General features: G+C 42.6%; 1 long non-coding RNA gene across 1 annotated transcript; it reads right to left on the bottom strand.

Moving 5' to 3' along the window:
* Positions 1-48,442: 48,442 nt before the first annotated feature.
* LOC117507955 lies at positions 48,443-70,410 on the bottom strand. The gene is made up of 4 exons (XR_004559902.1): positions 70,400-70,410; positions 63,978-63,982; positions 56,933-56,937; positions 48,443-48,568 (listed from the first exon to the last, which is right to left on the bottom strand). It is a non-coding gene; the product is annotated as an uncharacterized LOC117507955 (long non-coding RNA).
* Between the last annotated feature and the right edge of the window lie 1,679 nt (positions 70,411-72,089).

The raw sequence follows: 72,089 nt of genomic DNA, 5'->3' as shown, positions 1-72,089 counted from the left end.
TTTTATTACATCAAAAAACAAACCAAAAATTCAGGCTTTTGACCAGTTTTACAGTTTCATGATAATATGGTGCATAGAGGGATTTTTCTTTTAAAGGAAAACTGGAATGTTGAGCTATGGTAAAAATGGTAAATGGACTGCATTTATATAGCGCTTTTCCATCTGCATCAGACGCTCAAAGCGCTTTACAATTATGCCTCACATTCACCCCGATGTCAGGGTGCTGCCATACAAGGCGCTCACTACACACCGGGAGCAATAGGGGATTAAAGGCCTTGCCCAAGGGCCCTTAGTGATTTTCCAGTCAGGCGGGGATTTGAACCCATGATCTTCTGGACTCAAGCCCAACACCTTAACCACTAGACCATCACCTCCCCTATAATTTATAGCTATAATTTGTCAGAAGGCACATCAGAGATGCAAACCTAGATTTGATCTCTTTTATTGAAAGAAAATTATTCTCTGCTCCAGTCCACTATGAAACTATGAGTGATGATGCAAAACTTGCATTATGCACAATTTCTCCAGTCACAGCCACAAAAGCCTGTAACTTCTTCAGGGTTGTCTGGGTAGCTTGGTGGCTTTCCTCACTCATTATTTTCTTGCATTGTCCCTTAAGCGCCTTTCACACGGCGTGATCATTCTGGCACATCCACTCACATTTTTTGCAAAAGTGGACGCGGGAACAATGCGTCTGGATGTGCAGAGGAGGCGGAGATTGCTACACAACTATCTGGCTTTTCGTGAGTCCGGTGAACAATGCCGACAATCGCCATCATGGATTCAGTACAGGAAAAAGTGAAGACACTCAGTCTGCAAGTTATAACCACTAGATTAGGAGCCAAAAGCAGAAGAACCAGTGAAAGACATCACCCTATTGGGAGGAGCATTTTTCAGCGACTATTCAGAGTGAGGCTGGGCGGAGCTGAAGCGGCGGGCCAGGGCCAGAGACCTACAGACCCGGTCAGAGAGGGACAGCAGCCAGTGTGATCGAGCAGACATACTCAATCCGAAATGCTTCACTTTTGCATATACAGTAAAACTTGCATATAATTGATTCAGGTGGACCAGCAAATTGTGTCCATTATTATTGAAATCTGCTATACATATAAATTGACAAAATCGGCTATATGTATAAAACGGACAAAATCTGTTATATGTATGTAACGGATTCGTTACAGTCAAGAGCGCCAAACAATCTATGGGGAACCCCTAGCACCTGTGGCTGATGTATTTCATTGAGTAAAAGCCTGACCATGAATAGGGGCCTGCCTCATTTAATGACGGGGTCAAAACTTTGTCTGAAAAAAAAGGCTATATTTGGTCGAGTCACTCTTTTTTCTAAGACCACTGCGGGGTGGTATCTTAAAATCCTAAAGCCTGATTTATGCTTCTGCAACTCCGTAACTCTGTGGCCATGCAATGACATCGACCTGTGCATGACCCTTTAAAATTCTCTGTCGCATCTTAATGCAATTTACCGCAGGAACAGTGGCTTTTTCTAGATGAATTTGTTCATCAGTGAGCTCCACTTTTTCATACAGTCATCAGCCTTCAAACCAAAGGTACAGTATGTACAATTTCCTCCATGAATTGTGGGTCATTTGAGCGTCTTTTTCTAACTTTGTGTTGTAAAGTTGGTCATATTTGCTGACTTTTCTGCCAAACATATTTGATCCATGATCGAAATGTAATTGGCGTGTGCATTGTAAAAACTTTAAAGATATGATGGGAGAGGAAAGAGTGAAACCAGAAAAGTGACAAATCACAGCCCTATGCCATCTCTCTCCATCATTTAGCAGGTGCCTGGATTCGCAGCCACGCAGATGGAATCACAGTGGAAACTGACAGCTGAAATCTCTGAGATAGTTTTTTGTATCCTTCCCTAAAGGTCATTTGAGAGTTGTTTAGAAACGTCCATGTTGCCACTCATTAGAAGAGATACAAAGAGGGGAAACATTTGCAAAGGGCCACTTTAAATACCCTTTCTCATGATTGGAATCACCTGTGTTGTCATGATCCAGCCTTTTAAGGCCAGTTGTTATAGTTCTGGACCCTTTTCTGTTCCCATGTTCTGGGCCTTCTGTGGTTTTTTTCATGTCTCGTTATGGTCATGCTTCAATTATGATTGGTTTTGTTTCATTTATTCTCTTTGTATCTTTTCTTTGCTATGTATTTAGTTTTGCTTTATTGTTTGCTTTCACTCTTGGTCCCTTAAGTTACTTTAGTCTTAGTTTAGTTCTGTTTATCACATTTATTGTATTAGGCTTTACTCACAGGTTTTTGTTATTATCTATCTTATTGCATTTTCTATTTGTCAGTTATCTTGTTTTCTTTACTGCACTATTCTATAGTCACCGGTTGCATTTATTCTCTGTTTGATTTTGCTTTGCCACTTTGTTTCTTTGTTACCATTCATACTTTTGCCATTGTTCAGTTCCGTTCTAGTTTTGTTCAGCCGGTTTGTGCTTTTGATTATTAGTTTATCACTTGTTAATTTTGCTCATTTCATTTCTGATTTCAGTTATGCTATACTGTCAGGTTTTGTTTTCAGTTCTCATGTAGTCTTTTGTTTATAATTATTATATTCTGGTCCGCTTTTAGTTCTCATGTTCATGTTCTGTCCCTGTCTAGTTCATAGTTACATTGTATTCTGTCTTCGGGTTTTGAATAATGTGTTCCCACTCCACATCACTGCACCTGCCATTGTCTCGTTATCTCTCACTTTGTTTCTGTCTGCTCTGTGTTTTCAGCCACTCTTGCTCTTGCACCTGCTCATGTGTCTTTGTCTTTCATCACTCCACTCTGTGTTTCCCTTTCTTCACTATCTTACACAGTGCTTAATCTTTGTCTTCCCTCGTCATGTCCCCTTCCACAGCATTCTGCACACCTGTTCCTCATTCCTCGCCCTAATTATTCAGCCAGTATTTAAACCCTCACAGTCTCACAGTCCCCTGCCAGACTGTTGAATGTATTTCACTTTCCAGTCTGCACACCCTGTCTTATTTTGCCTTTTGATCAGCCTGCTGGTATTTGACCTTGTTTTGTCCTCAACCATGTCTTTGTCTCTGTCTCTAATTGCCACCAAGCCGTGTATTTTGACCTCAGCCTGTTTGTTCGACCAAGCCTCACCCTTACGCCTGTCTGTATCTTTGCTTTCACTGCTGGACGACCTATGTACCAAATCCCTGCCTATTTTTGTGAATAAACCTGATTCTAACTGCACCTGCTGTGAGAGTTTGCATTTGTGTCCACCTGGTTTGTGTCACAGCCTGATATGTGTAAGAAGGTCAAGGGTAAATGATCTTACCAAACCAAATTTTTGTTCCAATAATTAGTGCTAAATGTATTCAAATCAATAAAATGACATGGGTGCCCAAAGTTATGCACTGTCTAATTTTGTTGAAATAATTATTGCACACTTTCTGTAAATACTAGAAATTTCATTTCACTTCTCAAATATCTTTGTTTGTCTGCTATATGACATATTTAACTGAAATTTCTGATCCAGATAAGCAATGATTTATAAAGGAAAGTCATGGAAAATTATCAGGGGTGCCCAAACTTTTGCATACAACTATATATATATATATATATATATATATATATATATATATATATATACACACACACAGTTGTGCTCAAAAGGTTACATACCCTGGCTGAATTTTTTTTGTTTTTTGGTCATTTTTCAGAGAATATGAATGATAACACAAACTTATTTTACACTCATGGTTAGTAGTTGGGTGAAGTCATTTATTGTCAATCAACTGTGTTTATGCTTTTTAAACCTTTTTAAACCTTTTTTAACCAAATGACCCAGATCAAAAGTTTACATACCCCTGTTCTTAATACTGTGTATTTCCCCTTTAACATCAATGACAGCTTGGAGTCTTTTGTGGTAGTTTGTGGACGAGGCTCTCTGATGGTAAAGTTGCCACTGAATATGTCTTGGACTTTATTTACATCAATTACAAAGTAATATAAACAATATGGCACTTTATGGTAAATCTGCATGGAGTAGACAGTTCTCAAAAACTGAGTGACTGTGCAAGAAGAAGAAGAGAGGAAAGCCACCAAGACACGCAGAAGAAGTTATAGGCTTATGTGGCTGTGATTGGAGAAATTGTGCACAGTGCAAATTTTGCATTTTTTATTATCAGTTACATAGCTTCATGATGAAGTGGTATAGAGGAGGATTTTATTCAAAAGAAGACCTGAAAGTTTAGCTACAAATTGCCAGAAGGTACATCTGAGATGCAAGCCTAGATTTGATCTGTTTTGGTGAAAGAAAATCCTTCTCTGCTCTACTCCACTATGAAGCTAAGAGTAGTGAAGCAAAATACAAAATTTGCACTGTGCACAATTTATCCATATAAACATTATCTAATCTATTGCGGGATGGTAGCTCAGTGGTTATCACTGCTGCCTCACAGCAAGAAGGTCGTTGGATCACTTCCCGCTTTTCTGTGTGGAGTTTGCATGTTCTCCCTGTGTCTGTGTGGGTTTCCTCCTACAATCAAAAACATGGTTACTTAGGGTCTGCTCCTTCTCTGTCTATGACCAAGGCAGCATCTCTACATCTCGAATTGGTCCTCGGGTGCCAAACTCTGGCTGCCCACTGCTCCTAGTGGTTGGATTGTGTCTAACTGTAATTAGGATGGGTTAAATGCAGAGGACAAATTTTGTCACAGTGCCCCGGACCTCTCCGCTCTAACTGTTAGGAGCATTGGAAGAGGCAGCCAATCAAAAGGTCCTAAAGACTTTTCGAGGAAACCACGTTTGAACTTACCATCAGCAGCAGACCACAGATGGCAACAACTGGATCAAGACTTGAATATCACCCTCGATAGTGTCTTGAAAGGAGAGGCAGCCAGGAAAATCGAGACCATGGTTCAAGTGGTGTACCAGGCATGCCACGATATTTTCGGTGTGAAGGAAGGGAAGGTTCTTAGACCACCATTACGCCCTAGCAGAAGGCAGAGACAGATTAGAGAGCTGCGAGGAGAGTTGAAGAAACTTAAGAAAAGATGGCGGGAAGCAAACATAGCAGAGAGGACAGCCCTGAATGAAGTCAGGGCACAGGTCCGGAAAAACCTGGTCCATCTCCACAGAGTGGAGATATTACGTGAGAAGCAGAGGGAGAAGCGTAGAAAGAGGAAAGCCTTTGTAAATAATCCCTTCCAATTTACAGCAGAGCTCTTAGGAAAACAAAAGAGCGGGACACTGAAATGCTCGAAGGCAGAGGTAGAAGATTCTACGACAGCTGCACATGGCGACCCCCTTAGAAACGTCCCCTTGGGGGAATGCCCTTTCCCACTGCCAGCACTTTTACCACATACCCCTTTCAACATGGCAGACTTCACTGTGGATGAAGTAAGAGCGGTAGTTGAAAAAGCACGAGCAGGATCAGCGCCAGGGCCATCAGGCACTACCTATAAAATCTATAAAAATTGCCCACAGCTTCTGAAGAGGTTGCCAAAGCTCTTAAGGACACTGTGGAAGAAAAAACAGGAACCTTGGCTCTGGACATTCGCTGAGGGATGCTTCGTGCCCAAAGAGTTAAACTCGGAGAGGCTCAATCAGTTCCGGGAGATTTCTCTGCTGGATGTAGAGGGTAAGATATTTTGGTCCATTATTGCCAGAAGGCTAACAGCATACCTGCTTGCCAATGAGTTTATCGACTCAAGTGTTCAAAAAGGTGGGGTTCCAGGTTACTCCGGTTGCTTGGAACATACAGCGGCAATCAGCCAGCTTATTAAGGAGGCCAAGAGTAATAACAAAACCCTTTCTGTTGTATGGCTGGACCTTGCCAAAGCCTACCCAAGTGTTCCACATCAGTTAATCCAGAAGGCATTGGACCACTACCGTGTACCGGCAGAGGTAGTTGAGCTTACCATGTCACATCTGGATGCGCTAAGGATGAGGTTCTCTACGAATGATTTCACCACCTCATGGCAAAGGCTTGAGAAAGGCATAATGGCAGGATGTACAATTTCAGTGGCCCTCTTCATAGCTGCAATGAATCTATTGCTTGAGGTTGGAGAGGCACAGTGTAGGGGCCCGAAAGTAGACGATGGCATAAGACACCCTGCCTGCCGGGCCTTTATGGACAACGTTACGGTCATGACCCCATCAATCCAAGGAACACAATGGATCCTAAGTGCACTGGAAAGGATGGCGACATGGGCCCGGCTGCAGTTTAAACCTGAGAAGTCGAGGAGTCTTACTATCCTGAAAGGGAAGCCGAAAGGAAATATCTTTAGCATTCAAGGTGTGGATATCCCAAGGATTCAGGAGCAGGGAATTAGGTGCCTCGGAAAGGTCTATGACAGTTCCCTTAAGGATGGCGATAACCTCATTAGCACCAAAGTCCAGCTGTGTACATGGCTGAAGGCGGTTGACAATAGTCAGCTGCCTGGGAGATTTAAAGTGTGGTGCTTTCAATATGGGATTATACCACGACTACAGTGGCCCTTTTTGCTCTATGACTTCCCCATGTCCCAAGTAGAGGGGATGGAAAGGCTCTGCAGCAAGTTCCTGCGGAGATGGCTGGGCGTCCCTCCATCTTTCAGCTCAGTCAATCTCTACAGTAAGACCTCAAAGCTCTCTCTACCAGTAACATCGGTGGCTGAAGAGTTTAAAGCCGCCAAGGTGAGAGCAGTTAGCACACTCCGCTCATCTGATGATGGGAAAGTGAGGCATGCAAGTAAGAACATCAAGTGTGGCAGAAAGTGGAGGCCTCAGCAGGCAGTTACTGAGGCAGAAGCACACTTGAGATATCAGGAGATTGTTGGCATGGTATGTCAAGGCCGTTTGGGTCTTGGGAACTACGATGGTAAGAGATGGAGCAAAGTTAATGCGAAAGCCAAAAGAGGACTGGTGGTTCAGAGGGTCCGGCAGGCAGCAGAGGAGGATCGCCAAGTGAAGGCGGTAGGGTTAGCCTCCCAAGGCCGGTGGACCCAGTGGGATCAGGCACTGGAGCGTCAACTGTCCTGGAAGGAGCTATGGCAGATTGACCAGGGGAAGCTGTCTTTTCTCCTACGAGCAGTGTCTGATCTGCTGCCAACCCCAAGCAACCTGAAGATCTGGGGTGCAGAGGAGGACCCCTCTTGTAAGCAATGTGGGGCGGCCTATTGTACTCTGAACCACATTTTGACTGGTTGTCCTAAAGCATTAGCGGAAGGACGCTACAGGTGGAGACATGACAGGGTTCTTACGGAGATCGCCAAGTGGGTGGAAAATCAGAGGATTAAGATGAACAATAACCATAGTCTGCCATCTATTGGTGTAAAATTCCTAAGAGAGGGCAGCAAGGTCCTTAAGAGCCGAACAGCAGCAAAAAATCTATTGTGTATCCTGCAGAAGGCTTCCGACTGGGAGTTAAGCGTGGATGTGAAGAGGAAACTCGTCTTCCCTCAGGACGTGGTGGCAACTACCCTTCGACCAGATATGGTCCTCCTGTCCAGGAGAGCAAAAACCATTATCGTGGCAGAGCTGACTGTGCCTTGGGAGGAGAGGCTAGCCACGTCCCACCATCTAAAAAAGACCAAGTATCAGGATCTGGTGGACGAAGCAGTGTTAAAGGGATGGCATGCAACTTTTTTTCCAATTGAAGTAGGTTGCCGCGGATTTCCAGCGAAATCGATGCGCTACTTCTTTCAGAGAGTGGGTCTGGAGTCAAAACAGTTGAAGCAAGCCATTAGGGAAATAGCCAGCATGGCGGAGTTAAGCTCAAGGTGGCTGTGGCTGATGAGGGCCCAAAGTTGGAACCCTCCTGCAGGCGAAGGCTAGCCAGCCTCCGCAGCCCCACTCAGGCGAGGTGTACAGGTTAAGGGGCGAAACACCTGTGACCCTGAGATACCTGCTGATGATGCAGAGGGTTTTCCAACAGAAGAGGTGAGGCGAGAATGGAATAAGGATCCAGCTTATGTAGTTTGTAGTTGTTTGTAGGGTAGTATCTTTTGATGTTTATTCATCTGTTGTATGTATGTGTATTAGGCATGTGAATCTCATCACTGACAATGATCCGGTGTCCCGAACTGTCCGTGGTGCATTCAATGTACCTCAGAAAAAATTGATGCAAGCAGGCAGCGAGCGATGCAACACAATTCAATCCGTCAATTGAATCGATGCACACTGAATGAATCCATGCATTGCATCGTGCATGTTTGTATCTAGATACCAATTCGTATCGATTCATCTCCACATGTCTAATATGCAGTGGTGTCAAAAGTACACACATTTGTTACTTAAGTAGAAGTATAGATACTGCAGTTTAAAAACACTCTGGTAAAAGTTGAAGTATCAACTTGACCTCTTTACTCAAGTAAAAGTGAAAAAGTATGTGCTCCAAAACCTACTTAAAGTATAAAAGTATAAAGTAACCTTTAAAAAAAAAAAAAAGGTAGATGCCACTATATGAATTGAAAGCTTAATTTAAAAACTGATTCGTTCTACATGTGGCCCAAGACCCAAAACCCAAAATTACCCCCCAACACCACCTGCACAAAAATGTTTCAATTCTAGAAGCTCTGAAATGCAATCTGGGACTATTCCAGACAATAAACTGCAAGGAACCCCCCCCCCAAAAAAAAGAACCAAAAAAAACAAAAAAAAAACAATTTTCCTTATTCAGATTCATTCCAGTAGTATTCTGCTCTTACTAGGATGCAGCAGTTTTCTAGTTTGGCAGATAGTTCTGGAGAAAATCACTGAAGAAATTAAATTGAAAATATGGTTTGACCAAAACAAACTGTCATTAAATAAGACAGGGATGAAGTGGAGGTGTAAGAGTCACTAGGTGTTCACAGGAAACACTTATTTATTTATGTATGTTCATTGTTAGTTGCTTTTATATTTTCTGTTGTGTTTCTATTCAGATTCTTTTTGCCTCTTTCTCTAAAATTGTATATAATAATCATTAGATTATTAATAAATAAACAAAAATAAATGTAAGAAATATTACAATTTGAAAACAAATGCACCCGAACGTGATGAGAGCTGCAATTGCTTAATGCTAAGTTTTAACATTGAAAATGCCATAGACATGCTAACGCGTTAGCGTCGCTCCCGTTTTTAAGTTATAAAAATACATCTAGTAAAAAAGGTAAATAATACTCACAGAAGTATGCTCTTTAGGGTTTTAGCGGGGGAAAATTAAGCGAAAGAAAGAAAGAAAGAATAAACGACGCAATAGGTCGAAGCATTGCTTCAATCTGCGAACCACTGCTTCGATTGGTTCACGGTTCAAAGCAAAGCCGTGCTGCAGAAAAGTTGATTACAGGCGCACATGACGTGAAATATATACTCAACAAAAATATAAACGCAACACTTTTGGTTTTGCTCCCATTTTGTATGAGATGAACTCAAAGATCTAAAACTTTTTCCACATACACAATATCACCATTTCCCTCAAATATTGTTCACAAACCAGTCTAAATCTGTGATAGTGAGCACTTCTCCTTTGCTGAGATAATCCATCCCACCTCACAGGTGTGCCATATCAAGATGCTGATTAGACACCATGATTAGTGCACAGGTGTGCCTTAGACTGCCCACAATAAAAGGCCACTCTGAAAGGTGCAGTTTTATCACACAGCACAATGCCACAGATGTCGCAAGATTTGAGGGAGCGTGCAATTGGCATGCTGACAGCAGGAATGTCAACCAGAGCTGTTGCTCGTGTATTGAATGTTCATTTCTCTACCATAAGCCGTCTCCAAAGGCGTTTCAGAGAATTTGGCAGTACATCCAACCAGCCTCACAACCGCAGACCACGTGTAACCACACCAGCCCAGGACCTCCACATCCAGCATGTTCACCTCCAAGATCGTCTGAGACCAGCCACTCAGACAGCTGCTGAAACAGTCGGTTTGCATAACCAAAGAATTTCTGCACAAACTGTCAGAAACCGTCTCAGGGAAGCTCATCTGCATGCTCGTCGTCCTCATCTGGGTCTCGACCTGACTCCAGTTCATCGTCGTAACCGACTTGAGTGGGCAAATGCTCACATTTGCTGGCGTTTGGCATGTTGGAGAGGTGTTCTCTTCACGGATGAATCCCGGTTCACACTGTTCAGGGCAGATGGCAGACAGCGTGTGTGGCGTCGTGTGGGTGAGAGGTTTTCTGATGTCAATGTTGTGGATAGAGTGGCCCATGGTGGCGGTGGGGTTATGGTATGGGCAGGTGTCTGTTATGGATGAAGAACACAGGTGCATTTTATTGATGGCATTTTGAATGCACAGAGATACTGTGACGAGATCCTGAGGCCCATTGTGCCAACATCCAAGAACATCACCTCATGTTGCAGCAGGATAATGCACAGCCCCATGTTGCAAGGATCTGTACACAATTCTTGGAAGCTGAAAATGTCCCAGTTCTTGCATGGCCAGCATACTCACCGGACACCACCCATTGAGCATGTTTGGGATGCTCTGGACTGGCGTATATGACAGCGTGTACCAGTTCCTGCCAATATCCAGCAACTTTGCACAGCCATTGAAGAGGAGTGGACCAACATTCCACAGGCCACAATTGACAACCTGATCAACTCTATGCGAAGGAGATGTGTTGCACTGCATGAGGCAAATCGTGGTCACACCAGATACTGACTGGTGTCCCCCCCCAATAAAACAAAACTGCACCTTTCAGAGTGGCCTCTTATTGTGGACAGTCTAAGGCACACCTGTGCACTAATCATGGTGTCTAATCAGCATCTTGATATGGCACACCTGTGAGGTGGGATGGATTTTCTCAGCAAAGGAGAAGTGCTCACTATCACAGATTTAGACTGGTTTGTGAACAATATTTGAGGGAAATGGTGATATTGTGAATGTGGAAAAATTTTTTAGATCTTTGAGTTCATCTCATACAAAATGGGAGCAAAACCAAAAGTGTTGCGTTTATATTTTTGTTGAGTGTATATATATATATATATATATATATATATATATATATATATATATATATATATATATATATATATATATATATATATATAAACATTAAACTGAAGCCAAGAGTAACGAGGCTGTTTTAAAAATGTAAGGAATAGAAAGTACAGATACTTGTGTGAAAATGTAATGAGTAGAAGTCAGAAGTAGGCAGAAAAATAAGTAATGGAGTAAAGTATAGATACCTAAAAAGTGTACTTAAGTACAGTAACGAAGTATTTGTACTCCGTTACTTGACACCTCTGCTAATATGTATATGTACAATGACAAAAAAGATTCTTCTTCATGTCTGAGGAATGTTTCCAACACCCTGTTGAACCTATGCCACAAAACATTCAGACAATTCTGAGGCAAAAAAGGGTCTGACTTGCAAGGTGTACCTAATAAAGTGGCCGGTGAGTGTATATAGAGCAAATGAATATTAGGACTGGAGATGAGAGCTGTGTTAAGGCTTTTTGTGCAACGTTCTCACAATTCAGTTGTTTAAACAAAACACTTGAAAGCATCAACTCCATTAATTTACTTCCTCAAGATATATATATAAAAAAAATCTGTTTCAGCAAGGACAGCTGTGGACTGATTCGTATTAAACAGAAAGGAAGCAATAAAGTAAGTCCCAGAAACGTATTCAATGCAACACGCTCCACTTTTTCAATTCATTTCAACAGTGTACTGTAGTAAAAAGGATTCTGGGATAAATATGTGCATTTTCTTCATCTTTCACGCCTGTGTTATGATAAACTACTTGAAAATAAACTTTTCCGTATTCCATGAAATTTTTCGTCATACCCATCCAGCTTTCCTTATGCTTATTGGCTTCAATATTTGTGCACTTCATCCAAAGTGATTTTCTTTCCTACTTTCAAACAATTTCATGCTCCAATTCCAAAGACTACTGCTTTAGAGATAACAAAGAAAAACATGGAGGAAATTCAGATCATTTGCCTAAGATCCCCTCTGAGTTCATTAGCTTCCTGCATTAATTAAAAACAAACAGGATAAATTGACCACAAGTGGAACTTAGGGTGAAACGTTGTCAGCAATCCAACAACAGCAACAAAAAAGAAAAGGGGAAAAAAAAATAAAATTTTCAATTACAAGCTGTCTAAAGTTGGGGTCAGATCTGCCCTTTCTATTGAACGTCAGGGCTTCCAGGCTGAGTCTTGGTGAGGGTGTCCAGGGACTTGAACACAGACGATTACTGAGGTAATTTGGCTGAAAACCCACTTGAATTGGCCCAGACCCTTGATATTATCAACCTCACAATTAACCAACAAAAACAGATAACCTCCAAATCTCTGTAAGCTGTTACAGCTATAATAGCCCACCGGTTCTGCCCAGCGCAAGCAAGCACACACAAACACACACACATATGCATGCACACATACTGTACCTATCTAGACACAGTACACATGAAGTCACACACAAACACTTGCACAAATTTGAATACACTACAGGGATTTCTGTCCAATTAACATGCATGCAAAGCAATTTAGAACCCAACAAGATGTTTTTGTCTGACTGCTCCGGGGTAATTTAGCACTTCTGTTTCCACACAAGCCTGCTGTAGAGAGTGGGGAGGAATAAATGTGGAAGGGTTAGAAAAGTGGAATGGATTTCTTGATTAAAACTGGCCTTTCTCCCCCTCTCGGTCTGTGCATAGAGAGAGGCTAGACTACGGCTGTGCACACTCAGCAAACATGCAGTGAATCCATATGCCCTAATACAGAGGCAGCATCATTGTTAATTTCCTTTGTTAGCTGTCTGCTCCTCTGGCCGATTTAATTTGTGGTGCTGTTTTAGAGAGCAGTGGGTAGGAATTGAATTAACAGACTTTGGTCCGCTGGTACATTCTTCTGTCTCTGTCCTGTTGTGTGTGTTAGTTTTACACACTGCTCAATAATTGGCCTTAGATTACTGTTCATGTGAATGCATGATCACACAAGTTGGCTGACGTGGTTTGCATTGCAGTTTGCACTGGCATTCATACTGAAATTACTTGGAAGAAAGCTTGATAAATGACAAAGAAATGGTTGGGAATAGCACAATTTTTATGCCTTTGTGTTTTCTAGTGTTTAAAGATGTGACCACTGAAGATTATTTAAATTTTACTTTCAAATTTCAATTATGTATTGAAAAATATTTCCAGAGACCAGTCTGACATGTTCAGGTTTTTTTTTTTTTTTTTTTCTGACCAACAGTCCAAAATCCAACGTTACTCGACTTAAAACAAATCAAGTCAAAACTTGTAGACCTTCTCCCATGCTGATCAGAGAAATGCCTTTCTCAAATGCTGTCTGGAATATCGAAATTGGTCAACAGCAGATTTTGTGGGCAGATCCAGATACATATTTGATTTGAATTCATTTATCACAAATAATGTGTCTTTACATTTTCAGTTGAGTATTTGGTATAGTGGCAACAGAAATTCTACACCAGGGGATCTTCAACCTGCCCTGTATGTTTTCTTGTACTTTCTGTCTTCAGCTAGCATCTCACTGATGCGTGGCTGGTGGAGAGGAGGCGGAGACACACAAATGCGTGAAAATGAAAGAAGCCATAGCTTTCTCAGATAGTCTCACTGAACAGGTCCCCCCAACACATTTGCGCATGACAGCCGACTGTCTGTTGAATGCCATCCAGAGTGGCAGCGAAAATTGCAGCCACAAATCTTGAGCAGTCTGCACACATACCGTGTGAGAGCCATTGACATGGTGCGCAGTGCACATGTGAAAGTCCAGTGGCACTGTAGCAGTCTTTGCAGGGACAAGGATTTGCGTGGGAATACGGCACTCTCACGGATGTTCAGTACCACTGGCGCGGCTGACATGACCACACTTTTGTGCACACAGTGCTCATAATGGATGGGAACTATTACAGTGTTATTATGTAAAACAGGCTGTGAAAATTCCCCCACTTTAGGCAGAAAAGGCACTGAAAATGATAGTAAAATAAATGAATAATTTTTTAAAAAGAAGAAAAGCATGAACAACCACTCACAGACTTACAGAATGATGTCCACTGAGCTGCATCTCTCAAGTTCCGTTGACGTCCTCACAGACAATAAAAATAAAAACCATATATCCAGATTACCTACGTTCACCACACAGGTGAAGTCTGGAGTCCAGCTTTGATGACTTTGTGTGAAACAATCTGTTAATTATGGAGACTCAAGTGAGCAGTATCATTTGTACTGCGAGGGAATATCAGCTTCAACACTTTGGCTATGTGGCACATACCTCCTGACGTGATCCTGCATCAGTGTTGAGGACCGCAGCAACTGTTAAAGGCCAAGGGGACACCTACGTGTCACCTGGGTATGACAGATAGATAGCTGGTTTTGGAAGATGGGTATGACTGCCTGGGTGGTTGTTATCAAGGACCCAAAATGTTTCCATTGTGTGATAGATTTGATGACATGTGGAACTAGTGTATGCTCCCTCGCCACACTTTCTGTTGTGGGATCATCTCTTTGTGAGGTTTTACTGATTTTGGGCCTTGTCTCGCATTTGTCTGTCCTTTTTGTCTGGCCGGTTGCATGGGTGTGCACGTTCCTGGCCCGTGTCTGTTGTGGCCGTCATATGTGTTGGTCATGTCTGTCCCCGTGGGTCTGCCTCCTGAGTCCTGTGTGCCATTCTGTCCTGATATATTTGTGTGTGAGCCCCTCATGCATCCCTTTGTGTGCACCTGCCATCCTGCGTGTGTGTTCGTGTGCACCTGTTGTTTGTCTGTGCACCTGTCACCCTGTGTCCTGCATGTGTGTGCGTGTGCACTTGTCGCCCCATCTCCTGTATATATGTATGTCATGCACATTACCTCTGCCTATCAGCTGTGTCGTGTGTGTCTGATGTCTGCTGTTTATTCGTAGTTCCTCATTGGTTATGTTCTGCAGTGGCGGCTGGCCCATAGGGGGCGCTCGGGCGCTGCCCTCCTAGATGTGGAGAGGAAAAGTCAAAATATATATTTAAAAAGTATTATCAATGTCGGTTTTACTTAATAGTATGTGCCTACATGTAATATAGGCCGAGGCCGCGCGGCACCAGCGCAGTGCAGATCCATCCCGGTGACAAACAACGCAGGCTGTTAACATCGGCGATCGACAAGCTGCTCATAAGCCGACCATGGGGCCTAAGAAGGTTCTGACAGCGGAGGAAGGTGACGATATTAAAAAATCTCTGGACTTTTTATCAGAGGAGATTTCTGTTGTGAAGCAGCAACAGAAATCAATCATGGATCTGGTGGAGGAGGTGAAGGCATTACGGCTCCAGAATGCCGAGAAAGACCGGCATCTGGTGCAGCTGGAAAATAGAGTGGCTGAATTGGAGCAGTACACCAGAATCAACGACGTCATCATCACAGGTCTTCATATCAAACCACGGTCCTACGCACGGGCGGTAACAGATGAGAGCGGAGGGGAGCCCAGTGAACAGGAGGTCAGCTCTGTGGAAAAACAGGTTGCTGATTTCCTCCTATCTAAAGGTATAGAAATGGATTTAAATAACATTGAAGCGTGCCACCCTCTGCCCCGGAGAAATGACGGTGATAAACGAACCCTCATCATGAGATTCATCAACAGAAAACACAAAACAGCACTGTTAAAACAAGGAAGAAAACTGAAAGGGACAAACGTATTCATCAATGAACATCTCACCAAACGGAATGCCGACATCGCCAGGAAAGCACGCTTCTTGAAGAAACAGGGAAAAATCCAGCACACATGGACTTCAAACTGTAAAATATTCATCAAACTGAACGGATCACCAGAACAAGCAAAAGTCATGGCAATAAGGAACATCGAGGAGCTGGACAAATATGAACAATAGTGTATCTTAAAGCGAGGATCTGGACAGATATGACCAATAAGGTATGAGGACACAAACACATCACAACACCATGACACAGACCAGAGGAACCTATTCATCTACTACCTATTCATCTACATCTGGAGACAAGAAGGATATAACTCAAAGGATTGCTGATCATGGAAAAGTAGAACTGAGAACATTTAAATACACAGACCACAATGTACTGGACTTGGAGCACGATATAGACCCGGACAATAATTTCTTCTCAAATATCAATGACAGTTGTTGCTATTATACAGATGAACAGTTTAATCGGATCATTAAAACGGATAACAAATTATCAATAATCCATTTCAACAGCAGAAGTCTATATGCAAACTTTAACAACATTAAAGAATATTTAAGTCAGTTTAAAAAAATATTTAACATAATTGCTATATCAGAAACATGGATCAATGAAGATAAAGGAATGGATTTTGAACTGGATGGATATGAATTTAATTGTGTAAACAGAAAAAATAAGAGTGGAGGAGGAGTGGCTGTGTATGTGGATAAGAACATGGATTATAAAATAGTAGACAATATGACAACTGTGATTGATAACTTATTAGAATGTATAACTATTGAAATATGTGAAGAAAAAGCAAAAATGTATTAGTCAGCTGTATATATAGAGCACCAGGATCTAGTATTGAAACATTCACTGACTGTATGGGAAAAATGTTCTCAAAAACTAATCAAAAAACTGTGTTCATTTGTGGTGACTTAAATATTGATCTGCTCAATCCAAATAAGCATAAAATAACAGATGAATTTATCAGTATAATGTACAGTATGAGTTTTATATCCAAAAATCACCAGGCCAAGCAGAATTACATCCCATAGTGCTACCTTAATTGATAATATATTCAGCAATGATATTGAGAATAACACTGTGAGTGGATTATTAATCAATGACATTAGTGATCATCTACCAGTTTTCATCGTTTATAATAGAAACCATCGGCGGAATCAGCCAGAGGAGAAAATAAAATACAGGCGAGTGTGGACAGAGGAAAACATGAACACACTAAAGAAGGATTTACAGGAGCAAAACTGGGAAAAGGTATACAGTGAAAGTGATGTTGATAGTGCATATGAAACTTTTTTACAAATATTTACATCATTATATGATAAAAATTGTCCAATTAAACAAGACTACAGAAAACAAAAAATCCAAGCTCGACCATGGATGACGAAAGGGTTACGAAATGCATGTAATAAGAAAACTACACTGTATAGAGAATTCATAAAACTAAAGACTAAAGAGGCAGAAAATAGATATAAGAAATACAAAAATAGATTAACTAATATTATACGGGTATGTAGGAAGGAATATTATAGTAACATATTATATAATAACAAAAACAATATTAAAGGAATATGGGATATATTAAATAGCATTATCAAAATGGTAATAAAAAACAGAGTTACCCTCAGTATTTCATTGATAATAATGTCAAGAAGGAAAATAAGGATGAGGTAGTCAACGGTTTTAATAATTTTTTGTAAATATTGGACCAAGCTTGGCAGAAAAAATTCCCGATTCCCAACCTGAGGATTGGGATAATAATCTCATAGAAAGAAATCCCTGTTCAATGTTCCTCACAGCAGTGGATGGAAATGAAATTATAGACATTGTGAATAATTGTAAATATAAAACATCTACCGATTTAAATGAAATTGATATGGTGGTGGTAAAACAGGTCATTGAATGGATTGTAGAACCATTAACATACATCTGTAACTTATCATTTCAAACCGGTAAATTTCCCAATCAAATGAAAATAGCTAAGGTTGTGCCGCTGTATAAGACTGGGGATAGACACCACTTCACAAATTATAGACCTGTTTCTTTGCTTCCACAATTTTCCAAATTATTAGAAAAGTTATTCAATAATAGATTAGACAAATTCATAAATAAACATAAATTACTTACTGATAGTCAATATGGATTCAGAGCACATAGTTCAACATCACTTGCATTAATAGAATCAGTTGAGGAGATTACAAACGCCATAGACCACAAATTACATTCAGTTGGAATATTTATAGACCTTAAAAAGGCTTTTGATACAATCAATCATGACATATTAATCAATAAACTTGAACAGTATGGGATTAGGGGGTTGGTGTTGCACTGGGTGAGAAGCTACTTAAGTAACAGAAAACAGTTTGTGAAGTTGGGGGAATATACATCATCATGCTTGGACAATGCTTGTGGCGTCCCACAGGGGTCAGTATTGGGTCCAAAACTGTTTCTAATTTATATAAATGATATTGTCAATGTTTCCAAAATATTAAAATTAGTATTATTTGCAGATGAAACAAGCATTTTTTGTTCAGGGGGGGATTTGCAGGAGTTACTGAGGAGGATCAGTATAGAAATGGGAAAATTGAAAATATGGTTTGACAGAAATAAATTATCATTAAACTTAAGTAAAACAAAATACATGTTATTTGGCTATTATAATACAGACATACAGGTTCAGTTACAAGTCGAGGGGGTAGATATTGAAAGGGTACATGAAAATAAGTTTCTGGGGGTGATAATAGATGATAAGATAAACTGGAAGACTCATATAAAACATATACAAAGTAAACTGTCAAGAAGCATTTCAGTTCTAAACAAAGCGAAACATATTCTGGACCACAACTCACTCCGCATTCTTTACTGCTGACTGGTTTTACCATATTTACAGTACTGTGCAGAGGTATGGGGTAATACTTATAAAGGTACAACACAATCACTATCAGTAATGCAGAAAAGAGCTATAAGAATTATTCATAATACTGGCTATAGAGATCATACAAATCCACTATTTTTACAATCCAAATTCTTAAAATTCACAGACTTGGTTCATTTTCAAACAGTACAAATTGTGTATAAAGCAATAAACAATTTACTTCCAGCAAATATTAAAAATATGTTTTTTAACAGATCAGGGGATTACAGTCTGAGGGGGAAATTTAATTTAAAGCATCAGTGGGCACGAACAACATTAAAAGGTTTCTGTATTTCTGTCTGTGGGGTGAGGATGTGGAACAGATTGGGAGTGGGGCTCAAGCAATGTCCAAGCATGAACCAGTTCAAACAGAGGTACAAAAATATGGTTTTTTCTGGGTATAGGGAGGAGGAAGGGTAATGAGGGTTAGGGTGTTTTGTTTTTTGCTTCGGCTTGTAAATATATAGTATTTTGTATGTAAGTAGGTATGTGTAGGTGTATATTTATGTTTGTGTATATATGTATATGTATATGTGTATGTATGTTGATGTGTATATGTATGTGTATATATATATATTGATATCGGTTTAGGTGTGTAGGAATTTATGTGTATATGTGGCAAAGGGTATTACTGGTTGTGGGGAAGAAGGGGTAGGGATAAATAAGCTGATGCTTCACCCTACCCCTTTTCGGACATGTTGGGTACACAGTAGGAACTTTTTTGTTGTTGTCTTTACTGATCTATCTTGTAATTGTTGTATCAAATGTTCGAAATAAACAGTTTTCATTCATTCATTCATTCAATATGAATGATTAAAACAACACTTCCTCCAACTGACTCTCATTCAGCAGTGCATTTCTGTTATGTTTCGGACGCGGTCGGAGCACCGACCCAGCGTTTGAAGGACCCAGCATAAAATAAGCAGAGCACGGTTCAAAGGATAACAGAATTTAATAAACATAACAGTGAGTGATGCTAAACAACTAAACAGTCCGCGGTCTGGTGAGGTGGAAACACGGTGCGCTCTTAACAGCGCAAACGGTCCAGAGCCACAGCAGCTCGGACCCAGGGACCCCGCCGACACCCCCCAGGTTGCCGTGACAAACCGAGTCTGTGAAGAAAGAAAACATGAGGTGAGTCCAACACTCTCCACCCAGAGAGACACAGCTCAAAAGGTGCACGCAATCAGCAAACACTTCCTGGCTTAAATCTATACATCAGCTTCTTACCCTGCAGGCACGGAACAACACAGTTCAAATCTCCACTGCAGCAGAAGCTGATTAGACAATTAGCATAACGTGACAGCTCACCAACACAAGGTGTGAGGGACACCTAATCCACTGTCATTACTTCATAAAAGTCACCAAAACCAAATTACCTCAGGAAGTGTGCTGAAGAGCGTGAGACCTCACCCAATCCTCCTTCACAGACTGTGGCGTCAAACCTGGAGCGGTCTCTGCGTCCGTGATGGTGAGACTGTTCTCCTGACGTCGATCTCACACGTCTGCTCACAAGGTCGAGTCTCTGGCAAATACACACTGTGTACTCCAGACTTAAATGCAACCATGCCCCAATCCATACAGATGCACCACAGCTGTGAGTCCTGACGAGCTGCACATGACCAGCCTCAGGTGATCAGGGTGAGGTCCTAATAACTCAGCCACACATCAGCCACTCAGTCCTGAACGCATGCCACCTGGAAGGAAAAACAGAAGACAGAAACAAAAGCCAGCCAGGCACCCCAGCCACACAACAATTTCCACCGACAGAAGCAGAGAACGTAGAAGTGCAGCGAAATAACCAATTGTATGTAGTTGCTAGGGAAAATTAATAAATATTTGGCAAATCAACATTGCCAAAATTAATGGCTTTGGGGTGCCGGAATTTTAGCCCTTGCTACAAAAATGCGGGAACGTTAGATTACAGTCAGTGATACACGTGATGCTGCAGCTGCTGCTGTCAGTCAGACAGGAAGAGATGATGGTGATGACGACGTTTGGGTTATATTTATTTATTTTTATTTTGTCTCCGTGTGTTTTGGTGGAGTAAGTTGAAGAACTCTTCGGAGGTTTAAAATGGGACAAAACTAATCAAATCAATGACACCAAAGTTTTGGCGGGGATCCTTTTGGAGGCGCATGGAGGTGCGCACATCAGATCTTTCTCGTGGTTTAATGACAACTGCACATCCTGGTTGGAGGAGAGACGTTTGTCTGACTCGTTATAAACCATGTCAGGCTTCATTCACACTGTCAGCGCGCACACGTCACGGAGGCTGCTGATCTGTGCAGATGAAAAGGAGCACATCCACCTCTTAAACTCAGGTGAGCTGACGAGCTGCTCGGATTTATTCCCGAATGTTGCTCCTGGTGTGGAAACGAGGGTGAAAATTTAAGATAAAACGAATGAGTGATGTTTTTTTGTTTGTTTTAGGGGTCAAAGCTGTGATCTTTATTGGGACAGCAGACCAGTTATAATGGTAATAGGGGAGGCCGGGGCTGTTTGTAACAGTGTTCAAAGCTGCAGCCATGCTGGCATTTTGATTTCACTTTACATGTTATGAGGATCAGTCCACAGAAGTGAAATATTCTTTGGAGTATTCCACACTCTAAAACAAATTATTTGCTCAGTTTAAAAACAAAACAAAACAAAAGCCTAAAATAGCAATTTGCATGTTTTTTAAAGAAATTCTAACTCAGCCACTGAGTTCACACAAGACACTTATAGTAAGACAAACCTAAGTTTAGCAACGCATTTAATTAAGTGGTTTTGTATACTTAATTTGCTTTGTCCTCTACACTGTTAATTAATTTTAACCAATTTAATTTAAAGGTTTTGGTGTTATTAGTTAGTCATTTAATTTAAGTTTTTCAAGCTTCTTTAGTTTGCCTCCATTCCACTCAGTAATGTTCATGCAAAATATTACCTTAAATTTCTCTCTCTCTCTCTCTCACACATACTCTCTCTCTCTCTCTCTCTCTCTCTCTCTCTCTCTCACTCTCTTACTCACACACACACAAACATTTTCTCTCTCTCTCTGTGGTGTGAACATTGTCGTATGTACATAATGTTCTTTTGTCAATTGAAGAATTTTTCCATATTTTGAAAGAGTGTAAATTTGGTGATATTTTCTATTTTGTTAAGGGGGTGTCATTGTGAACCCCAGGATCTGTTTGTCTGAAGATGATGGCAGTGCAGTACAGTTTGGTGTACTATGTGTGTAATTGGTGTCAAATAGTGAAATGTTCTTTGCTCAAGAACTTGAGTGTTGTATTTGATACTGTTCCTTTCCAAAGTAGAAATGGGGCCTAATATAGCTGTAAATGGTTAACTTTATCTGTAAAACTGCTGATTTTGAGAAGGACATGAAATGATTATTGTGGAATTGTAGTAATTTTCTGACTGTTCACTTGAATGCCTGTACTGGACAAGGCAAGGGAATCTATTGGCACAGCAGCCCCACCAAGACTGTTTTTCACCAGCCGCCACTGATGTTCTGTGAGGTTCGTTTTTACTGTGTTCACTTCTGTGGCGGTCTGTTATTTTCCGTGTTGATTTTGTTCTCTGCAGTTCGGGTTGTTTATTTGTATTTTTTGTTCGACTCACCCTTTTGTCTGCATTTCTGATTATTGTTCCGTTTCGTTTTTTACCTCTGAGTGTTTCTGTTATTTCACATGCACCTGTCAGTTCTTCCTTCTGTTTTCTCCTGCACTCCTGTCATTCATTAGTTAGTTTTTATGGTCTCTCCTTGTTCTCTGTTCAACGTGGGTCCATTGTATGTATGTTTGTTTGATGATTAGACAGTTTGTCATTTCATCCCAGATCATTTGTGAGTACTGTTGGTGTTTTTTCCCTCCCTCTTATTATCCTGGGTTATTCACGGGTTTTTCTTGATTGCACAGTTTGTTACTTGTTTTACACTTTGTATTTTTAAAGCACTTGTTTTTTTTTTGTTTTGTTTTTTTTTGCCCACATTCCTCTGAGTCTGCCTGCCTGCTTCTGGGGTTTGAATAGTCTTCATACCTGGCCATTAAACGCAACACTTTCACCAGTAATAGAGCAGCAGATAAGTGTAAGAATTGTTCAATTGATGATACAAGCACCAAATTTGGTATCAATACGTCTGAGAAGTTAATTTCTTCAAAAAAAGCCACTGGTCACATGAAATTAAAATTTTTAATTTTGGGGGGGTATAATGTTGAAATAATTGTTTCATCTGTTCAACAGTCCATTTTCAAAGTTTCCAGGCTTCATGCACTGATATGGGAGCAAAGCAAACTCCATCACAGAGAATCTCTCTGTGTGCTACCATTACGTAATTTAGTCCACAAGCCAATGCAGTTTAGTGGGGAGTGGGCATTGCGGTGCACAAGCAACTACTTGGACCCATAATCAGAATTAGGTAAGTAATGAGAACTAGTGCTCATCAAATGGACATGGCTGATTTTAAAATCATAAATAGTACCCGTGCTACTAAACGCGTACACTGCAAACACTATTGCATGTTCTCCAACATACAGAGAACATGTTCTACAGCAGGGGTGGGCAACTTATTCCAGAAAGGGCCAAGAGGGGGCAGGTTTTCTTTGCAGCCACTGACTCCACCAGGTGATTTCACTGATTAATATCACTTTGAGCTGATGGAATAATTAATCAGTGAAATCACCTGGTGGAATCAGTGGCTGCAAAGAAAACCTGCACCCTCTTGGCCCTTTCTGGAATACGTTGCCCACCCCTGTTCTACAGTATGCATGTACACTTCTTATAAACATATGCTATCCACCTAAAAATCATGAAAGTTTTGCCTGAAGTTCATTTCAAGCCCTCCCTAGCCCACAGTACAGTATTTAACAGGTGCAATATTAAAATAATCCAAGACTTGAAAATGAAGTGGCTAACTGCTTTTCTTTTTTTTTTAATTCTGCTAAACATTCTGCCAACTTTGGTGCTTGTATCATAAAATGTAAGATTCTTATGATATATGCATTTATATGCACTGCAACAGCTTAATGGCAGAGTGGAACAGAAAACAACTTTGGTAAAAAAAAAAAAGAAAACAGTTGAAATCTCAGCTTGAATCTTGCATGTGCCTTCTGGCAAGCTTAGCTTAGATTTCATGTCTTTTTTATTTCTAACAAAGATCTTCTTTTTCTACTCTACTGTGGACAAGTGTAGCTTCAAACCAGTAGCGGTTTTTGGTACAGGTGAACCGTGGCATTTTTTTTTTCATGACATATGTACGTGTGTGTGTGTGTGTGTGTGTGTGTGTGTTAGGGGGGCGGCACCAGCACTTAAGATAATCATGATAATAATTCATCTGCGCCACAAAGTGGTTATCATATCATGGTGTGAGGAATTGACAAATTGGCACTCCCTGCTCAGCTGCAGGTGCTCCTGTTTGCTGACGTGCACAGAACAGAAGCAGTGTGTGTGAGGGTCAGCGCAAGGTTTGAAACCCTCCTTACAAATAGGTAGGCTGTCCTATCTGCAAACTTTTTTCCACGACTGGGCAGTGTGAGACCGGGCAGTCTCCACTGAGATCTTACACCATGTCTGTCCGCTTTCAAATGCCTTTTATTTTAAAAACTGGCTGCCTGCCTTGTTCTTCCTTCATTTTGGTGCTGGATGATCCACAGAGAAATGTGGCGCAGAGTTCTGGTTCTGCGCTGCATCCTAAGTGGCAATTGCCCTGTCAGAGGAGATGCTGTGGAGCCGGGCAGCAGCATCTCGCTGGGTGGCGCAGGATGCTCCATCCAGAGCCACAGCAGAGCAGGCGCTCTCCTCCTGATGGTGCAGGGATAACGTTTGCTCAGGGTTGCTCTCAGACACGTCCTGGATTATTCTAAAGTCAGTTTTAAGCAGAAATGAGGCTTGAATCTGGGATGCTTTGAAATGACCGACGTGCAGTGAACGCAACAGCTAGTAGCTTGTGTAGCTGCGGCGTTCTAATTGCTTACTCTGTCTTTTATTATGAAATAATGCTGAATTTATGTAGACATGATTGCTGTACAAAAGCTTATCTGGTGCTGAAATAAACTTGAGTGCGGTTTTAAGCAGAAACGAGGTGATAATCAGTGAACCGCAGCTGATGACGCGTGTGCAGTGATGGCAGGGCAGATGGGGGGCCGTTCGGTCTGCGACACCGTCTGGTCAATGCAAGTGCTTTTACTCTAATAAGAGTTGATTTCACACTGTGTTGAGTTGATTTAGCTCTGTGATAGAGTATAATTTACTCTATTTAGACTGGGATCAAATGTTATCCCAGCAGAGTAAATTTTACTCAGCAAAATTTTCTGTGCATGGTCTTATTTTTGTGGCACTTTTTTGGGGACACCCTGTAATAGACAGCATTTTAAAAACATGTATTTTTATTTATTTATTTGAAATTAAAATTTTTATAGCTGAATCAGCTGTTATGTCAGCAATATTAGAAAACAGCAGTTGTTCATCTTTCTGCCTCCATTTGTACAGGGTTATAACAGGGGATCAAGCACAGATCCATTTTTGGACTTGACAAGTTTTATGCCAGATGCCTTTCCTGACACAACTCCATTTTTACCTGGAGAAACACACACAGCCCCTGGTCTTCTTAAGCTGTCTCCATCTAAGTACTTACCAGGACCTACTCTGCTTAGCTTTGAGATCTGATGAGATCAGGCTTACACACACCAAAGTGGCTATGCCATATTAGCTCACAGTAATTCAGGAAAAAGTTGTTTTGCAGGCTATGAATCAATCTGAAATTACTGTTATTGATTTCCTATAGCCACTTGTTCCAGTTGAGGGTCACAAGGGGGCTACAACCTAGCAGTCACTGTGTGAAAGGTCAGCAGGGTGTTGCAAGAAAAGTACCACAAAATTAAAGCCATAGAAAATCTATACACTTTTGGAAGAAATTCCTCACATATATCCGGATGTTTGAAAAAACAGAATTCAGATTAGCAGTTGTAGAATTGGAGTCAAATGATTCTGTGGCACTGTTTTTGGGACACCCTGTATTATTATCATTGTTATTATTATTGTTCATTCACTTTCTAAACCTGCTTACTCCAGTTAAGGGGCACCGGAGACTGGAGCCTAGCTTGTTAGTTTATTATTATTGTTATTGTTATTATGATTGGATCTGGACTTGGACATGGTCCTACCTTATGTTCTGTGTTGTTTCTGTGGAGTAATGAGGTATATGTAATGTAGTTTTTGCAGCTGTTGTACCACTCTGTCCCAAGAAAAAAATTCCTGTTTAAGATGATAAAGTTTATTTGATGTGATTGATTTCACTGTCTCTGTCGAACATAAAACTGTTAAACACATTTTACTTATAAAAACAAACGATGCAGTTGGAGTTGCAATATATTTGTACTTTTTTACCTCATGTAATAACAAGTATAACAAAATTTTGATGTTGTACAGCGGCTAGTCACACCAACACATATGCACCAAGAACAGAGAAGAACTTCTAATCAACATGCCAGAGCTTAAAACTGCTGTTAATGTCAGGCAGCTCTAATGACAAGAAGTAGATATTGTGATTAGTTCTGTGTGTCTGTTCACGTATGTACATCTGGGACAGGCTGCTTGTCCATCACTCACTCTCTCTCTCACTCACTCTCTCATCTTCAACCGCTTATCCAAGATTTGGTCGTGGGGGGCTGGAGCCTTTCCCAGCAGTCATAGGGTGTGAGGCAGTGTCCACCCTGGATAGGTCACCACTCTGTTGCAGGGCCATTCACTCTCTCACTAACAGCTACGGTCAATTTAGAATCACCAATTCACCCAACCCAACCCTTTGGAAGTGGGAGGAAGTCGGAGCACCCAGGGGAACCCCCGAAAACACAAGAAGATCATGTCAACTCCACATAGAAAGGACCAAGCGAGAAGCAAACCAGGACCTTCTTGCTGTGAGACATCAGTGCTAACCACTAAATCACCATACTGCCATGAATTTCTGTTATTGCACCTCTGTATAAATTTAATCATTTTAATCCAATGGCAGCAATTAGCATTGTTAAGTTCTTAAATTCTTCATCTACACTGCTATGGTACGTCCAGTTTCAGTTCCCGTCGCATCCATGTTAAACTGTCGCTGTTAAAGTGAAAACAAAAGTAAATCCTCACAGTTCTGCTTAAGTTGCTTAAGTTTCAGCAAGACTTAATATCGTTCATCCTGCCAACAAACTTCCTTTTTTTTTTCTTCCTGAAAAGTAATTTGGCCACAGAAACCGCTGCGGACAGATGGACAGCAGCTGACGGGTAAAGATGTGGATGTGTCACAGAGGAGGTGTGATGGCTGAGACACAAAACATCCACAACATACTGTATCTCAGCCTCCCACCTTCACTGCTCCCTCCTCCTCGCTCTTTCTTCACGTAATTAAACCTATAGTCACTTTCAGTTAGCTAGCCTTTCTCCCCGTGCACGCTTTTATGCAAAAATGAATTAGTCAATTAGCCAATTAACATGTGAGCAGGTCTTTGTGTTAACGAGGCTTTTACAAGCTGTGGCAACCCTGCAGTAATGGCAGACAGGCAATAGACGCTGTGGGACCAGTTTACATCACACAGCTTTGGCACAGTGGTGCTGCCAGCGCACAACCCTGGAGTGCGCTTATAAAACCACACACACACATACACACTTTAATTTACAAACCCTAAATCCATACACACCACACACCAGATGCACTTGCTTGCTTTGTTTGTGTCAGTTCACTGATTAGATGTCTGTCATTAGATGAATCAAGTATAACTGGACTGGAAATCCCTGTAGACTCATAACATTGCCACGTTTGACGCCCACCGCGGCACGCGCTCTTCCCACTATTACCACAAATCACAGCAGTTTATTTTACTGTGCATCTTACATAGACTCACACATCTGTGTGTGTGTGTCAAATAACACGCACGCCCTTTCTTTCCTGCTCTCATATACAGTTATGACACAAACAGCCGCACGGGCCGGTTGTATCAGCGCGCATCTGTTCTGTGTCTGTGTATAAATACAACCGAGAAACACCAGTAATGGCTGCCGCTTCAAATAAACAGAGAGCGGAGAAGACTCCCGTCCCTGCTTCCCTCTGACCTAAATCACAGCTGGACGGACACGCCACTTCCTCACTCTGGACGTTCTCAAGGAGACCAGCGCACCGCTACCAGATCTTTATATGCGGGGGCGCATGTGCGGATATGCAACAGGGTGAACTGGCCAGACCGGCTGAGAAGGTTTTGATGTTTTCCACATGTTGCTTGCAAACCAGACACAACAACTCCTCAGCAAATAGAGGAGTGAAAAAGAATTGACAAAACATTTGGGTTGGTAAAGCAAGGATGTTATGGATATAGCCGGTGGGGGCGGGGTCAGAGCAGCAGCTACGCTTTTAGGGAGGCAGCAAAGAAAAAAAACAACAGTGAGCAGGTGAGAATCTGAAAGTGGTTGTGTACTTGAAAACATGTTTTAAGTCAAAAAGGCAAACCAAGATGGCGATTGCATGCATGTAGGGTAAGAATATCAAATATTGCCTTCCAGGCCAGCAGGGGGCAGAGCATGGCCAGGAGACAACTCATTTCAGAGATTCACAAAAAAGAATACTGCCACCAGTGCACAATTTCTCCAATCACAGCCACATAAGCCCATAACTTCTTCTGGGTTGTCTGGGTGTCTTGGTGGCTTTCCTCCTTCTTCTCCTTCTTGCACAGTCACTCAGTTTTTGAGAACTGTCTACTCCATGCAGATTTACCATAAAGTGCCATACTGTTTGTATTTCTTTGTAATTAATGTAAATAAAGTCCAAGACATATTCAGTGGCAGCTTTACCATCAGAAAGCCTCGTCCACAAACTACCACAAAAGACTCCAAGCTGTTGTTGATGTTAAAGGGGGCAATACACAGTATTAATAACAGGGGTATGTAAACCTTTGATCAGGTTCAATTGAGTAGTTCTCTTGTCATTTTGATTTAAAAAGAGGAAACACGGTTGTTTGACAATAAATGGCTTCACCCAACCACTAACCATGAGTGAAATTTTTTTTTTGTATGTTGTCATTCATACTCTCTTAAAAATGACCAAAAAAGCAAAACTTCTGCCAGGGTATGTAAACGTTTGAGCACAACTATATATATATATATATATATATATATATATATATATATACGAGGGCTGTCAATAAAGTTACGGTCCTTTTTATTTTTTTCAAAAACTATATGGATTTCATTCATATGTTTTTATGTCAGACATGCTTGAACCCTCGTGCGCATGCGTGAGTTTTCCACGCCTGTCGGTGACGTCATTCGCCTGTGAGCACTCCTTGTGGGAGGAGTCGTCCAGCCCCTCGTCGGAATTCCTTTGTCTGAGAAGTTGCTGAGAGACTGGCGCGTTGTTTGATCAAAATTTTTTCTAAACCTGTGAGACACATCGAAGTGGACACGGTTCGAAAAATTAAGCTGGTTTTCAGTGAAAATTTTAACGGCTGATGAGAGATTTTGAGGTGATTCTGTCACTTTAAGGACTTTTCACGGTGCGAGACGTCGCGCAGCGCTCTCAGGCGCCGTCGTCAGCCTGTTCAAGCTGAAAACCTCCACATTTCAGGCTCTATTGATCCAGGACGTCGTGAGAGAACAGAGAAGTTTCAGAAGAAGTCGGTTTCAGCATTTTATCCGGATATTCCACTGTTAAAGGAGATTTTTTAATGAAAGACGTGCGGACGGGTCCGCGCGTCGGGACGCAGCCGCCGCGACGCTCCGCCACAGGAAAAACACCTCTGTTGAAAGCCTTAAGGACAAGTTGGAACATGTCCTGCCTGTTAAACAATTTCTCATATACTCACTCCACTGAAAGCCATCAAAAGCCGCCTGGATTTTACAAATGGTTATCAACACGGAGGTGTTTTTCCTGTGCCGTCGCACCGTGGCGGCTGCGTCCCGACGCGCGGATCCGTCCGCACGTCTTTCATTAAAAAAATCTCCTTTAACAGTGGAATATCCGGATAAAATGCTGAAACCGACTTCTTCTGAAACTTCTCTGTTCTCTCACAACGTCCTGGATCAATAGAGCCTGAAATGTGGAGGTTTTCAGCTTGAACAGGCTGATGATGCTGCCTGAGAGCGCTGCGCGACGTCTCACACCGTGAAAAGTCCTTAAAGCGACAGAATCACCTCAAAATCTCTCATCAGCTGTTAAAATTTTCACTGAAAACCAGCTTAATTTTTCGAACAGTGTCCACTTCGATGTGTCTCACAGGTTTAGAAAAAATGTTGATCAAACAACGCGCCAGTCTCTCAGCAACTTCTCAGACAAAGGAATTCCGACGAGGGGCTGGACGACTCCTCCCACAAGGAGTGCTCACAGGCGAATGACGTCACCGACAGGCGTGGAAAAACTCACGCATGCGCACAAGGGTTCAAGCATGTCTGACGTAAAAACATATGAATGAAATCCATATAGTTTTTGAAAAAAATAAAAAGGACCGTTACTTTATTGACAGCCCTCGTATATATAGAGTTATATATATATATATATATATATATATATATATATATATATATATGACAACAAATACAAAAGGAAAAAGGAACAAAGCACAGATCTTTGAGATTAATCAATGAACGGAATTTTCTCATTACAACAAAATAAAATAATATGCATATCCAAGGAAATAATACCAAGTCAATAAACTTAATTGCCCCATACTACAACGAGAGATTATATTAGTTTTTTAACTACTAATGTTTAAAGCTGACACCGTTACACCATTTATAGAAAGACAGTGACTTTTTACAGTAGTTCGAGTATTTAATTTATGAAATAATAATGTTCCTCTCAAATTATAACCGGAGTCCTTCATTTAAACAGATTCTGGACATGCTGAGGTAGAAGTTGTTTTTTGCTTTATACATGGTTTGTATTGCAATATAATCAACTAACTCCTTGAATTCAGAATATTCAAACAAATAAATAGTGGGTTTGTTGGCTCAAGGTAAGGTTTAATACTGATATTCTTATGGTTTTCTTTTGCAATAAAAATATTGAATTAGTGTTTGTTTTATGTGTTCCCCAAACCTCAATACAATATGTCATATAGAGCTATTAATGAATAACATAAAGTGATTAGCGAATATGAGGGAGGAAATCTTGGGCTTATACAGGATTGCAAAACGCTATATATATATATATCCACACACACCTCCTCCAGCTCCTCCGGGGGAACCCCAAGGCGTTCCCAAGCCAGCCGAGAGATGTAGTCCCTCCAGCGTGTCCTGGGTCTTCCCCGGGGCCTCCTCCCAGTGGGACGCGCCCGGAACACCTCTCCAGCGAGGCGTCCAGGGGGCATCCGGAAAAGATGCCCGAGCCACCTCAACTGACTCCTTTCGACGTGGAGATATATATATAGAGAGAGAGAGCGCTTTTCCATCTGCATCAGATGCTCAAAGCGCTTTACATATCAATGCCTCACATTCATCCCGATGTCAGGTTGCTGTCATGCAAGGCGGCACTACACACTGGGAGCAACCAGGGGATTAGGACCCTTGATTTTCCAGTCAGCCTGGGACCCGAACCGAGTATCCTCTGGTTTCAAGCCCCTGCTGCTAGAGTTTTGACACGAAGCAGAAGGTTTGAACATTTGAACATATCACACCCATTCTGGCATCCTTGCACTGGCTTCCTGTCTCTGTAAGAGCGGATTTTAAGGTCTGGTTATTAACCTACAAGGTTGTCCATAGACTGGCGCCTCTTTACCTGGCCAACCTGGTGAAATCCTGTGTGCCGGCCCAGGTGTTGCAGTTGCAGGATGCAGGACTATTGTGCGTTCCCACGGTGAAACAGAAGTCGGCAGGTCAAAGTGCCTTCTCTCATCGTGCACCTGCCCTGTGGAACAGTCGTCTTCCTGCATCCGTGAGACAATCTGAGTCCGTGGACATTTTTAAATCAAGACTTAAAACATATTTTTATTCTCTTTCTTATGAATAGTTTTTATTTTTCTTATCTGTCTTATTCTTTTACTTGTGTTTTAATTATATATTTATTTTTTTTATTGTTTCTGTTTTTATTCACTTATTTTAAATTTTATTTCGAACTATTCTATGTGTGGTGCCTTGAGGTGACTTTTGTTGTGATTTGCCGCTTTTATAAGCTGATAAAATTTAAACTGAAATTGAAGCCCAACACCTAACCACTAGACCATCACCTCCCCCATCACCTTTGTTTATGAGATCAAGGATCCATCATATACATCAAGGATTCAGTGACCATGTACAGATTTGATTGATTTTTATTTATGTCCAGAGATCAAAGATCCATCATGTATGTATTTGTATTTACTTTAAGACTGAATAAAATGTTGTTGAGATATAAAACCTGTAAAGCCTACTTTTAGTACACAGAAAATTCACAAGAGGTATTGATAAGGGAATTGATAAAGAATTGGATCGATAAGCGATATCGATAAAATCTTATCAATACCCACCATTAATCGTATTGCACGAAATTGCATCGTATCGCATCATGAGGAACTGAATCACCATCAAATACATATCAAATTGCATTGAATCGGGAACAGGGGTTAATCGTATCACATGTATTGCAATGTGTTTTAACCTGTGAAGTCTTCAACTGTACATCTGGAAAGCACATTTGCTCTGGTAGTTGAGGTTGGCTGAATACATTTTGGAGAATCAACACTTCATGAGATGGGGAACACTGTGCTCGAGAAAACTGGAGCCCAACATTTGAGCCCTTCAGCTGATGTGAACAATCGTAGCAGAGCAAAGGATCAGAAGACAAAAGCACAAAGGCAATAAATAAATAAATAAACTTTCTATTTTGGATTACAACACACCTAAAGAACTGTGGGTGGAGTCACAACACACATCCTTTCCTCCTGAAAGTTCCACTTCTTTAAAAGTGTGCTGAAGCCTTCAGAGTGCTGTGGTGAGAGATCGAGGAGGTTACAAGGCAGAGAAGAAACGGAGAGATCACAGAAAGTTCACCTTCTGATTGGCAAAGCGGCAACCAAAGTGAAAGAACCTGTAGTTTTATGTGCACACAAATACAAACATGCACATGCACTCACACACACGCCGCTAGTAGCAGAAATCCCTCTGTTAGTAAAGAGCATCGGCCTCCTTGAGAACGTTTATTTTCCCGTTCCTTCAATCTAAACAATCCCTTAAAAGGGATCGCAGATGTTTATAGGCCTTCACAGAAAAAATGCTGCCTTTCTGACCTGGACACACACACCACACACACACACAGAGTGGAAAAAATAGAATATTTGTCATGAAGACACATTCATGAAACACAGATGATCAGTCACTTTGCTTGTTTTTGCAACACATTTGTTCTTACTAGCGAAAAAGAACTGATTACGATTTGTTTTACTGAAGCAGATAAACAAGCACCCCCCCCCACACACACACACATACACTATTTTAACATGCAAACAGGGGAGCAAAAAGCAGTACATGTCATATATCATTGTGAGAACCACTTTTGTGCTCCATATGTCTTAACTGAGGACGTTTTGGATGTTGTTCACTCTTGCGAAGGCCTTCACAGAGCTGTTTGAGGGTTAGGCTGAGGGTGCAGGTAGCTGTGATGGTGGAAGTTGGGGTTAGCAGCTAGCAAATGTATCATGACACCAAGAGTCCACACAAGGATAGATGATTGTGTGCGTTTGCCTGTTTTTAAAGGCTTGTTAAAAAGGCTGCCCACTCTGCCTGGGCTCTAAAGTCACTCCGACAAGCAGTGTTTTAGAGTAAACACACTGTGGTTTTCCCCTTACATGGCCATGTGCTGCCAAACTGTGTGTGTGTGTGTGTGTGAGGGGTGGCTGATTGTGGTCATTATTAACCTGTTTTGTGCGTGTGTGTGTGTGTGTGAGTAAGAGAGAGCTGTTTTAGGACAGTATTGTTTAGCGAGTCAATGGCGCTACACCGTCTTACAAAGGCCGTTGTTTTGACTGATTTCAAGGAGACTTGTCCGAACATTTACTGTAGCTGCTACCTGCCTAAACGCTTAAGTTGCATTCACGTGTTCGCGACGTGCTGCAGATGGTAAATCAGATGTGGCATTATTTTTGAGCAGAAAATGAGTGCTGTGAGCAGCACCCTACACGCTGTGAAGATACGAATCATCGAAAGTTCAGGGCCCCTTCACACATAACACAATGTTGGGTGAAAGAAGCAGAAACGGAAGAAAATCTGCTAACAAAAAAACGAAATGGGGAACCGCGAAACATTACACCTGCTGTTGGGAGGGACGCGTGGTCAGACAGGCATGCAAGCTACTGCGGCGACGGTTTTGGCCACGCTTGTGCCGCATGCACAAACACAGTGTGTGCACATGAAGAGCCAGCTCCTGTGTCATGAAGAGCCGCCTCTCATGGTGTGAACACATCAGCTGGCATGGCGTGTGAACCACTGCAAATGTGATCTGTGTTTTAATTATGTCAATGTGGGGAAATCCCACAGATACACACGCCTCATGAGAGCATCTCATGAGGTGATTTCTTGCATGGCATGATATTCACCAGTGTTGCGGTGTGCTTTAATTTATTTCCACGTGAGGACCGTGTGCAGCTCCAGATGTAGCTGTGTACAGTCGATGAGTATTCCTACAGGTCCACATTGCTCCCTGTTGTTGCAGCTGCTCTGAACATTTGCCAGTCGGTGGTCTCAAAGCAGTCTTGAAGCATTGACACAGCACCAGTTGGCCACACAGAGATGGTCTTTGTGATGATGTACCTGCTGGACTGTAAGCAGGAAGCATGAGGAGTGAGATGTGGTCTGAGGCGCCGAGATGGGGGCAGGGGGCTGCTCTGTAAGCTCCACGTATATTTGTATACACTTTGTCCAGCGTGTTTTCCCCTTATGTGGGGATGTTTACATGCTGGTGGAACTTGGGGAGAATATCTTGCAGGTTTACATGGTTGAAGTCCCCTGTTACTACATACAGCACATCTGGATGTTTATTTTGATGCAAGCTGATGGAGTCGTATAGCTGCTTCAGAGCGTCGTTAGCATTAGCTCGTGGGGGGACGTAAACGGCCACAATAAACACTTCTGTAAATTCCCGCAGCAGATAGTGATGGCGGCATTTTACTATAAGATATTCTACAGCTTCAGAGCAGTGTCTTTCCACCTCAGAACAGTTCGTGCACCAACCTTTGTTAATGTAGATGCACAGCCCCCCTCCTCTGGTTTTACCGGAGTGCTGCTAGTCTCTGTCCGCACGGAAGAGTATCCGCTCGTGTAGCTCCGAAGACGAGGCGAAGACTCCTAGCCTCACCTATGATCAAGAGCTTTGGGTAATGACCAAAAGAACAAGACTGCCAATACAAGTGTCAGAAACTAGATTTCTTCATATGGTATCTGGGCTTACACTCAAGGTCAGGGTGAGAAGTTTGAATATCCAGGAAGAACGCAGATTCGAGCTCTTGCGGTCCTTGTGTCAAAAGTATCCAGCTGAAGTTCTTCGGTTGTCTGGTCGTCTTCCTGGGGAGGTGTTCCAAGCACGTTCAACTAGGAAGAGGTCACAGAGAAGACCCAGGGTTGACAGGAGGGATTTGATCTCCCAGCCGGCTTGGGAATGCCTAGGGATCTCCCAGGAAGAATTTGAGGGTTTGACCAAGAATAGGGAATTGTGGAATGGGCTGTTTAATCTGCTGCCACCACTACATGGACCTGGATAAGCAGCAGAGGATGACTGAATGAATTTATTAAAAAACACGTGCTACACCACTTTCATGTGATCATTGTATCTACCCAGGTTATTCTCACAAACACATAATAAAACATACAAAAAGGAATGCATAAACACTTGTACATATCCCACATATTCATCAACTGACAGGCAGTGATGTTATTACTAAAAACAAGATGGAAGATTATTTGTAACAATAATCCCCACAAAACAATTATTTTAACAAATTTGGTTTATCGGTTAGATTTATTCACGCCCAAAACATCCACTGAGCACCGAGAAGCTTCCTTGTGGCTGTCGTCTTCAATCTGTCGCACACTCAGCAACAGTAGTCAAATCATTTCAAATCACTGGTTTTAAAAACTTTTACCCAAGATTCTATCTGGAACTTTGCTCTGAGTTGATTAGTTCTCTCTGTGGCCATATATGGCCAATAAATGAAGTTAGAGTGTTTTTATAGCCTTAAGACAGAACACGCTCCTATCACATCCTAATGTGTCTTTATGATAGTATTATAACTTTGGGCAGTCAGGCAGGGACACAAGAGAGCACACTGGCTGGGGTGGAGGGGAGTACGGGGGTGTCCCTTAAGTCTTCATAATGAAGCTCAATCCATCTCTCCTCCACACACACACACACTTACATGCACTCATGCTCAAATTGGCCAACTCTGAGGCTCTAAGGGTTCTGAATATTGTGATTACAAGTGGCTGGCCATGAATTAACAGGTTTATCTCTTCTCTTCTCTCTCTCCATTTTTCTGCTTTGGCTCTCTCTGCCCCTCACTTTCTGCTAGTTATTCCCTTTATGCTCCCATCCCCCTGTTCTGTCCATCTCTAGTTTCTTCTCAACTTCCAGTAGTGATACTTTTCCAATTTTCTTTCAGTGTCTCCCACTGAGCCCAGGGGAGGACTGAGCGAGAATGGAGCTGTGATAAACTTGATACATTCTCGATAATATAAGCAGAATGGCTATCATTCTCTCCTTTCTCTTCTACAAGTGAGAGCTTCAACCCTCCTGCCCCACCCGGCACCACCTCTTTCTCTCGGCTCTAGGCAGGCTGGGCACTGATAGACGAACCGTAAGGACACTGGATGGAGACAGTGTTGGGATGAGAAAGACTCACCCACTTTCCTCTCTGTGCCAGATACAGAGTTCTACTGACTTCACATGTTTGAGCCAGGATGTGATATACTTAAGTTGTGTCACCTGCCGGAGCTTCTTACTGTTTTCTATTCTCTGTTCTGGCTGTTTTTCTTTCTTTTTTTTGTGCATCCATGCAAGATCTTCCAAGTTTGCTCCAGGTATTGTGGCAATCCCTCAGTTGCGAGGATGACTGTCTCTTGATCGATTCCCGGACTGCACCACTGACTGCCCACTTCATTAGAAACCCCTTGTTAATATCAGGTTGGATCATCTTTTGCCATAGAAGAACTGCCATAACTATCTTTCTTCATTGTGGCACAGAGTCAACAGTGTGTAACATTTCTCTGTGAGTTTGTTTCATATTGATATTGTGAGCTTTGACAATTTACCATGTGGCTTTTTTTCTCTGTGCTTGATCCAGAGCATTGGTGCCTGAGTCTTGAGGGCCTCAGAGGCTGGAGAAGGCCAAGGGGATGTCCCCGTTTTACCTGGCTGTTTCAAGAGATGGAGATAGACCAGTTGTCTATGTGGTTGGTTGCCATCCAGGATCGCAGGCATTTCCTTGGTGTCGTGAGTGCGGCAAAGCGAAGTACCAGTCCATGCTCCCAAAATTTACTGTCACTCACCACAGCTCGTACACACTACATTTTAATCCATAAGAACCTCCAATTCCAATTTATTCCTTGCACCAGATTCAAACATCTTTAATAATTCGCCTTCTTTTATCACTTGCAATGAATACACTTGTTCTACACAAGAATTGGCTTGACACTATCCCAAAATACACAATCGCAGTGGGGCCAAAAGGGTCCAGTGAAAACAGTCCAAGGGGAAATGGACAGTTGAGTGCTCTTCTGCCAACAGAACACTTTGTTCCTCTACAATCTAAACATACTGATTATCTCAACAGCTCTCCTCAAACAACTACATCTCCTCCTCACCTTCTCTCTTCTGCAACCTCTTTCCCTGTCGCCCGGTGCCCCGCTGCACCCGGCTGGCCCCTTTCACATTGTGATGTCTGTGTTAGCGCTCGGTAACACCAGCAACCCTGATCGCCTCCTATTATTCTCTTTCTACCTTACAGCAGTCCAGTTCCCATAAATGCAACAAGAGTTTGTCCTCGATAGCGCTCAAACCCCCGAGCACAAGAACGTGGTGGAGAGAGGGCGAGCAACGCTGGAGCAAAATGACAAATCAATCCTTCAAAACTGACCAGGATCTGTGCCTACCAGCTACCCTTTCTTTCATTCCCCCTCCTTTTCTTCTTCACTTCTACAGTGACTAAATGCTCCACCATCTCTTTCCTTTTCTTTTTTCCTTCCTCGTGATAAGACTTGTGATGGCGTGCACTGATTCCACTGTCACAGCAGACTGACAGTTGACATTCTCTCTGCTTTAAAAACCTGTCTTGTTCCTTTATTTCCCTCGCTCCGCTCAGATCACCGGTCTATTGTCAGAGGTATAGCACAAGGTTGGTGGGGAGATAGCAGCTTTCATCCTGTTCTGATTTTGTGATTTCAGGGGTAAGAGGAAACGAGGCAGAGGAAAACGGAAGGGAAAAGTGCACAGAAAGCTGGATGCAAGAGAATAAAGGGCAAAAATATGGAAGGGAGGTGTAGGCGATCAAGTGTGTAGTGATTTATTCACATGGGCACTTTTGAGGAACTGCTGTTTTTGAGTATTAAATAACAGATCCTGCAATAACAAAGCAGAATGATTTAAAAAAAGAGTGATGAAGGGCAACACAGGACAAAACCAGAGTGAAAACAACTGCTATTTCTTGTGCAGTGTTCCCTCTGTGACTTTCTCTGCCTTTCCTCTCATCCTGACATGGAAAGACATGGAGGAAAAGACAGATGCTGTAATGATGTTTGCCCATGTGTGGAAAAAAGTCACAAAATGCTTAATGCCATGAATTTGTGTACATATCCTTTAGGTCAGTGATAAGGATAAATTGGCAACATTTGCAGATATTGTTTGAAAAAAGGGAGAGAACAGCCCACTGAAGAGGTGAGTAAGGAAAGGAGAGAGATCTTCTGCAGAGGTTGCCCACTAAGGGGCGACAGAGCACCCGCATTTCAAATATGCTCATGTATTTTGATATAAACATTACGTTAGAAAAATATAATTCATGACACAGCAGCAGCTTCCTTGTTCCTGCTTCACTCTTTTAACGTCTTTCAACTGGTGTCTCAGGCTCACCAGGACAACACACAGTTGGAAACCACCGCACAACCCAAATTAGCATGATCATGTCCAGTCACCTTGCTATCACACTGTAACCATAGCCTGTACAGCGCATCCGGAAAGTATTCACAATGCTTCACTTTTTTTTTACATTTTGTTATGTTGCAGCCTTAGGGCCCTGTCCCACTGGGGAGAGGATTAATTGTGCATGAATTGAGTACACAAATTGCGGGCATTCGTTGTCGTCCGCAACAAAAATGGACAAAAATGACAAATGTCCCAGTATGAATTTCAGATATATTAATAATATATAGCAAATATATCAATCATGGTTATATAAAGCATGTAGTGAGGAAACTGATCCGACACATTGAGATTATCACAACAGTATTACGGGTGTATTATGAATGCATCGCGCACATGTTGCGCATGCACGGCATCTGCATCGCGGTCATAAAAGAAGCGCACTCGGGCCGTCAGCATCACTATTCACACCAACAATACAGCCTCTGGAGCATTTGCTGGACTTGGACAAGTTGATCACAGAGTCAATGTTCTTGTTGTCATTCGAGGGTTAACTGTTCATGAGTTTGGGGAGCGGGAGGGGGGAAACCGCTCGGGGTGTGAGACAGTGTTGTTGTTTTTTTTGTTTGTTTTTTTGAGAGTGTCACACAAAACAGACTTCAGCGTGAGTTGTGGCTATAACATCAACTCTTCCTTTTGTTGGTGTTAAATAAAAGTCCTGGATTGCAGCAGCTATGTCTTTGTGGATCTACACAGCTGGACCGGCACTGACTGGCAGGTATGTCCCTTTCTGCCACATATAGTACTTTGAGTTTACGTGACGTGTTTGTTATGCATTCACAGATTGTCCGCAAATCAGCTGAAAAGCAGATGTAATAAAAACGCTTTATTTGTGGCCAATTTGTATGCAGTCGCTACAACATATTTTAGTTTGTGATGTGGACATGATGGGCACGCAATATATCTGTTTTACACACTGTCCCGGTCCACTGCCAAGCCACAAATCCCTGTCAGTTGCGGATATCAGCGGTTAACGGCAGATATACAGTGCATGGAGTGAGTATGTATTGTGTATGAATTGAGTATATATGGAGTATGTAAGGCAGATGTCATCCGCATTCAGATTTTTGAACAGCTCAAAAATCCTGGCTGCGGACATGCGTGCCTCTGCGGATGATCACGGGCATGTTCGGATGACGGCCGACTCATACAGGCATGTTACACGGATATTGCGGATGTTTGGCGAATATGGGCCAATTCTGTGCGCAATCCATACGCAAATCCTCCTAAATGCCAGTGCGACAGGGCCCTTATTCTAAAATGGATGAAATTCTTTTTTCCCCACAAAATTCCACACACAGTACCCCATAATGACAATTATGAAAAATGTTTTTTTCTTTTTTTCGCAAATGTATTAAAAATAAAATAAAAATACTAAGAAATCACATGTACATCAGTATTTACAGCCTTTGCCATGAAGCTCAAAACTGAGCTCAGGTGCCTCTTGTTTCCATTGATCATCCTTGAAATGTTTCTACAGCTTAATTGGAATCCACTTGGGATAAATTCAGTTGATTTGACATGATTTAAAAATTTGAAATAGAATAAACAAATTAAAATGTGTGCAATACCAAGTGTTCAAATACTTTTGAGGGCAATTGATAACACTGAAGCAGCATCTTACATCTCATGTATAGTGCAGCAGATGAGAGAATATTTAGAGTGGAATCCTGCAAATGGTGATACAAGCATCAAATTTGGCACAAATAATCCAAAGAGATGAACTCTTTTGAAAAAACTGATTGGCCACTTGAATTTTCAATAGGCAGCCAGGTAGGGGTCAACTGAAGAATTACACAGGGGTCAAAATTAAAAATGCTCCAATCATATAGAAAACTACACCACGTTATTTGCCTGGTCATAAAGATTCCAAAAAGCATTGTTTGGGCAATCTGAGAGTGAATTTTTCCTGCTTAGGAAAAATTCATTCCCTAAGCAGTTTAATGACTTCAGACCCGTAGCGCTTACATCATTGTGCATGAAGGTCTTTGAGAAAATCATGAAGAATATGATAATAGCAAATATGGAGGGGAATATAGATCCACTCCAATTTGCGTATCAGGCGGGAAAAGGAGTGGAGGATGCTAAGCTTTTCATTCTTAACTGTCTTTATAGGCATTTAGAGAAGCCTCGAGCTCATGCTCGGCTTTTATTTGCTGACTTCTCCTCAGCTTTTAATCTGATGCAACCACACCTTTTAGTTAAGAGGTTGAGGTATGATTTTAAATTGCCACACCAGATTGTTGTATGGTTGTCAGACTTTTTGACTAATAGGAGGCAGAGAGTCTTGGTAAATGGACGTGTTTCAGACTCCGTGGTTTTGTCCATTGGCTCACCACAGGGCTGTGTCCTTTCCCCCTTACTTTTTATTTTATATACAGATGAATGCAGAAGTGTTAGGCAGGGCAGTTATTTGGTTAAGTTTTCTGATGATACTGCTTTGCTGTCGCTCCTTCAGGGAGATGAGTCAGAACACGGGGAGGCCCTCACTGATTTTGTCTCATGGTGTGATGCAAATCACTTGGACTTAAATGTATCCAAAACGAAGGAGTTAATAATTGATTTCAGACGAAATAAAGGGTCAGCTGTGGACACTGTTGTTCATGGTAAAGCCGTGGAAAAAGTCTCTGCATATAAATATTTAGGCACTTTCTTTGATGAGAAGTTGAAATTTGATGTAAATACGGCAGATATTGTGAAACGTGGGCAACAGAGAGTGTACCTTCTGCGCAAACTGAATTCCTTCTCTGTTAGGCCTGTTATCATGGGCCGCTTTTATCAGTCTTTTATTGAAAGCCTTTTATGTTTTTCTTTTATCTGCTGGTTTTCCAGCTTGGCTCTGAAGGATAAAAATAGGTTGTATAGTATTACAAGGATATGTTCAAAGATCATTGGAATGGAAACTAGAGACCTAGCTAGTTTTTGTGAACAACAAATGATAAGGAAGGCAAGATGTATTTTGTCTTCTTCCGGACATGTGCTAGCAGGTGAATTTTCTCTGTTGCCTTCGGGTCGACGTTATGTTTCACCTGTCTGCAGGACGAATCGATTGTTAAAATCCTTTATCCCTTCTGTTATCCGTCTTTTAAATTCTTTGTGAGGTGTAGATGTATAGGTATGAGGATGTATGGATGTTGTATATATATATATATATATATATATATATATATATATATATTATTCTGTTTTTTGTTTTTGTTGTTGTTGTTGTATGTTAATGTGCCGGTATGCAGGCTGCCGAAACCAATTGCCCCTGGTGGGATGAATAAAGTTGTCTAAGTCTGAATGTTATGGAGTTATGAGGTAAAAGCAGCAAGAATGGTAACAAAGGTCAGTTTCAGTTTGTACAGGAGTCAGAAGTTAAAGTTGCTCCTTAGTTTTACTCCAGCTGTATTTGTGCTGAATTTGATGCTTGAATCACCATTTGAAGGATTGTTTCAGTTATCTGCTGCACTAATAAGCCAACAGAGCATGAACCAGCTGCTGTCTGTTAGCTTAAATATGTGTATATAAAGCAATCCAAATTAAAGGAGAAATGCTGCTTTTAACAACCGGGCAATTCTACGGTAACGGAATTACAATCTGAGCTAATCTGTCATGGTTAGATGCCATATGTCTAGATTTTGCTGCTATTGTAATTCCGTTACCATATAATTGCCCAACCTGGACCTCATTTCTCGCATAAAATAAGTCGTTTATTCACAATATAAGTTTAGTGTCACTAGAAGTCCATAGTTCAAACAACGTGTTCAGTACAAATCTGAAGCAAACCTTTTTCTTCTTCTACTAAGGTGGATTAGAACTTTTTGTGGTACACAGCACTAACTACTGGACAGGAGGCACTTAGCAGTCAATGTGACTCACAAATTTAAAAATGCAGGTCTTTCAACCAGACGTGTGCTGCCATGACATGTCAATCATCTGTGTCCAATCAGATTTCAGAGGAGTCCAGTGAAACCCTGGCCTCCGCTCTCGCTCCACCCATGCCAGGAAGTTTAACATTTGACATTTCCTGTTTCACTGTGACTGAAAATTTGGCACTTCATGTTTGAGTGTGAGCTTGCCACTGAGTTCCCACGAGATTCCATGAGATCTTGTGCGTCAATCCAGGAAGTGTTTGACATTTGAACATTTCCTGTTTTACTGTGGATTTGAAATTTGGCACTTCCTGCTTAGGATGCCCTGTACCATGAGCGCAACGCTTTGCTCGTATAATTTTAACAATTAAAATGATGAGAAAGAATTTGGTAGTTACATTTATAAACAATGTAGATTATATAAACAATGTAGATTATAAATTTTAAGTTTTCTGTTACAGTGCTGTCAACAGTTAAATATGAGGTCAAGAAAGATGTCTTTATTTAATTTTTTTATAAAACAATTATTTATGTTCATTGAAGTCCAGAAAGGGTGACTATAAAGTGAGTATTGGCGAAATGGGTTATCATTTTCATATTGAGGTGGCAGGGGGCGTTGTCGGCAGCTGGGGAAAGTAACTAAAAAGAAACTTTTAAAATTGAGTAATCATGAACGTTACTAAGTTACTGTATTTTTTCAAGAAGTAATCAGTATTTGGATTACTTTTTCAAAGTAACTGTGAAACCAGTGCCCACCAGAACAATGATTCCTTCACTGGAGCCCCATACAGGACTCCATTCAGGGACTCCAAGAAGGCCGAATACTCTGAACTGGCCGAATACTCTGAACTGCTGTTTGGTGCATACGCACAAACAATAGTCAGTGGCTCTAGATGTCGGCCCCAGGTCACATTTCCTCTTCCACATTTTCCCTGAGATCAATTTGCTATGGGAGACCCTACCAGGAGCACAAAGGCTCCAGACAAAACAGCTCTCAGGTTCATAGGGGCACACAAATCTCTTCACCACGATAGGATGATGGTTCCTGGTGAGGTTTTGTTTAGTTTTATAATTTTTAATAACTTTGCAAAAATAATAAAAAAAACTTTTTCATGTTGTCATTAGAGGGTGCTGTGAGCAGATGCACCCTATATTTGCGTGCCGATCGCACCGGAAACCCATTCGAACAGCGGGCGAGATGAGGTCGCAATGCCATCTGATCGTGTTCGCAGCATTCGCACGACATGTCAATCAATCAATCAATCAATTTTTTTATATAGCGCCAAATCACAACAAACAGTTGCCCCAAGGCGCTTTATATTGTAAGGCAAGGCCATACAATAATTATGTAAAACCCCAACGGTCAAAACGACCCCCTGTGAGCAAGCACTTGGCTACAGTGGGAAGGAAAAACTCCCTTTTAACAGGAAGAAACCTCCAGCAGAACCAGGCTCAGGGAGGGGCAGTCTTCTGCTGGGACTGGTTGGGGCTGAGGGAGAGAACCAGGAAAAAGACATGCTGTGGAGGGGAGCAGAGATCGATCACTAATGATTAAATGCAGAGTGGTGCATACAGAGCAAAAAGAGAAAGAAACCGTGCATCATGGGAACCCCCCAGCAGTCTACGTCTATAGCAGCATAACTAAGGGATGGTTCAGGGTCACCTGATCCAGCCCTAACTATAAGCTTTAGCAAAAAGGAAAGTTTTAAGCCTAATCTTAAAAGTTAGAGAGGGTGTCTGTCTCCCTGATCTGAATTGGGAGCTGGTTCCACAGGAGAGGAGCCTGAAAGCTGAAGGCTCTGCCTCCCATTCTACTCTTACAAACCCTAGGAACTACAAGTAAGCCTGCAGTCTGAGAGCGAAGCGCTCTATTGGGGTGATATGGTACTACGAGGTCCCTAAGATAAGATGGGACCTGATTATTCAAAACCTTATAAGTAAGAAGAAGAATTTTAAATTCTATTCTAGAATTAACAGGAAGCCAATGAAGAGAGGCCAATATGGGTGAGATATGCTCTCTCCTTCTAGTTCCCATCAGTACTCTAGCTGCAGTATTTTGAATTAACTGAAGGCTTTTTAGGGAACTTTTAGGACAACCTGATAATAATGAATTACAATAGTCCAGCCTAGAGGAAATAAATGCATGAATTAGTTTTTCAGCATCACTCTGAGACAAGACCTTTCTGATTTTAGAGATATTGCGTAAATGCAAAAAAGCAGTCCTACATATTTGTTTAATATGCGCTTTGAATGACATATCCTGATCAAAAATGACTCCAAGATTTCTCACAGTATTACTAGAGGTCAGGGTAATGCCATCCAGAGTAAGGATCTGGTTAGACACCATGTTTCTAAGATTTGTGGGGCCAAGTACAATAACTTCAGTTTTATCTGAGTTTAAAAGCAGGAAATTAGAGGTCATCCATGTCTTTATGTCTGTAAGACAATCCTGCAGTTTAGCTAATTGGTGTGTGTCCTCTGGCTTCATGGATAGATAAAGCTGGGTATCATCTGCGTAACAATGAAAATTTAAGCAATACCGTCTAATAATACTGCCTAAGGGAAGCATGTATAAAGTGAATAAAATTGGTCCTAGCGCAGAACCTTGTGGAACTCCATAATTAACTTTAGTCTGTGAAGAAGATTCCCCATTTACATGAACAAATTGTAATCTATTAGATAAATATGATTCAAACCACCGCAGCGCAGTGCCTTTAATACCTATGGCATGCTCTAATCTCTGTAATAAAATTTTATGGTCAACAGTATCAAAAGCAGCACTGAGGTCTAACAGAACAAGCACAGAGATGAGTCCACTGTCCGAGGCCATAAGAAGATCATTTGTAACCTTCACTAATGCTGTTTTACAACTACCCTTTCAAGAATTTTTGAGAGAAAAGGAAGGTTGGAGATTGGCCTATAATTAGCTAAGATAGCTGGGTCAAGTGATGGCTTTTTAAGTAATGGTTTAATTACTGCCACCTTAAAAGCCTGTGGTACATAGCCAACTAACAAAGATAGATTGATCATATTTAAGATCGAAGCATTAAATAATGGTAGGGCTTCCTTGAGCAGCCTGGTAGGAATGGGGTCTAATAAACATGTTGATGGTTTGGATGAAGTAACTAATGAAAATAACTCAGACAGAACAATCGGAGAGAAAGAGTCTAACCAAATACCGGCATCACTGAAAGCAGCCAAAGATAACGATACGTCTTTGGGATGGTTATGAGTAATTTTTTCTCTAATAGTTAAACTTTTGTTAGCAAAGAAAGTCATGAAGTCATTACTAGTTAAAGTTAATGGAATACTCAGCTCAATAGAGCTCTGACTCTTTGTCAGCCTGGCTACAGTGCTGAAAAGAAACCTGGGGTTGTTCTTATTTTCTTCAATTAGTGATGAGTAGAAAGATGTCCTAGCTTTACGGAGGGCTTTTTTATAGAGCAACAGACTCTTTTTCCAGGCTAAGTGAAGATCTTCTAAATTAGTGAGACGCCATTTCCTCTCCAACTTACGGGTTATCTGCTTTAAGCTACGAGTTTGTGAGTTATACCACGGAGTCAGGCACTTCTGATTTAAAGCTCTCTTTTTTTAGAGGAGCTACAGCATCCAAAGTTGTCTTCAATGAGGATGTAAAACTATTGACGAGATACTCTATCTCACTTACAGAGTTTAGGTAGCTACTCTGCACTGTGTTGGTATATGGCATTAGAGAACATAAAGAAGGAATCATATCCTTAAACCTAGTTACAGCGCTTTCTGAAAGACTTCTAGTGTAATGAAACTTATTCCCCACTGCTGGGTAGTCCATCAGAGTAAATGTAAATGTTATTAAGAAATGATCAGACAGAAGGGAGTTTTCAGGGAATACCGTTAAGTCTTCTATTTCCATACCATAAGTCAGAACAAGATCTAAGATATGATTAAAGTGGTGGGTGGACTCATTTACTTTTTGAGCAAAGCCAATAGAGTCTAATAATAGATTACAACCTGTGTATGACCCATGTCATACACAGGTTGGGCATATTGTGCCACAGTCCAGGAGCTGCCCGAAATCATTGGCCATGTTGAACTGTGGCCGAATGGCATGTTTGAGGCAGCCTTCACAGCACACTGAAAGGCCGACTCCGGCCAAGATCCACTCTTGGCCGGAGTCGGCCGGGGTCCAGGTGCCACCCACAGACATCCAACACCACTCGTGTGGCACTTAGAAAAGGCGGGGTCATTCACGCTCCAAGCACAAAAATAGAGAGCAGGTGACCATTTTCGTGCTGGTTGTGCGAATGGCCCAACATTTTCTAAATGCCCCACGAGTGTGTTACCAAGCAACACAAATGGCATGTGAATGGCAGGCTGGAACTGTGAGCACATCTATGTGAGTGCGTTGCTGCAATGGGTAGGTGGGCGTGTCATGTGTCGATCATGTATTGATTGATATGGTCACACGTGCACACACGCAGTACAGTTATGCGTTTGTCAGGGGACAGTGGTTGACATGTAATCTCATTATGGGTTGGACGACAGTCGACATCAACCAGCGAGGGGACTGACCATCGGCCACGGCCAGTTTGCGCCACTCTACTTTGCAGCTGACCACTGCCTCAGTGCAATGCAAAGCTGGGTTACACATATTATCATATGTGCTCCACTCACCCATGTGCAAGGCATGATGCTGCACATGTGTCTGCAAACGACACTTCAGTGTGCGTTGGACAGAGGGACCCACAGAGCTCATGTGATCATGATCTGAGCACATCAGGTTATTCATGTAAAAAATAAAAGGGAGAAAAAAATCATCCATGTCAGTTCATGAATTCCTTTTGTTTGCCCTGGAGGAGGATAATTCTTGTATTGTCCATTCTTTATAACAGGAATTAAATATTATAAAGTGCGGTTGTGTTTTGTGTGCGCGTGTGTGTGTGTTTTTTTTTTTTTTTTTGCTCTTTTACTGCTGGTTTCTGCTTCTTTCGCCCAACTTATGTTGTGTGTGAAGGGGCCCTAAGTAACATCTCTGTGGCCAGAAAGCTCTAGTTTAATCTCATCTGTCCTTAACATACTTAAGTCTGGCTTGAAGGTGTTTCTTAGTGGAGTTTTTCTTGGTCTGCAACCTCAAAGTCCATTGCTGTCCAGGACTCTAGTGACTGCCCTCTTTGAGATTACAATTCTCAACTTGGCTCAGTCTCAAGTGTCTTGACAGTTGTACTTTGACCTTTAGACACATCTCTCATTGGTTTTCCTTCCAGAGTCTTTGAAATCTTTCACTTCCTCCCTCTGCCAGGCTTTTTCTGTATTGTGTCCTTCTCTTTGAATTTCTTTATGATGATACTTCACACTCCAGTTCTTGACACTTGGAAACGCTGTGATACTGTTCCTGCTTTGTGAGCATCAACAATTCTTTTTCTCATCTAAACTGATTTATTTTGTGGTTAACATGATGCTTTCTTAAGTGACAGCTCAAACTGTTACTGATGTTTTTACACTGTGTGTACATTTTAACTTGATTTTACAACCTTTGAGAAATACAAAGTTAAAGTACATCATTGGCCAACAGTGGTTTGTGATATGGATCAACAAAAAGGTCAGTTCTGGGTGCTGGCAACATTTTCACGGATGGACTGCCTTCTCAGAGACCGGACCGAATTTTGCTCTTCTAATTAATACAAGGTTGTAATTGTTTCTTTTATTTCTGCTACCTGTCTATCACTTCTGTTAGTTTTTAAGTTCAACAGCTACAAATTTTAGCTTACCACTTACTTCTGTGTGAATCGCAGGAGTGGTTAGCTTTTTGTTAGTGGTTAGTTTGTACTAGCTTTTGCTACAAGTTCGGATTCTCCGCTGCCGACTGTGAACTGTTTTTCAGCCTTGGACATGTCTGTTCATAATCCTCCAAAACCATGGGTGACTTCTACCTCCATTGCCAGGCTGATTCTATGACCCACAACGTTAGATTACAGACCAACTGATGTTAAGTGTATTCCTGGGGCCAGAGCACCTGACATTGCCTCTCACCTTAGGGTGCTGACATTGCACAAGAACAGTCAGCCAAAGGAACACAACACTAGATATAACCACATAGTTACTCATGTCGGTGCCAATGATATTAGGATGAAACAACCGGAGGTCACAAAAATAGACATAGAGAGGACCTGTGACCTCACCAGAAACATGTGTCTGCAGTGGTGGACACAGCAAACCAAAAAGTTAGCTTTGATAACTGCTAATCTGCTAAAAAATTTAGCGGAAGCTATAGCTAACACCTAACTTTTAATATTGACTCCAGTACACTGTCAGCAACTTACAAGCCAGTTTTGAGTTTAAGCACCTCCAACTCTTCTGAGTAGAATCAAAGGCGATCACAAACTCAACACAAACAACAAGTCAGTGCTTCTGTCTTTGTGTGCCCTGCCCCCTGCTGCAAGAAAGAGTCAACATACAATGCCCCAGACATGTGGTAGAAGGCATCAAAAGCAAAGCAGTTTTGACTTATGGTTTGATTTAAAAAACAAACTAATTCTGGACAGTTTATTGATATTAATGTCAACTCTATCATTTTTACAAAGTGAAAACATCACACATATCTTTTAGTTTTAAAGTAATGCACTAATTCTGAAGGTTTGAGCATTAACACTCACAGATGCCAAAGGGCATTATGGAAAAATGAGCCTCCTCATCACTGGTTGGTTGTTTTTGTTGTGAAGGTGTCGTAGCACGGACCTACAACAGGGGGCGCAAATGAACGGACAATGACTAAACCAAAAGGTAACAATTTAACGTTGTGACGCTACACAACGAAAAGACACAGAAAATATGCACAGTCAATTAGCACCAGGTGACGTGTGGCAGGCTCGAAGATAGGAGACCCCCCCGACGAGAGAGAAGCCGTACTCCACACGGCTTCCACCACCAACGGTCTGAAGAACACCGGAGCCGCCAAGTCCCGAGTCCCCAGGTGGCCTCTGTTCCCGGCTGTCAACCCTGGTACTGCTGGCAGAAAGCAAAAACAGGATGGGTGAGTGTGAGTCCGCACACTCAGTAATACACAGTCCAACACTGATGGGAGGGAGCACCTCCACCTCCAATCATACACTCAAGCAGCTCCTGTCAGTCACTTATCTGGAGGGAGTGGGAGGCGAAGACGTCGCGGTTCCCACAACACGCCACAGGAATAAACGGCTGCAAACAGAGATCAAAACGTGGATTAATCCAAATACTGCAGAGACGGATTACCTCAGGAATGGTAGTCGATTTCTCGGCGAGGAGGTGGAGTTGCAGTCCGGCTTTTATGGTGATGATGATAATGAACGAGTGACAGCTGGGGCAGGGGATGAATGACAGCTGTCACTTCTTCTAGGTCTGGCGCCCTCTCGTGCTTGGAGCCCGCACTCCAAGCAGGGCGCCCTCTGGTGGTGGTGGGCCAGCAGTACCTCCTCTTCAGCGGCCCACACAACAGGACCCCCCCCTCAACGGGCGCCTCCTGGCGTCCGACCAGGCTTGTCCGGATGTCTTGCGTAGAAATCGGCCAGGAGGGCCGGGTCCAGGATAAAGCTCCTCTTCACCCAGGAGCGTTCCTCAGGTCCATACCCCTCCCAGTCCACCAGATATTGGAAACCCCGGCCCTTACGACGGACATCCAGGAGCCTGCGGACTGTCCAAGCAGGCTCCCCGTCGATGAGCCGGGCAGGAGGCGGCGGTGGTCCCGGAGTACAGAGGGGCGAGGTGTGGTGTGGCTTGAGACGGGAAACATGAAAGACGGGGTGAATCCGCAGTGAAGCCGGGAGTCGAAGCTTCACTGCGGCTGGGTTGATGATCTTGAGGATCTTAAATGGTCCGATGAATCTGTCTTTCAATTTAGGGGAGGCGACAGACAGAGGGATGTCCTTGGTCGAAAGCCACACCTCCTGCCCAGGCTGGTATGTGGGGGCCGGGGAACGCCGGTGGTCCGCATGGGCCTTAGCCCTCGTCCGGGCCTTTACCAATGCAGAGCGGGCGGCCCGCCACACCCGGCGGCACCTCCTGAGGTGGGCCTGGACCGAGGGCACACCAACCTCTCCCTCCACCAACGGGGGCTGGTACCCCAAACATGCCTCAAAAGGGGAGAGGCCGGTAGCAGACGAAACTTGGCTGTTGTGGGCATACTCGATCCAGGCCAGATGGTGACTCCAGGCCGCCGGATGCGCAGAGGTGACACATCGGAGGGCTTGCTCTAACTCCTGATTAGCCCGCTCTGCCTGGCCGTTGGTCTGGGGGTGGTACCCGAACAAGAGACTTACAGTGGCCCCCAGCTCCTTACAGAAACTCTTCCACACCTGTGAAGAGAACTGGGGGCCCCGATCCGAGACGACGTCCGATGGTATCCCATGCAGCCGCATGACGTGGTGGACCAGGAGGTCTGCTGTCTCCTGGGCCGTCGGGAGCTTCGGGAGGGCCACGAAGTGGGCCGCCTTGGAGAACCGGTCCACTATCGTGAGAATCACGGTGTTGCCCTGGGACGGCGGGAGGCCCGTGACGAAGTCCAGGCCGATGTGAGACCAGGGGCGATGAGGCACTGGCAGGGGATGGAGGAGTCCCGTCGTCCTCCGGTGGTCCGCCTTACCCCTGGCGCAGATGGTACAGGCCTGGACGTAGTCCCGGACGTCGGTTTCCAGGGACGCCCACCAGAAGCGCTGCTGGACTACTGCCACGGTCCTGCGTACTCCGGGATGACAGGACAGCTTGGACCCGTGACAGAAGTCCAAGACGGCAGCTCTTGCCTCTGGTGGGACGTATAGTCTGTTCTTGGGGCCGGTCCCCGGGTCCGGGCTTCTTGTCAGGGCCTCCCGGACGGTCTTCTCCACGTCCCAGGTGAGGGTTGGCACGACAGTGGACTCGGGGATGATGGTCTCGTGGGGTTCGACAACTCCGCTTTGGCTTCTTCTTCATGCACCCGGGACAATGCATCTGGTTTTTGGTTCTTGGTCCCGGGGCGGTACGTGATCTGGAAGTCAAAGCGCCCGAAGAACAGAGACCAGTGGCTTGCCTGGGGTTCAGCCGCTTGGCGATCCGGATGTACTCCAGGTTCCGATGGTCCGTGAAAACCGTGAAGGGCAACGACGCCCCCTCCAGCAGGTGTCTCCACTCTTCAAGAGCCTCCTTCACTGCGAGGAGTTCCCGATTGCCGACGTCATAGTTCCGTTCAGCTGGGGTCAACCTGCGGGAATAAAAGGCACAAGGATGGAGAACCTTATCAGCCTCCACGCTCTGGGACAGCACGGCTCCTATCCCTGAGTCAGAGGTGTCCACTTCAACTACGTACTGGCGATCAGGATCAGGCTGCACCAGAACTGGTGCAGTCGAGAACCGGCGTTTCAACTCCTGGAACGCGGCTTCGCACAGATCCGACCAGGTGAAGGGGACTTTGGTGGAGGTCAGGGCAGTCAGGGGGCTAACTACCTGACTGTAACCTTTGATGAACATCCTATAGAAATTTGCAAAGCCGAGGAACTGCTGTAGTTTCCTACTGCTTATCGGTTGGGGCCAATCTCTCACCGCCGCAACCTTGGCCGGATCAGGGGCGACGGAGTTGGAGGAGATTATGAACCCCAAGAAGGACAAAGAAGTGCGGTGGAACTCGCACTTCTCGCCCTTCACAAACAGCCGATTCTCCAACAACCGCTGTAGGACCTGACGTACATGCTGGACATGGGTCTCAGGGTCCGGGGAGAAGATGAGTATATCGTCCAGATATATAAAGACGAACCGATGCAGGAAGTCCCGCAAGACGTCGTTTATCAAAGCTTGGAACGTCGCGGGGGCGTTGGTGAGGCCGAACGGCATGACCAGGTACTCAAAGTGACCTAACGGGGTGTTAAACGCCGTCTTCCATTCGTCTCCCTCCCGGATCCGAACCAGGTGGTACGCGTTTCTAAGATCCAATTTAGTGAAAATTTGGGCTCCATGCAGGGGCGTAAACACAGAATCCAACAGGGGCAACGGGTATCGGTTGCGAACCGTGATCTCGTTCAGCCTTCTGCAATCAATGCATGGACGGAGTCCGCCGTCTTTCTTGCCCACAAAAAAGAAACCAGCACCCATCGGGGAGGTGGAGTTTCGGATCAGCCCGGCAGCTAAGGAGTCCCGGATGTAGGTCTCCATTGATTCGCGTTCCGGACGTGAGAGGTTGTACAGCCTGCTGGACGGGTACTCAGTGCCCGGGACCAAATCGATGGCACAATCATACGGTCGGTGCGGGGGAAGAGTGAGCGCCAGATCTTTGCTGAAAACGTCAGCAAGGTCATGGTACTCTTTTGGCACCGCCGATAGATTGGGGGGGACTTTGACCTCCTCATTAGCCGTAGTGCCGGGAGGAATCGAGGATCCTAGGCACTCCCGGGGGCAGGTTTCGCTCCACTGCGTCACAACCCCAGACGGCCAATCAATCCGGGGATTGTGCTTCACCATCCATGGAAAGCCCAAAATCACTCGGGAAGTAGATGGTGTGACGTGGAACACTATCTCCTCCCTGTGATTCCCAGACACAACCAAAGTCATTGGTTGAGTCTGATGTGTTATTAATGGAAGCAGGGTGCCGTCTAGTGCTCGCACCTGCAATGGTGCCGGCAGAGCCACCAGGGGGAGCCCTACTTCCTTTGCCCATCTGCTGTCCAGCAGATTCCCTTCCGACCCTGTGTCTAATAGTGCTGGGGCATGAAGGGTTAAATCCCCATTCAGGATTGTTACTGGGATTCGTGCAGATTTGCGGGGTTTTCCCGCGTGTGTATTATGGCCCACCCTTAGCCCAGTTTCTAAGGACGGGCATTGTAGTTTGACCGTTTAGGGCAGTCCCTCTGCATGTGCTCACACGTGCTTGTGCCACCCGGCCCGGTCACGCCACCCGGCCTGCTCCCGACGATGCTCGTTTAAGCGGTTGTCTAAGCGTATAACTAAATCAATAAGCCCGTCAAAATCCCGCGGTTCCTCCTTAGCCAGTAGGTGCTCCTTAAGGACCGGTGACAGTCCATTTACAAAGGCGGCGTGGAGCGCAACGTTATTCCAGCCGGACCTCGCTGCCGCGATGCGGAAGTCGACTGCATACTCGGCTGCGCTACGGCGCCCCTGTCTCATCGACAGCAGCACGTTCGAAGCGGTCTCGCCTCTGTTGGGATGATCAAACACTTGTTTGAACTCCCGTACAAACCCAGTATAAGACGTTAGGAGCCGTGAATTCTGCTCCCAAAGCGCCGTAGCCCATGCGCGTGCCTCTCCTCAAAGCAAATTGATCACATAAGCCACCCGGCTAGCGTCTGATGAATACATGACAGGGCGCTGTGAAAAGACAAGCGAACACTGCATGAGGAAGTCCGCGCACGTCTCGACACAGCCCCCGTACGGTTCCGGAGGGCTTATGTATGCTTCAGGGGACGGTGGGGGGGTTCGTTGAACGACCAGTGGAAGGTCTGATACAGGCCCAGGACCAGCCAGAGGAGCGGCTGCAGCAGCGCCCTGCTCGTGCGCTTCCACCGTGGCGGTGAGAGCCTCCACCCTCCGATTAAGGAGGACATTCTGCTCGGCCACTAAGTCTAACCGAGCCGTGAAGGCGGTTAAGATCTGCTGCAGCTCACTCAACACGCCTCCTGCTGACGCCTGCGCTCCTGGTTCTTCCATTGGCCGTTCAAGCTCGGGTTGACGCCCCTCAGAGTCCATGACGATGGCCGAGAAATCCTGTTGTGAAGGTGTCGTAGCACGGACCCACAACAGGGGGCGCAAATGAACGGACAATGACTAAACCAAAAGGTAACAATTTAATGTTGTGACGCTACACAACGAAAAGACACAGAAAATATGCACAGTCAATTAGCACCAGGTGACGTGTGGCAGGCTCGAAGATAGGAGACCCCCCCCGACGAGAGAGAAGCCGTACTCCACACGGCTTCCACCACCAACGGTCTGAAGAACACCGGAGCCGCCAAGTCCCGAGTCCCCAGGTGGCCTCTGTTCCCGGCTGTCGACCCTGGTACTGCTGGCAGAAAGCAAAAACAGGATGTGTGAGTGTGAGTCCGCACACTCAGTAATACACAGTCCAACACTGATGGGAGGGAGCACCTCCACCTCCAATCATACACTCAAGCAGCTCCTGTCAGTCACTTATCTGGAGGGAGTGGGAGGCGAAGACGTCGCGGTTCCCACAACACGCCACTCCAACAAAACTGTCCCACAGGAATAAACGGCTGCAAACAGAGATCAAAACGTGGATTAATCCAAATACTGCAGAGACGGATTACCTCAGGAATGGTAGTCGATTTCTCGGCGAGGAGGTGGAGTTGCAGTCCGGCTTTTATGGTGGTGATGATGATGAACGAGTGACAGCTGGGGCAGGGGATGAATGACAGCTGTCACTTCTTCTAGGTCTGGCGCCCTCTCGTGCTTGGAGCCCGCACTCCAAGCAGGGCGCCCTCTGGTGGTGGTGGGCCAGCAGTACCTCCTCTTCAGCGGCCCACACAACAGTTTTATTTATTTGTAAAAAAAAAAAAAAAAAAAAACACGTTACTGTAACTTGTGTGTTGGTTTTTGCAAAAAAAGTCATTTGCAAAACTGAAAATTCTGTTTGTTAAGCATGATTCAGGGCAACAAATAGCGACTGTGTGATATTTGGGTGCTATTCACAATGCCATCCAGTAGATGGCGGTGTTCTATGGATTTTGCCTCAAAATGTGTGGTTCTTCTACCTGTGCACTTGCATGGGTAGAAGAATCACATCGGTTCAATCACACCGGCTGCAGTCTTTTTGACTGAACTGGTTTCATGGAAATGTTTAATGATTCATTCACTTAATGTTAAAATATAAAAGGAAATAGCTTTTTCAAAGAATAAAATAGTTGCTGTTTAAAAAGCCTTTGCAGCAGCAGCAAGTGTGAGTGTTTAACCAGATGAAGGTCTCTTCTGCAGCTTCGATCTCTTGGTGGATATTTTGGAGACACTTTACTCAGATTTTGAATAGCAGAGATCTTCTTCCTTCTGGACTTCAAGTTTTGATGTTCAGCTGCATCACTGGAAGATTTTGAAGTGCATCTGTAATTACAAGATTCTCTGCACAGCAAATGTTGAAATTTCCTGATGTGGGACAGTCAATAAATATATTTCTGAAAAAAAAAAAAAAAAAAAAAAAAAAATATATATATATATATATATATATATATATATATATATATATATATATATATATATATATATATATAAACACGAAACAGTTAAAAAACTGAAAAAAGTTTTCAATTCTTGCAAAATCTCAGAGAGGTGACAGCACAGTGAGAAGTCAACAACATGGTGAACTGCTACAAGAGGCTCAGATAACATTGCAATTTAACCGTTGTACAGTACACGGACAATAACATCAACATCACAAGGTAAAACTCTTTGTCTATTGTGCCTAAAAATGCTGTCTTCACTCCCTGCTTCTTGTCCTTTAGAACACTGTTTGTGCTGTTTGTTCCAGAGTAATATACATAAGATGTCAGAAATTCAGGTTGGGTTTATGAAGTTTCACATGGGTTGAAGATAGCAGACATGGAACATTTGGAATATTTGTTTTAGCAAGTGTTCAGGGGTCTCATGCATACAGTCTCTTATAAATGTTATGAAATGCATATAAATTTCAATTTTGGTAGTATAATGTTCACAAGGTAAAAATTTGTGGATCACGATGTGTTACAATGTGGCAGCTTTTTTTGAATGTTCAAATTTTTTCAGATTTCACATTCTGAAATGCCATTATTAAAACAGACTGCACACTATAGAATGCCCTGAGTGGGTATCTGATTTTTTGTTGAGCACAACAGTGCTAGTATATCTATAGATCACTGTCTAAATCACAGAATGCAAATCCATTTGGAGCAGATCCAAGTCTTTGACATGATCTTATTGAGCAAATTTACTCATCACAAAGCAGGGAGCAGTGTGCAAAGGGTTGGATTCATCCAGTTGTTTATTAATGCAACTATTGTCGGTACATCATGAAATTAATCATCCATCCACCCATTTCCCAATCCCGTTTATTCTAGTTAACGGTCACAAAAACGGTACAAAAATATTACTTTTTGTACAGTATGACCCCTTTAATAATTATCTTATTGGATCCAAGGCTATTTAATTTTAAATCTGTCCATTGAACATTAACACCTGGATGAAAACGTGATGAATCATGTGGTTTTAGACTGAAGCATGTATGAGTTCCGTGTGGCTGTTACTTATTGATTGTTAAAGTCAAATCAGTGTTTTGTGCATAAAAGTTAGGTAAACGCACAAAGCTCTCACATGTGAGATATAATAATGAAAGTAATTAAAGCAACTTACTTTGATATGAAAAGCAATGAACAATATTTTACCTACATGTGTTGCTGAGCAGCTTTTATTCCTCACATCAGAGAACAACATAAAGATCATTGCGCTGTAGATGTACTGATAGGGTCACTTTTCCTTTTCCTTGGCGCTAATTAAAAAAAACTTGTGGTCTGGTTCTGTTGTTTAAACCATGCAGAAAGGCACTGACATCCAAACCACTTGTCACTATAAAAAACACTGTTTATTTACAGACCAAGTAAGGAACGAAAAGGATCAAACAGATCAAAAACATCAAAGTGTAATTAATTGAGATTTAAAAAATTAACTGTACTTAGTTATTCTAAATTAACTCATTATTTTGACAGGCATAGTTATTTGAATTGGTTATTTACTTTTTCTGTGTGTGTGTTGCTTCAGTTTCATATTTCTAATATGCAGTGATGGGCACAGTTCAGATAATCCGATAGCAGATAATTATCCAAGCTAATGTTTTTGCTATCGAATTAGCTTTTCAGATAAGTTTTAAAACCATCATCGGACCAATTATCTTACGATAAATTTAGTTCCGATAACTTTCAGTCCGATAACATTTTCTTTGCTGGTAAAGTTTAATGGTCAAAAACATTTCTAACCCTAAAATCAAACATTTTAGTCCGTTTGTTGTGTGTTTCTAGCCGCAGAGCAGACTGGCTGCCTGTAGCTTGCTGATGACGTCATCATTAAGTGCAAAACGTGTTTGGCTGGTCGACGCAGGGAGCATTGTGGGTAGTGTAGTTTAGGTTCACTTCACACATTACAGTGACTTGTCCACTTGACACAAAAACAAAACAGACTAATTTTAACATTATTTTATTTCTTTGTGGCTGTAATTTAATTGCCAAGACTCGGTGGGGGAGAGGAGCTCTCATGGCATACCTGTGTGTACAGAGGGAGGGACTTTTCTTCACGTTTAGACATTGTTTTGAATTTAAAACGTGGATTATTTATTCAGATGAATCCCACTGAAACTAACAGGTAAGAATTTATATTCACTACATGTATTTTACTTTGCCAATCAATGCATTAATGGATGTATTTCGGTTGTTTAAGCCGCAGGGTTCAAAGCATACGATAAAAGCAGCAGCTTTTAGCTTGTAAATGACGGTGTATCTAATACCAAGATAAACTGTGACTTCTAATACTGTGTGTTACTGCTTTTGAAAGATGATGACAGTGTTTGGGGTTTTATTTTTTTATTTATTCATTTTTCGTGTGTTCTTTGTGTTTGTGATCTTAGAATTTACCCAGCAGCCCCTGCAGTGCTTAAAGTGAAACTGGTTCATCACAAGCTGACAATTTAATCTGATGTGGCTGCATCCAAATCAATACTAATAGTTACAGCTTCTGGGGGGGGGGGTCCACCCCACAGACCCCCAAATTACAGCCCTCTTAACTCCCTGCCACTTTAAGCATTTTCTTTAATGAAGATGTAAACTAATATTCAAAGTTTTCAGCTAGTTGACAGTACGGCTGTACAATATGGCCAAATTATCGTATCTCTATTTTCATATCAGTATGATATACGATATTACTATGATTTCACACAAAGTGAAGCAACAGTGAAAATTAAACATTCTTAGACAAAATGGTAATAATACCACATTCATTTTGCAGTCATCGTAAGGTTAGGATACTGTGCCCTCCAAAAATATTGGAACACGTAGAATTTCACACATTTTAATTTGTTTATGCCATTTCAAATACAAGAAATACTAAAAATATAAAGAATAAAAATTTGTAGAATTATCTTGCTCAAACTCAACCTGAAAGCAAACCTCTAAAACTTGATAATACCTGTAAATAATAATCAGTTTTATTGCCCGTTTTCTTCAGACAAGTCAGGGGATGGAAACAAACATTTCCAAGTCACTGAATATGTCTTGGACTTTATTTACATCAACTATGAAGAAATACAAAAGTTTCTGTCACCAAAACATCAAATCTAGGTTTGCATCTCAGATGTACTTTCTGGCAAATTGTAGCTGAATGTTCAGGTCTTCTTTTTAAGAAAATCCTCCTCTACACCACTTCATCAGGATGCTGGATTTTATATTTTTAATTAATTTATGTCGTTGTTGACATTTGCTTTCAGTTTGAGTTTAAGGAACATAACTTTAGATTTATTTATTTATTTGTATTTGAAATGGCATAAACAAATACAAATGTGTGAAATGCCAAGTGCTCCAATACTTGAGTACATTTGAGAAACACTCCGTGGCATGTGTATTTTTAAGTGAAATGCATCATCCTGGTGTCACTCAGAGAGCAAAATTAAGAGGTTATTTAAGTCATTCAGACAGCAAAATTAAGAGGTCATTGAATCAACAGCTGCCTGTTCATTTAAGAGACAAACCCTATATATAAGGCAACCTGAATTATAGGAGAAATGCCGATTTTAACAATCTGGACCTCATTTCTGGCATAAAATATGGTCGTTTACACACCAATATAACTTTGGTGTCATTATTAGTCCACAGTTCAAATGACGTGTTCAGTTCAAATCTGAGGCAAACATGTTTTCTTCTTCTCCTAAGGTGAATTAGAACTTTTTTTGTGGTACACAGCACCAACTACTGGACATGAGTTGCCTAGCAGTGAATGTGACTCTCTAATTTCAAAATGCAGCTCTTTTCAACCAGATGTGTGGTGCCGTGACATGTCAATCATCTGTGTCCAATCAGATTTCAGGGGAGTCCAGTTCAACCCTGGCCTCCGCTCTAGCTCCACCCATGCCAGGAAGTGTTCATCTTTTGACTTTTGCTGTTTCACTGTGGACTCGAAATTTGGCACTTCCTGTTTCAGTATGAACTTGCCACTGAGTTCCTGCAAGATTCCACGGGATCTTGTCTGTCAATCCAGGAAGTGTTTGACATTTCCTGTTTCACTGTGGACTCAAAATTTGGCACTTCACTATCATAGAGCAAGCTTTGTGCCACTGCACAGTGCTTCAATTGTATTATATATTATTTGCTGTGTGTAGTGTGTACATGTGTGATGAGCCTATTTATGTGAGGAACATCTGATAATTCCACAAACAAGATGTTTGACCTGCTACTAAGTGGATTAAAGTGGAAATGCTTTCTTTTGATGGATGATGGGAGTGCCACCTTTATACTTGACTACACTTCATTTTTAGACCAACATGGCAAAGGGTCTGCAGATGAGTGTAAGTTCATTTGAAAATAAGAAAACAATGCATTTGTGTTTAGTTGTGTACCACCGTGTGCGTTTTGCACAATAGGTGCCTTTGGGTCATGTAGACTCCTGTATCATTTTGTCCACCACAGTTTTACTTAGCTTTTACTACTTACTGTCACTTGACAGAAGCATGGTGGTCTTCATGAAGTTCATCCATTCACCCATTCAGTGGGCTGTCCCAGATTGGTACACACTAGCCTTTCATCTAGCATGTCACCCAACCTCGGCATCATCTATTGTGTCGCCCAACCTCAGCATCCTTTCTGTTGGTTTCCAAGGTCTTGACACCATTAGAAAATTACATGCTTAGGGCCCTGTCCCACTGGGGAGAGGATTAATTGCGCATGAACTGAGTATACAAATTGCGGGCGTTCATTGTCGTCTGCAACAAAAATGGCCAAAAATAACAAATGTCCCAGTATGAATTACGGAGTTTATCACAGCAGTATTACGGGTTTATTATGAATGCATCGCGCACGTGTTGCGCGTGCACGGCATCTGCATTGCGGTCATAAAAGAAGCGCACTCGCTCCTTTCAGCATCACTATTCACACCAACAATACAGCCTCTGGCTTTTTTTTTTGCTGGACTTGGACAAGTTGATCACAGAGTGTTGTCATGCAAGGGTGAACTGTTCATGAGTTTGGGGAGCGGGAGGGGTGTGAGACGGTGTTTTTTTTTTTTTTTTTTTTTTTGAGAGTGTCACAGAAAACACACCAGCGTGAGTTGTGGCTAAAACAGCACCTCTTCCTGGATTACAGCAGCTATTACGTCTTTATGGATTTACACAGCCGGACCGGCACTGACTGGCAGGTATGTCGCTTTCTGCCACATATATAGTACTTTGGGTTTACGTGACGTGTTTGTTATGCATTCAGAGATTGTCCGCAAATCAGCTGCAAAGCAGCTGTAATAAAAACTCTTTATTTGTGGCCAATTTGTATGCATTCGCTATAACATATTTTAGTTTGTGATGTGGACATGATGGGCACGCAATATATATATATATCTGTTTTACACACTGTCCCAGTACGAAGCCAAGCCGCAAATCCCTGTCAGTTGAAGATATCAGTGGTTAACGGCAGATATAAAGCACATAGAGTGAGTATGTATTGTGTATGAATATATGTGTGAATGTATATATGGAGTATGTAAGGCGGATGTCATTCACATTCAGATTTTTGAACAGCTCAAAAATCCAGGTTGTGGATATGCGTGCCTCTGCGGATGATCACGGGCATGTTCAGATAACGGCCGACTCATACAGGCATGTTACACGGATATTGCGGATGTTTGGCGAATATGGGCCCATTTTGTTCCGCAATCCATATGCAAATCCTCCTAAACGCCAGTGGGAAGGGCCCTTAGCTGACTAAAGAGAAGCTGTTTAGGACCTCGACAGAGAGAGCATTAGTTAAGAACCTGGCATTGTCACGGCTTGCGACTGAGCATAAGTATCTTTAATGAAATTTCTACAATTGTTTCACTTTATATCAGTACATATACGAGGTCTGTCAATAAAGTATAGGTCCTTTTTATTTTTTTCAAAAACTATATGGATTTCATTCATATGTTTTTATGTCAGACATTCTTGAACCCTCGTGCGCATGCGTGAGTTTTTCCACGCCTGTCGATGACGTCATTCGCCTGTGAGCCTGTGGGAGGAGTCATCCAGCCCCTCGTCGGAATTCCTTTGTCTGAGAAGTTGCTGAGAGACTGGCGCTTTGTTTGATCAAAATTTTTTCTAAACCTGTGAGACACATCGAAGTGGACACGGTTCGAAAAATTAAGCTGGTTTTCAGTGAAAATTTTAACGGCTGATGAGAGATTTTGAGGTGATACTGTTGCTTTAAGGACTTCCCACGGTGCGAGACGTCGTGCAGTGCTCTCAGGCGCCGTCGTCGGCATGTTTCAAGCTGAAAACCTCCACATTTCAGGCTCTATTGATCCAGGACGTCGTGAGAGAACAGAGAAGTTTCAGAAGAAGTCGGTTTCAGCATTTTATCTTGATATTCCACTGTTAAAGGAGATTTTTTTAATGAAAGATGTGCGGCCGGATTGCAGCGTCGGCTCGCAGCCGCCGCGACGCTCCGCCACAGGAAAAACACCTCTGTTGGAAGCCTTAAGGACAAGTTGGAACATGTCCTGCTTTTAAACAATTTCTCATATACTCACTCCACTGAAAGCCATCAAAAGCCGCCTGGATTTTACAAATGGTTATCAACACGGAGGTGTTTTTCCTGTGGCGCCGCATCGCGTCGGCTGCGTCCCGACGCGCGGACCCGTCCGCACGTCTTTCATTAAAAAAATCTCCTTTAACAGTGGAATATCCGGATAAAATGCTGAAACCGACTTCTTCTGAAACTTCTCTGTTCTCTCACGACGTCCTGGATCAATAGAACCTCAAATGTGGAGGTTTTCAGCTTGAAACAGGCTGACGACGGTGCCTGAGAGCGCTGCGCGACGTCTCGCACCGTGGGAAGTCCTTAAAGTGACAGTATCACCTCAAAATCTCTCATCAGCCGTTAAAATTTTCACTGAAAACCAGCTTAATTTTTCGAACCGTGTCCACTTCGATGTGTCTCACAGGTTTAGAAAAGTTTGATCAAACAAAGCGCCAGTCTCTCAGCAACTTCTCAGACAAAGGAATTCCGACGAGGGGCTGGACGACTCCTCCCACAAGGAGTGCTCACAGGCGAATGACGTCACAGACAGGCGTGGAAAAACTCACGCATGCGCACGAGGGTTCAAGCATGTCTGACGTAAAAACATATGAATGAAATCCATATAGTTTTTGAAAAAAATAAAAAGGACCTATACTTTATTGACAGCCCTCGTAGTCCATGCTTCAGTGCCATTTGCCCTATTGAGATATCCCATAATCCCTTGCATGCCAGAGAGTCACTGCAGTCCAGTGGTGCAAAAAATTAACTTCGATAACAGATAATCAGATAACTGAAAAAATAAACTGATAAACCACCCAAAAACGTATCAGAAGTTACAGATAATCAATAAATTCCAGTATTGTCTCTGGTACACTTGCAACTACTAACCAGCTGATTTTGAGTTTTAACACCATGATCACTTCTGGTAGCATCAAAAGCAACAACAGACCCAAACAATGAGTCAGCATTTCTATCTTTGAACATCTTCCTCCCTGCTGGAAGCTCCTGTTTATTACATGGCTTCCAGCACAGAAACAAGCTGAGAGGAGCCACAAAGCTCAACTCTCGACTCAATCACAATGCTGTCGTCAGGCGGAGGTCTTGGAAAATAAAGCAATGCTGAGTTATGGTTTGGTGTATAAATAAAATGAATACTGATAGGATAACTCCATTAATGTCAATTCTGTCATTTGTACAAAGTTAAAATATAACATATATCTTTTAATGTTGAATAATGCACTAATTCTGAAGTTTTGTAACAAACACAGACAGATCACAAAGGATTCTGGGTAAAATGTGCCTCCGCTAACACTCATTGGTTGAGTCATTCATTATGTAAGCCAACACGTTAATGTGAGGTGTGTCGTGTGTTGGTGTTTACAGATGAATGTGCTTTTATTTGTAAATCAGGCATTCCGAGAAATTGTGCATGAGCTGGACATGCCCCAACATGTCCTGTGAGGCTTCATCACGGCGTTGCTTTGCGCCATGCAGCTCCGTCGCGACGCGCGGAATTCCTCCGCATGTCTGTCTCAATGTGCCGAAAAAGTGCTCATGTCCACGTCTTCCGCAATTCCTGTGCTAGTCAGAGGACGTCCCGGATAAAACACAGCGTCCAGTTTAGAAATGAACAGCACATTCCACTGTTACAGGAGTTTTTGTCATGGAAAGAGGAGCGGAGGAATTCCGCGTGTCGCGGTGGAGCCGTATGGCGCAAAGCAACGCCGTGATGAAGCCTCACAGGACATGTTGGTGCATGTCCAGCTCATGCACAATTTCTCGGATAGTCACACGACTAAAAAGCCACCAACAGCTGTCTGAAATCCATCTCAAAGCCGTCCTGTGAGACCAACATGGAGGTGGTTTTGTCCCGCGTCATGAGCAGCACGGTGATGCATCCCTCCACTTCTCTTTCCATGACAAAAACTCCTGTAACAGTGGAATGTGCCGAAAAAGTGCTGATGTCCACGCCTTATGCCTTTTTTGTGGAAGTCAGACGACGTCCCGGATCAACAAAGCCTTCACGTTGGAAATTATCTGGTTGTTTCAGCGGGGTGTCAGCCTGTCGATCGGCGCTCGGAGTGCGCCGCGCTCTCAGATGCTGTGGGCAGTCTTTAAACCGGCTGGAGCACTCCTTAATCTGTGTAATCCCCATGAAATTGTCCCTGAAAGCCATCTGAATTTTCCGAATGGTGTCCACCTGGAGGTCTCTCACAGTTTCTGGAAAAAATTGATGCAGCAAAGCTCCAAATCGTTCAGACATTTATTCGCAATAAAAATCTGACGAGAGGGGTGGACCACTGCTCACACAAAGCCTGCTCACAGGCGAATGACGCAACAGACAGGCGTGAAAAAACTCACGCATGCGCACGAAGGTTCAAGCTTAGCTGATGCAATCACACGTGATTCAAATCCATATAGTTTTTGCAAAAAATGAAAAAGGTCCGATACTTTTGTAACAGACCTCGTACAATGTGTGTGAGAACATAAATCGTGCGCTCTGAACTTTTACACCGTGCGGTTCTGTCGTACAGTTTGAGCTGTAACCAAGTACAGTGATTGAAAATATCAGCCCAGCTTCAGGGCCAATACTGCCATGAACACTATTGTCCAGTAGATGGCAGTAGAGACCTTGAAAACTTGCCAAAACAAAATTCCAAATAATCTGTGTCTGCTACATTTAAGATGCGTGGAATTTAATAAACGCAGACACAATAATGTCTATAAACCCAGAGAATATATTCACAAGAGTTTTAGGCACTAGAGTTTAATGCTGTTGTCTGTGGAGCCTGACCAGAGTGTCTAAAATGCATTTCTCATGTCGTGAACGTACTGAGATTACCCTATCATACCCATAATGCACTGGGCACAGCATGGCCACACTAAAACCTTAAAAATTAGCGCATTACTTTAAAACTAAAACATATATCTGATATGTTCACTTTATAAAACTTCAGACGTGACGTTAATTTAAATAACTTGTCCGAAATTAGATTTGAACCATAAGTTAAAAATGTATGCCTCTGGATGACTTGGGTGATATTGCTCACGAGTTTTTTTTTTTTTGTGTGTGACTAGTTCTTCTTTGCCTGTAGAGGATAGAGCAGTTTCTTGTAGAAGCAGCGCTCTTCTGTTTGCAGAGGGTAGATCTACACATCTGCTACGAAACATTTAACAGGTAGGTGTTGTGTGGGCCGCTGAAGAGGAGGTACTGCTGGCCCACCACCACCAGATGGCGCCCTGCTTGGAGTGCGGGCTTCAAGCACGAGAGGGCGCCAGAGCCTCAGCACCAGCTGTCACTCACTCATCTCATCACCATCACCATAAAGGCCGGACTGCAACTCCACCACCTCGCTGAGAAATCAACTACCATTCAGGTAACTTTCTCTGCTGACTCAAAACATTGAGTAATAATCTGTACTTCTTTGCAGCCGTTTTCCTGGTGTGTCCTTATCTGTGGGATTGGCGTTTGGTGTGATCTGCGACGGCTTCGCCTCACACCCCAAACCAGATAAGTGGTGAAACAGGAGCTGCACGAGTGTGTGATTGGAAGTGGAGGTGCTCCCTCCTAACTAAACACTGACTGTGGGATTACTGAGTGTGCGAACTCACACTCATCAGGACTGTCTCTGTTTTCTGCCAGCAGTACCGGGTCTGACTGCTGAAGACAGCGGCCACCTGGGGCGCAGGGCTTGGCGGCTCCGGTGTTCTTCAGCTCCGTTGGTGGTGGAAGCTGTGTGGGGATCCGGCTCTTCTCTCGCCAGGCGTCTTCTATCGTCGAGCCTGCCCACACGTCACCTGGTGTATGATTGACAGTCCACCATATTGTTATTGTCTGTACGTCGTTGTGCGATTCACAACATTAAATTACTTTTGGCTTATCCATTGTCCGTTCATTACCGCCCCCTGTTGTGGGTCCGTGTCACGACACTTTCACAACAGTAGGTGCTCACCTGATTTAAAGTTTTATAAATGTTTGTAGGTGTTCAGCTTTGTGTACTACGTTATCGGTCTAAAAATTATCGGACAAAAATTTAGCGCAAGATAATTAGTCTGATAATGGTTTTTAAAGTTATCTAAAAAGATAATCCGATAATGAAAACATTATCTTCGATAATTATCGGTTATCAGATTATCTGAACTGTGCCCACCACTGCTGCAGTCTAAACAACATGGAGAAACCACATGACAACAATTGCAAATGAATATTATATGACAAAAATGCAAATTTTGTAAGTCTTTTATAATATTTATAAGAGACTGCATGCATGAGACCCTGAAAAATTGCTAAAACAAATATTCCAAATATTCCACTTCTGCAACGTTTAACCTGCGTGGATCTTCATGAATGCAAACCGAATTTCAGACATCTTATATATATTACTCTGGAACAAACAGGACAAAGAGTGTTTTTATATGATTGAAAAAACACGCTTACCTAGCCTGTCAAAAGCTGGTGCTGCACCACTGATCCTGTTTACAGGTACCTGCAAAGGTACCTGTAATCCTGTGATGTAGAGCAAACTGTATATTTTTACTATAATGCTGAATAAACTCAAATTCTCTTAAGTTTGGTTTGATTTTTAAGACAGTTAGAAAAATCGAATGAAAAGCAAACACACTGTATTTGTGCTGAGGTTCAAGCCAACAGCAGCAGAGAAAGTGTCTTTTTTTGATATATATAAAGAGGCGTCTCCCCTCTTACCCCCGCACTCCTTCTCTTTACCACTCGTCTGTCTGTGTGATCTGTTCAAGCCATAATAAAGGATGCAATCATACATATTCATGATAGAATTCTAGTAATTAGTAACCCCCCATGCACACCTGCACACACACATACGCACACACACATGCACACACATGCTTCATGCATATGTATGTCCTTGGCAAACAAAGGCAGAGGCAGCACGGGGCATTCTCTATTAACACGCACATTTGCGTGTGATGGCACAGATAGCAGCTCTGCCACTCATGCACACATGCTCATGTGGAAATACACTTATGTGTACTTACACACACCCTAAGAGATGGCATGGCTGAGATGGGATGGGTTTCCTTTTCTCATCAATACAGAACCTATAATTTGCACCGGGTTGAAAAACAGCCTGAAAGACTCAGATCAGCACTCACTCATTGTCTGATACACATGCACACTGACAAGCCTGCATCACTATTGCATCACATTTAACAGAAGACAGTGAGGCATATTTAAGAATCCAAACCCTGGTGGGATGATGCTTCCTTAGCTTCCATCTCTCCGCAAACACTCCGAGGCACACACTGCCTGAATGTTATCTCTCACCGAACAAAAACAGCTGAAATGCAGCTGAGAATTGAAACAGTCAATGTAAAACGATTGCATCATGTGAAGTGTGTCTCCTTGCTTTGAACCTAAAAGGTCGGTGGGTTTAGGTTTTGTGGAACAGGGTTTTATGCCATCTGACATTCTGAGCCTTGGAGCAGAGTGAGCCTGAATTAGATGATGCACAGAAGAGGCAGAGAGGTGAAGTGATGAATGAGTTATAGGTGACAGCACGCTCAGAGACAGTGAAGATTTAAAGAAGCGAGACAAAGGATAAGGGCTGGGAGTGTTCGTTAATGATTTATTAAACTTTTGGACTCAAAAAGTCACTTTTGTTAGAGTATTTCTTAAAATGTTGACTCAGTTAACAGAGTGCAAAAAGACTTGCACGTAATGTTACATATCCCTAAATCCCATGTCTTTACAAAATTCCAGAAAGATTAATCAGAGTGTCTCTGCAAAACTTTCTGAAAACTAGAATGTGTTGCCAAGAATAAAATCTGAAGTAAAAAACAACTTCAAATGTCACAGTGTAATTTTGAATCAGGGGCGGCTCCATGAGTTTGTAGATTGGGTGGTCAGGGTGGCTGATGTCAGAGATTGGTATTATTATTATTATTAGTAGTAGTAGTAGTAGTAGTAGTAGTAGTAGTCATAGTTGAAGTAGTATTTTGATTAGTCAAAACACTTCTTACCTGCTTTTCACAAAACTTGATGAAAATGCTGATATTTTCTTGAATTGCAAAACATTGTTTGAAGCAGAGAGCCAAAGTAGGCCACACCTGAAATATGACACACAGGAGAGAAATGGATCAGAGTGGGACCATATGTACACTGTCAGTGTTAATTTAACACTGGTGATTTTACAGTCTATCCACCCAAGGAACGGAATTTATGACCTTTCCCAGTGTGGGATTAAACTTTTCTGGTTACAAATTGTTGGGATAGTCCTTCAGTCAAGTGGCAGTGGCAGGTCCTGATCTTGCTCCTGCTTGCTTGCAGCAAAGACATGGCAATGTGGTAAGTAGCAGCTTCAGTGCCTTGTGGGAAGTTGTGGAGAATTGTGAGGTGAATAGCCCCTTTGTCACTGAACCTGACCCAAGCATGGTTCTCCATATTGAACAAATCTGTGAACTCGCATAACATTCCAATCAGGTTCGAAGAAATCTGTGACTATACCTCACTCAGTCGTTCATCTTCAACCGCTTACTCCAATTAAGCGTCACGGGGGGCTGGAGCCCATCCCAGCAGTCATAACGCATGAGGCGAGGCACATCCTGGACAAGACACCAGTCCGTCACAGGGCCACATATAGACAAACAAACACATTCACACCGGCACGGACACCTACGGAGAATTAATAGTTTTCAATTCACCTAATCTGCTTGTCTTTGGATGTGGGAGGAAGCTGGAGCACCCGGAGGGAACCCACGCAAACACAGAAAGAACATGAAAACTCCACACAGAAAGGCAACAGGTGGGAATCGATTCCATGAGGCAACAGTGCTAACCACTAGTCCACTGTGCTACCAGTGACTAGACCTCTCCCTGAAAAATCCCTGTCCACAGGTGCACCATAATTCTATGTTTGTGGCATTGATATCCATCTTCATGAAATGTTTGGAGGATCACAGTGTCATGGCTTAGGAAAGAGGTAGATGCCGTTTTTAAGATCCCTTTCAGTTTTCTTCCAAGCAGGAACAGTGAATGCTATTCAAAGTCTCACACACCTGGCCATTAAACATCTGGAGGACCCTAAGGCTAATGCCCGGTTCACATAGTAAGATTTTAAAATTGTCGGTAGGTATTCAATACCTGAGAGACCACACATATGGAGCTAAAAAAAAAAAATCACAGATCTAACAGTTTTGGTTGTACAGTGTGTTGTGTGCAGCCACAAGGTAAAGACAACACACCACACACCAACAGATTTCACACACGAATATTCCCAGGTCAGATGGGAAACCTCGCTAAATCTCTCGAGATGAAATGTGATTTTGGAGTAAAAAAACAAGGTGGATGAGAAAGAAGTAATGGTAATAGTATGTGGACTAGTTCTAGAAACAAAAAGAAAATGAAAAGAAAAAGAAAAAGAAAAGGTGTTGGTTAAATGAGTGGGACAGCACGAGTACTGAACTTTCTGGTGCGTCGTGACAGCTGTTTTGCTTTTGGATTTCCCTGTTTCTGTCACCTCGCTTTCTGATTGGCTACACATCACATTCAGCAGGCCGGCGGGTCGCCTCGGCTGGTGCCTAGCAGCTGACTTAGAACTGGTGCGGACCAGGGGAATCCGACTGTTTAATTAATACCCTCACACACTGGGATATCGGCCCAAGACAATCCAACATGTTGAATATCCACGATTTGAGGTCTGAGCTTCCAAACAGACTAGAGCGCTCTTAACATACCACATACGGCAGGAATATCTGATAAGATTATCTTTAAACCATCACGACAGTCGGGGCATCCTGAAGATTGTCAGAAGGGGACGACTGGGTCTGAAATCAGCATAATTATCTTGCCGTGTGAACCAGGCATAACATACACTCACTGCTTGTTTTAGTTCAACCTTAAACATGCTGTGGCCTCACATCTTCATTAAGAAACTGAAAGACATAAGTCCTTTTAATTCTACAATAGTAGTTCTCCTCCTTAATCATTCACATTCAGCCAGTCATGGTCAACAATGCCCTCTCAGAACATAGGTCAATTAGTACGGGTGCCTTTCATGTGTAATCTTTGCAAAAACCAACCCTGACAATACAGCTCCCCTTGGCTTAATGCAAAGAGATACAGCAGTCAGCTTACCACTCTGAAATAAGAGTGATTTGTGCTAAGTTGTGACACTAGTCATCTTGTTCTGAGTTTGAAGAAGACATAGGAAATGTTGGACCCAAAGATATTGGGTGATCAAAAGCCAGTGTTTATCCACAATGTGTCCATCACTCAGGTCTGCTCTTGTAAGGGTTGGGGTTAACTCACCTACGTGCATGTCACATTTGAACGAAATCAGATTGAAAATCTAATTCCTTGACCTTTGCAAAATTAATTGTGTAAGAAAATTTTGGGGTCAGCCTTCACTGACATACCAAGTTTGGTAGAAATCAGCAAAAGGACCCGGGAGGAGTAGCAAACAGATAAGCAAAGGACCTTGGCTTCAGTGACTGACCATTAGCAAAATGTAATCTTTCTGAAGACTTTTAGAAAGATTACATCAAGATTTAGAAAGAAAAAGACTTTTTTTAACAGACCGATCACAGAGAGTCAGAGTAAATGGGTGCATGTCAGACACCCTTTTGTCCTCAACAGGATCTCCTCAGGGCTGTGTCCTTTCACCACTTCTGTACATATTGTACACTAATGATTGTCAAAGCCACCACGAAAATCGTTTTATTTTGAAATTTGCAGACGATAGTGTCATTGTTAGTCTCTTACATAATCATGAGAATAATCACGGCCCGGTGGTGGAAGATTTTGTAAAGTGGTGTGATAAGTCATATTTACAACTAAACGTGGCTAAAACAAAAGATATGTCTGTGGACTTCTGACGTCAGCTCACACCAGCTCAGGCTACCTTCATTAAGGGCCAGCAGGTGGAGTCTGTGGAAACTTACAAGTATCTGGGGACTATAATTGATCACAAGCTAAACTTTAATGTTAATACTGACATGTTGTGTAAAAAGGGTCAACAATATTTGTTCTGTCTTCGTAAATTGTCTTATTTTCAAGTGGATAAGACTATTATGATTCTTTTTTACAAATCTTGTATTGAGTCTGTTTTAACCTTTTCTATGTTGTGCTGGTATGGGAATCTCAGTCTTAAGGCTAAAAATTCACTGGTTAAAATAGTGGAAAGGTACTGGGAGTACCACAGAGTACGTTGTCTGACCTATACCACAGACAAGTAAAGAGGAAAGCATTGAGTATATTGTCGAACTCTGCTCACCCTCTTTTTAGTGATTTTCAATATTTACCTTCTGGCTCACGGCTCAGGTTTCCCTCTGTGAAGGGTAACAGATTTAAGTTCTCTTTTGTTCCTGCAGCCATTGCTGTTCTGAACGCAGGCCAAGGAAGGAGTTAAAACTGGAATCATTTTAATGGACTGTATTTTAATGTTTGGACTGTAATTGTTTGTGATGCTGCGCCATGGTAATGGTACTGGTGTGTGTTCTGTGTGTCATGTGCTTTTGATGTATTCTCAGGCTGCAGAACTGGTTGCCCCATGGGGGACACAAATAAAGTGAAAGTGAACATTCCACAACTTGCCTATATTTCTGTGCCAAATTTGGTGTAAAGTAAGGGTACTATCTCACTGGGCTGCGACAGCCTTCACTTGACTTTGTGCAATGTTGGGTGGGGCTTAACAGCCACTTCTGGAAGTGACGGAGCTGCTGCCAGCCTGGCCACAGTTGCAACACCCATCACAACTCTGACTTGAGCTTTCTGGATGTATGCATTTAATGCTTTTCTTTTAAATTGAGGAGCACAATTCTACAGGAGTGGAGCCATAGCACTGAGTTGCTTTTCATCTTTTATTATCTGGAGCACCCCCTGCCTCCCTATCCCTCACTCTTTCTCAATTT

Source organism: Thalassophryne amazonica, chromosome 3 (assembly GCF_902500255.1).
Source record: "Thalassophryne amazonica chromosome 3, fThaAma1.1, whole genome shotgun sequence".
Lineage (NCBI taxonomy): Eukaryota > Metazoa > Chordata > Actinopteri > Batrachoidiformes > Batrachoididae > Thalassophryne > Thalassophryne amazonica.
This window is presented reverse-complemented; position numbering and strand designations above follow the sequence as displayed.